The sequence below is a fragment of the Hypanus sabinus genome, unplaced genomic scaffold (assembly GCF_030144855.1).
Source record: "Hypanus sabinus isolate sHypSab1 unplaced genomic scaffold, sHypSab1.hap1 scaffold_499, whole genome shotgun sequence".
NCBI classification, from domain to species: domain Eukaryota; kingdom Metazoa; phylum Chordata; class Chondrichthyes; order Myliobatiformes; family Dasyatidae; genus Hypanus; species Hypanus sabinus.
The window spans coordinates 166369-238457 of NW_026781367.1; positions in this window are offsets into that span (position 1 = coordinate 166369).

The window sequence follows — 72089 nt, forward strand, 5'->3', positions numbered from 1 at the left end:
AGGCTGAGATGTACGTGGTTGGAATCATCCCATCAAACGAAAAAAGACTTTTAAAATCATTAATGGATTCCAGCTTGATACAATTTTTGCCTAAGAAACGCATTTCAGGGAGGAAGATCAGGAAAGATTTTTCAGATTATGGAACAGTTTGCATTTCACTCCACTTCTCAATGTTAACTAAAAGAGTGTCTATATTTATTAAATCCAGTATTTTATTCCTTCAAGAAAATATCGTCAGATTTTAATGGTAGATTTTTATTTGGTAAAGGAGTAATTTGTAATAGTCAAGATGATTTGGTCAAAATGTACAGTCCTAACTTAGATTATCCTTCCTCTTTTAAAACGGCTTTATTGCCTGATTTAAATGAATGCATATTGATAATGGGCGGAGATTTAAACTGCTGTTTAAATCCTTTGATTGACAAGAGCTCAACCAACCAGCGACTTCCAAATCGCTTGCGTCACTTATTAATTCCTTTTTAACCGATTTTGAATTAATTAAACTGTGAAGATATTTACAGCCTGATGAGAGAGTATATTTTTTCCACATGTTTATAGAAAAGTTTCGAGGATCGATTATATTATAGTTAGCCACGGTTCTTGCCGATTGTTAAGAATTGTGAAAATGACTCAATTGTTGTATCTGATCATTCGCCTTTGAGTCTGTCTTTCGAATTCGATTACGTCATACTTGCCCGCCCAACTTGGCGCTTGTCTCAGAGATTATTGCAGAATTCTGACTTTGTTAGCTTTATTGAAACCCACATAAAAGATACTTTTTTCTTTTGAATGATATAGGGAGTATGTTTAAATTAATCATATGGGATACATTTAAATCATTTTTACGCGGTCAGATCATTTCTTATTCAGCTAAGCTTAAAACAAACATACTAAAGTAGAATTTGATAAGATTTCAAAACAAATTAAAGTCTTAGATAATATTTATGGGCTTTCCTTTAATATTGGCTTATTTAAACAAAGGGTGGAACTTCAATCACAATGTTATTTATTATTATCTCACCCAATTGGGCTACTTGCTTATGCTAAAAATTCAATATTATATGTTTGTAGATAAAAATGACAAACTGCTTGCATCTCAATTAAAAACTGCCAGAACCAAAGGGTAAATATTTGAAAATCCGTAGGAAAGATGGAACCCTGGCTTGGGAATATGAAGAAATTAATAATATTTTTCAAGATTTTTATACAGATCTTTACAAATCTTCTAAAATGAATGGTTTCTTTTTACGAAAGATTGCTTTTCTTCAAATTTCTGTTGAGGATCAAAAAAATCTTGATGCACAAATTACTGAAGCCAAAATTCATAATGTTACTTTTTTTTCCCAATGCAATCCGGTAAGGCCCCTGGACTTGATAGCTGCCCTATAGAATTTTATTAAAAAATTTAGAAAATTGCTCCCTCCGTATATGTTGGAAATATTTAAGGACTCTTTTGTGAAATGTGATTTACCCTCTACTTTTTAATGAGGCTTCTATTTCTTTAATTCTTAAAAAAGGATAAAGATCCTACTGATTGTGCCTCAGTTGGAGAAGGAAGTCTGTGAATCGGTAAGGGAGTGCTGCTGGAAACATTTTGATTTTTTTGCTTCACATCGGGCTTAAGAGAGGCGGTACTGCGCAGGTGTCTGGCGTTGGGTAGTGAAACGCGGAAGATTTTAAAGGAACACAGTCTTAAACAGCGGGCTGCGGAGAGAGCCGGGAGCAGAGTGAAGGCTTAAGGGCTTTGGCGCAATGGACTTGGGCGAAAATGGGCGAGGCAACTTAGGTTACATTTTTTTCCTGTTACAAGAGGAAAGGGGGATTTATGAGTGAGGGGAACTTATTGTTCTCGGTGTGGGATATGGAGGTCCTGGAGTCTCCTCGCCTCCCGGACGTCCATATCGGCGCCAGTTGCGCCGAGCTGCAGCTCCTAGGGCACTTTATTAGGGAACTGGAGCTGCAGCCCGATGACCTTCGTCTGGTCAGGGAGAATGAGGAGTTGATTGAGAGGAGCTACAGGCACATGCTCAGCAGGACCACGGGAGGCCGACAAGTAGTTCACGGTTAGGAGAGGGAAGGGGATGAATCAGGTATTAGAGAGTACCCCAGTGGTTGTGCCCCTTGACAATAAGTATTCCTGTCTGAGTACTTTTGGGGTGGGGGTAGACGGCCTACCTGGGGGAAGCGGCAGTGGCCATGTCTCCAGCACAGAGTCTGGCCCTGTGGCTCAGAAGGGTAGGGAAAGGAGGAGGAAGGCAGTAGTAATAGGGGACTCGACAGTTAGTGGGTCAGATAGACGATTCTGTGGACGCAGTCACAGGTGACCCGGATGGTACTTTGAGTCCCTGCTGCCAGGGTCCTGGATGTTTCTGATCGCGTCTAAGATATCCTGAAGTGGGAGGGTCAGGAGCCAGAGGTCGTGGTACATATAGGTACCAATGACATAGGTCGGAAAAGGGAAGATGTCCTGAAAGGAGAATATAGGAAGGGAGTTGTGAAGAAGGACCGCAAAGGTAGTAATCTCGGGATTACTGCCTGTGCAACGCGTCAGTGAGAGTAGGAATGGAATGAGGTGGAAATAAATGCGTGGCTGAGGGATTGCAGAAACGGGCAGGGAGTCAGGTTTCTCGATTATTGGAACCTCTTTTGGGCCAGGTGTGACCTGTGCAAAAAGGACGGGTTGCACTTGAATCCTAGGAGGACCAATATCCTGGCGGGGAGTTTTACTGAGGCTACTGAGGAAACTATAAACTACAATAGTTGGGAGAGGGGTGGGAATCAAATTGAAGCGTCAAGGAAAGAAGAGGTTAGTTCACAAATACAGAAAACTTGTAGACAGTGTGTGAGGGAGGATAGGCAAGTGATAGAGAAGGGGAGCGCTCAGACCGAAGGTGTAGGGGAGAAAGCAGAAAAAGAAGATTGTAAAGTTGTTTCCACCGTTAGGGATAAACAAAGCGTAAGACGTGGAGAGTTTCTTAAATACATTTATTTTAATGCTGGGAGAATTATAAGAAAGGTGGATGAGCTTAGAGCATGGATTGATACCTGGAAATATGAAGTTCTAGGTATTAGTGAAGCATGATTGTAGGAGGGTGTGATTGCCAACTATTTATTCCTGGATTTCGTTGCTTCAGGTATGATAGAATCGGAGGGACAAGAGGGGGAGGTGTTGCATTGCTTGCCAGAGAAAATATTACAGCGGTACTTTGGCAGGATAGATTAGAGGGCTCGTCAAGGGAGACTAATTGGGTGGAATTGAGGAATGAGAAAGATGTAGTAACACTTTTACATTATAGACCTCCTAACGGGGAACGAGAATTGGTGGAGAAAATGTGTAAGGAGATAGCAGATATTTACAGTAACCATATTTATAGCCATATAGCAATTACAGCACGGAAACAGGCCATCTCGGCATTTCTAGTCCGCGCCGAACGCTTACTCTCACCCCGTCCCACTGGCCCGAACTGAGCCCATTACCCTCCATTCCATTCCTGTCCATATACCTATCCAATTTTACTTTAAATGATAATACAGAACTTGCCTCTACCACTTCTACTGGAAGCTCATTCCACACAGCTACCACTCCCTGAGTAATGAAATGCCCCTCGTGTTACACTCAAACTTTTCACCCTAGCTCTCAACTCATGTCTTCCTGTTTGAATCTCCCCTACTCTCAATGGTAAAAAGCCTATCCACGTTAACTCTATCACCCTCATAATTTTAAATATCTCTATCAAGTCGCACCTCAACCTTCTAGGCTCTGAAAGAATAAAGACCTAACTTGTTCTACCTCTCTCTGTAACTTAGTTGCTGAAACCCAGGTAAAATTCTAGTAATTCTCCTGTGTACTCTCTCTATTTTGTTGACATCTTTCCTATAATTCGGTGACCAGCACTGCACACAATACTCCAAATTTGGGCTCACCAATGCCTTGTACAATTTTAACATCACATCCCAACTCCTATACTCAATGCTCTGACTTATAAAGGCCAGCATACCAAAAGCTTTCTTCACCACCCTATCCACATAAGATTCAACCTTCAGGGAACTATGCACCATTATTCCTAGATCACTCTGTTCTTCCGCATTCTCCAATGTCCTACCATTTACCACGTATATCCTATTTGGATTATTCCTACCAAAATGTCGGACAAGTATGCACAAGTTTGTGATTCTCGGAGATTTTAATTTTTCATCATCAACTAGGAAGCCCATTCTGTAAAAGGCTGGATGGTTTGGAGTTTCAAAATGTGTGCAGGATAGCATTTTACAGCAATACATAGAGGTACCAACTACAGAAGGGGCAGTGATGAATCTCATGTTAGGGAATGAGATAGGTCAGGTGATGGAGGTATGTGTTGGGAGCACGTCGGGTCCAGTGATCACAATGCCATTAGTTTCAATATAATTATGGAGAAGGATAGGACTGGAACCAGGGTTGAGATTTTTGATTGGAGAAAGGCTAACATTGAGGAGATGCGAAAGGATTTAGAAGGAGTGGATTTGGACAATTTGCTTTATGGGAAGGATGTAATAAATAAATGGAGGTCACTTGAAGGTGAAATGTTGAGGTACAGGATCTTTATGTTCCTGTTAGGAAAGGTTAAAAAAATTGAGAGAGCCATGGTTTGCAAGGGATATAGGAAACTTGGTTCGGAAAAAGAGAAAGGGCTACAATAAATATAGGCAGCTCGGGATAAATGAGGTGCTCGAGGAATATAAAGACGGTCAAAAGAAAAAAATAGAAAGAAATTAGAAAAGCGAAAAGAAGATACGAGGTTGCTTTGGCAAGTAAGGTGTAAATAAATCCAAAGGGTTTCTACAGTTATATTGATAGCAAAAGGATAGTGAGGGATAAAATTCTTCCCTTAGAGAATCAGAGTACACAGCTATGTGTCTAGCCAAAAAAGATGGGGGAGGTTTTGAACAATTTCTTTTCTTTGGTATTCACTATGGAGAAGGGTATTTAATTGTGTCAGGTAAGGGAAACAAAAAAGGTAGTTATGGAAACTGTGATGATCAAAGAAGAGGAAGTAGTGGCGCTTATAATGAATATAAAATTGGATATGTCTCTGGGTGCTGACAGGCTATTCCCTAGGACCTTGAGGGAAGTTAGTCTAGAAATAGCAAGGACTCTGACAGAAATATTTGAAATGTAATTAGAAACGGGGATGGTGCCGGAGGATTGGCGTATTGATCATTTGGTTCGATTGGTTAAAAAGGGTTCTAAGAGAAAAACTAGCAATTATCGGCCTGTAAGTTTGATGTCAGTGCTGGGTAAATTAATGGAAATTATTCTTGGAGATGGTATATATAATTATCCGGATAGACAGGGTCTGATTAGGAACAGTCAACATGGTGTTGTGCGTGGAAGGTCATGATTGACAAATTTTATTGAATTTTTTGAAGTGGTTACGAGGAAAGTTGACGCGGGTAAAGCAGTGGATGCTATCTGTTTGGACTTCTGCAAGGCCTTTGACGAGGTTCCATATGGAAGCTTAGATAGGATGGTTCAATCGTTAGGTATTAATATTGGAGTAGTAAAATGGATTCAACAGTGGCTGGAAGGGAGATGCCAGAGAGTAGTGGTGGATAACTGTTTGTCAGGTAGGAGCCGGTGACTAGTGTTGTGCCTCAGGGATATATACTGGTTCCAATGTTGTTTGTCATATACATTAATGATCTGGATGATGGGGTGGTAAATTGGATTAGTAAGTACACAGATGATAGGTGGAATTGTGAATAATGAAGTGGGGTTTCAAAGCTTGCAGAGAGATTTAGGCCAGTTAGAAGAGTGGGCTGAAAGATGGTAGATGGAGTTTAATGCCATTAAGTGTGAGGTGCTGCATTCTGGTAGGACTATTCAAAATAGGACATCCATGGTAAATGGTAGGGCACTGAAGAATGCAGCAGAACAGAGTGATCTAGGAATAATGGTACATAGTTCCCTGAAGGTGGAATTTCATGAGGATAGGGTGGTGAATAAAGCTTTTGGTATGCAGGTCTTTATAAATCAGAGCATTGAATATAAGAGTTGGGATAGAATGTTTAAATTGTACAGGGCATTGGTGAGGCCAAATTTGGAGTATTGTGTACAGTTCTGGTCACCGAATTGTAGGAAAGTTGACAACAACGCAGAGAGAGAGTACAGAGGAGATTTGCTAGAATGTTACTTGGGTTTCAGCACCCAAGTTACAGAGAATGGTTGAACACATTAGGATTTAGGTAAAGTGTATGTTGGTTGCCCTAGATAGATCGAAATGTCAGCCGCGTATAAGCCAATTTGCACTCTGTCCCTTTAATAGTAATTCCCCTGGTATCTTCATTTTGTGTGATGTATTGAGCTCATGGTTCCAGATATAATGTGAAGAGCAGCGGTGACCATGAACAACCCTGTCTAGGGTAAGACTATTTGATAAATATGCATTGATTTTAATCCTAGCAGTAGGGTTGGCATATAATGTCTGTATTGTTTTAATAATTGCGGCTTGGAAACCAAATCTATATAGAATTCTGTAAAGAAAATTCCAATTAACCGAATCAAATGCCTTTTCAACGTATTTTTAAGCCTTCTTTGCGTGATCCAATTTATCTGCTTTGGAAAAATAAAGGTAATAATTATTTTTCTTTGGATCTATTTAAAGCAGATAGACGTATGTCTTCTGAACAATTAATTGATAAATATTCTCTTTCATACACTTTTCACAATACCTTCAAGTTAGACATTTCTTACAAAAATATTTAAGTAATTTTCCTTACATATTGGATCACGCCCTGTTAGACACTATTATGAGCATGAACTGTTTGGTGAAGGGTTCCATTGGAAAAATGTATAATTTACTATTACAGTGGGACATTAAGGTGTCAGTCCAGACTCTGGGTATTGAGGAGTCTGATAGCTTGGAGGAAGAAACCGTTACATAGTCTGGTCGTGAGAGCCGGAATGCTTCGGAGCCTTTTCCCAGATGGCAGGAGGGAGAAGAGTTTGTATGAGGGGTGCGTGGGGTCTTTCATAATGCTGTTTACTTTGCGGATGCAGCGTGTGGTGTAAATGTCCGTGATGGCGGGAAGAAAGACCCTGATGATCTTCTCAGCTGACCTCACTATCCGCTGCAGGGTCTGACCAACATGTTATTGCGTTTATTACATTGATAGCTAGGAGGATATCCAGGAAGTGGAAAGATACGTCGGCTGCCACTCTGTCACAATGGTTCTCTCAAGTGATGGTTTGTCTTAGGTTGGAGAAAATTAGAAGACGAACCTGCGAACCTATGTTTGATTTTGAGAAAAGATTGGGTACATTTGCTCGTCATAATTTCCATTGTGTCAGTTTCACAATGAATTCACTGAGCTAATCACAGTGTTGCAACCAGGGACTGCACCTGGCTGACGTAATCAAATTATAAATAAATTTTTAAAAATGCTTATTTTTAAATCTGTTGAAACCTGTCCCCGTGGATTCGCGAAACAGCATTAAAACCCCAGGTACGTGCAGCCGCGACATTGCATTCGGAGAGATCTTCTGTAGCCCACGGCGCCAGATCACTTGCCGTAGGAAATGCCTGCATTGTTGGAGAGGTTCTGGCCTGTGTATGAAATACTGAACGTGTTCATTCTCGCTATTGGAGTTCCTGGTGAGTGAGCACAGTTATTCTTGTTCGGCACTTCTGTCTGTAAACCGGTGTGAGATGTTTGGGGTCATTGTACAAGCTTCTCCCTTGATGCTCGTGGCAGTAATACCCTTCAGTGATATCTATCCTGACTCTCCAATATTCTGATTTATCAGATTTACTGACAAACTGAACTAAACCCTTGTCCCTCCTTTAACTCACGGGATCGACTCGAACGTTGTTCTTGTATTTGATGGAATTTTGTTCAGAGTGGTACCAATGCTGGGAACAGGCAGCTCTCTGGGAATGTAAGACTAGCATTGATATACATTCTGATGCTCACTGTTTATGAGTTATTGACCGGAGTGAATACTTGGTCCTTTAATGAAACACTGTCCATGATGTGCCACTGTTGGGAGCCGGGAATCCTCCGGGAAGGTGTGACTGGGAAGGTTAAATGGCACCTTGTCCATGATGTCCCAATGCTGGGGAAACACAGCTCTCCAGGAAGGAGAGACTAGGAGAATTACAGTGGCACCGCCTCCAGAATTGTCCCAGTTTTGGGGATGGGCAGCACTCTGGGATGGTGTGACTGGGAGCGATTTCTCTGTTCAAATTGAACCCTTGCTACTGTCTTTCACGTCTCCCTGTGGAGCCTGACACAGACGGATTCAATTGCCTGTTTAGCAATAATTGGGCCCGTTCTCCTGAACTCAAGTTCACTGATCTACTGACTTAGGTTTTCGAAATGAGCTGCGCTGTCGAAGTAATCCATTAACGGAGCCACTCGGCATCTGGTTACTATGTTGTCCCGGCTTTCCCTTGGAGACCCGACCTCGCTCGGTGCACCATTCGGCCCTGAAGAAAGGTCTCGGACGGTTATTTTGAGTGTCTGTTCAATATCCCGAAAACTGCAGTACCGATCGCTGCTGTTCAAACCGCTCGTGTTTAACCCGGACAATTACCGTCACGTCGCTTATCTACACATTGAAGAAGGCGGGTCAGAGACAGTGAGACACATGTTTGGTGTTGGATGAACAGCCGTTCACTACGTCTAGTCTTCTGACCTCTGGCTGAAACCTGAACCTGTGTCCATTCCCGGAGAATGAGTTTAATAATTCCCGGTGTCTGTTTTCTTCTCTCTCTTTGCAGTGAATTTAGCGGCGATTGTGATTCTGTCCCGGGGAAAGTGCGGCCTCTCTACATGCACCACTCGCTACCTGGTGGCCATGGCAGCGGGGGATCTGCTCACTGTAGTCATAGAGGTCCTTATGCGTCAAGTTTTAAATTCTTATTTTCCGTGGAATTTACTGAGGATTTACCCTTTGTGCAAGGTTATGGAGGTACTGAGAATCGCAGCCGCAGACTGCTCTGTCTGGTTCACCGTCACATTCACTTTTGATCGGTTTGTCGCCATCTGCTGTCAGAAGCTGAAAACAAAATATTGCACCGGGAAAACTGCCGCTGTGGTTGCCACAACAACCGGCGTGCTGTCCTTTCTGAAAAACGTTCCCCGCTATTTCCTCTGGGAACCTGGACAGATAATTAACAATGTACCCTGGCTCTGTGAACTCAAGGCCAATACTTTCACTGAACTCGGGTGGGTGGTATACGATTGGCTCTGCACAGTTTTAAATCCGTTCATTCCTTTCGTTGTGATTCTGCTGCTCAACGCTCTGACGGTCAGGCATATTGTCGTGGCCAGTCGGGTCCGTAAGGGTCTGAGGGGACAGAGCAAGGGGGAGAACAGCAGAGACCCGGAGATGGAGAGCCGGAGGAGGTCTGTGGTTTTACTCTTCACCCTCTCCGGCAGCTTCATCCTCCTGTGGATGACGTGGGTGTTAAATTTCATGTATTATGAGATCACAGGAATACGATTCATGTATTTCAATGATTCTGAATGGATCTTTCACATGGTCGGAGTCTTACTGAAGAATTTCAGCTGTTGCACGAACACATTTATTTACGCAGTGACTCAGTCGAAATTCAGGGAGCAGGTGATCAGCGCGGTGAAATATCCGTTCACCTCGGTGATTCAGTTCATTAATCAAGCCGCGCACTGAGCGGAGTCTGGAGGCGGCAGCAGTGTCTCCAGTCCGGGCCCAGATCCTCACATTCACCGCCTCGGGAAATAGTGCACCGTGTGGTTGTAATGGTGGGTCTGAATTCTGGGATGAGTGCGCAGTCAACGCAGGCTCGTAGGATTTTGCGATTAGCACAGGTCCGTGACTTTCCAGTTTATAACAAAAGTCGGAGACCTTTACTTTGATTCCAAAAAAAAACAAACCCAGTCGCTCTACACTTCCGTCAAGATTCCAGAAAGCTAATTATAAATGTTATTGTTAATTTAGAAGCGGGATGGGTACTCCTGAAAAACTTAGAGCAACCTCACTTCAGCGGTAGGTAAGTTACTCGGCAGGATTCTTAGGGAGAGGCTGTAGGGTTATCGAAGAGCAGGCACACAAACTGACCCCGGGAAACTATAGGCCGGTATGTTTGACGCCGGTAGTAGGCAAATTATTGGAAGGAGTACTAAGAGATGAGATCTGAAAGTATTTAAATAGACAGGGACTTATTAGGGAGAGTCAACACGGCTTTGTGCCTGGTAGGTCATGCTTAACAAATTTATTAGAATTTGTCGAGAAGGTTATAAGGAAATTGCATGAAGGTAAGGCAGTGTATGTTGTGTACATGGACTTCAGTAAGGCCTTTGACAAGGTCCCGCATGGGAGGTTAGTTAGGAAGATCCAGTCGCTAGGTATAAATGGTGAGGTATTAAATTGGATTAGACATTGGCTCAAAGGGTGAAGTCAGAGAGTGGTAGTGGAGTATTGCTTCTCTGAGTGGAGGCCACAGTGATCAGCGCTGGGTCCATTGTTATTTGTCATTTTTTATCAATGATCTGGATGATAAATTAGTAAATTGGATCAGCAAATTTGCTGATGACACAAAGATTGGACGTGTACTGGACAGTGAGGAAGGTTTTCAAAGCTTGCAGAGGGATCTGGACCAGCGTGAAAAGTGGGCTGACAAATGGCAGATGGAGTTTTATGCAGACAAGTGTGAGGTATTGCACCTTGGAAGGGAAAACCAAGTTACAACATACAAGGAGAAAGGTAGGAGACTGAGGAGTGCAGTAGAACAGAGGGATTTAGGAATACAGATATATAATTCCCTAAAAGTGGCGTCACAGGTAGATAAGGTAGTAAAGAGAGCTTTTAGTACATTGAACATTGTAAATCGAAGTGTTGAGTATGATAGTTGGAATACATTGTGAGGTTGTTTTAGGCATTGGTGAGGCCGAATTTGGAGTATTCTGTGCAGATTTGGTCACCGTATTACAGGAAGGATATTGGTAAGGTTGAAAGAGTGCAGCGCAGGTTTGCAATGACGTTGCCGGTTCTTGAGAAACTGAGTTCCAGAGAAAGGTTTAATAAGTTAGGATTTTATTCCATGGAGCGTAGAAGAATGAGGGGAGACTTGATAGAGGGATATAAAATTATGATGGGTATAGATGGACTGAATGCAAGCGGGCTTTTACCACTGGGCGAAGGGATAAACATATCCACATAACATGGTTTATGGGTGAAGGGGGAAAAATTTAAAGGGAACCCTGGGGGAGGGGCTTCTTCACTAAGAGAGTGGTGGGAGTGTGGAATGAGCTGCCAAATGAAGTTGTAAAAGAGGGCTCATTTCTAACATTTAAGAAAAACATGGTACAGGGGTGAGTGGTGGGATATGGGTCAGATGCAGGTCTGTGGGACTAGGCAGAACAATAGTTCGGCTCAGCTAGGAAGGGCCAAAAGGCCTGTTTCTGTGCTGTAATGTTCTATGGTTCTATGGTCCTTGTTCCTTCCAATTTGTGCCGACCTGCTTTCCAGGCTCTTCCTCCCGGCGTGCACCGGAACATTAGCCTTCCACACCCCTTCCCATCTGTGCACCTACCGAGATAGGAACGAGACGAGGAGGGAATAGAAAAGCATTTTTGAGAGAAACATCAACCTCACACCGCACGGAAAGGAAAAGCATCCCGATCACCAACCCCCATCCCTACTGCCCCGCGCAAAACTGAGCAAAATATCGACTCCAAACACCACTCCCCTCTCAAATCAAAAGGGAAAAAAATGGGTGAAAAACACGGAGCATAGAAACCATCAGTGTGAGATGCATCTTTGAGAGTTAATTGACCCTTTGATTTTTCTTCGTTTCCTCTTGATAACTGTTCGCTGAAGCTGGAATTCGTAAACATACTTACGTTATAATTCTATGCGGTGTATAATCTGCTATACCTTACCGATGCACACCTGCATATGAGTAATATTTACACCGCCATTGCTCAAGTCGGCATTCCATTATTGGGAAACTCCCAACTTTCTGGTTTGCTGAGACCGAAATCACACCGCCTCTAGACCAACATTGTTTGAGAAAGGTGACAGTCCGGTGGCTATCAGCAGAGCAGAATGACGGCGAAGTTACCATACAGGTGGCAGAGAAGCGAGAATAGATGAGAGATGAATACACTATAGATTTTGTAATGGGCCACCGTTCCCCCTCCTACCACTGAGCATCCCTGCTCCCTCTGACGCCGCCCCCTCCTCTCTCTGACTCCATCTCTCATCCTACAAACCACATTGTCTCAGCGATACTCGTCCCACTGATGTTCCTCTGGTTGACCTTCAATGGTGAGCGGAATACTAAGCGGGTTAGATCAAGGTCCACAACAGTTCACCCTCTATACCACCGGGTTGGACGAGGGGACACAGCGATGCGAAGTTCATTTTAATGATCGCACTAATCTGAAAAGTAGATTAATTTTGGATATAGATAGTCTGCACATTGATATGATCAGGTTCCGAGAGAAGCCAAAAGTAGTTCGGATGTATTAAACGTTGGGAATGCGTGGTTCTTCACTTTCGAGGGGGAAACACAATTGATTAGTTTGTAAAATCATAATTTTAACTGCATGAATTCGGCAGTTTAAGTTTAAGTGGATTCCATCTACAAAATAATTGCTTCATAAATTGCAGTAAAGGACCCAAATTAGCTTTTCAGAGATCTTGATAATTTTTAGTAATAATAATACCTAAATATTTAAACGAGTCATATATAGAGGTAGAATCATTTAGGGGAAATAATTTACTCTTATGAAGGTTTAGGTTATATCACGACAACTTTACAAATTTGCTTAATAGTTTCAATATTAAAAGGAATGGATACTTCGGGATTCGAAATATATACTAAGAGATCGTCAGCATAAAGAGAGATCTTATGAACAGTCTCATTTATGAAAATTCAATGACTATCTTTAGCTTCACGAAGTGCAGTAGTCAATGGTTCCAACATCAAAGTAAATAGCAAGGGCTTAACGGACATTGTTGTCTTGCACACCGCGAAAAGAAGAAAAAAACGAGATGTGCAATTATTAGTAATAAGAATAGCAATAGACCTTTTTTATATATCATTCTGATCCACTTATTAAAATTAATACCTCAGCCGAATTTCACTAAAACGTTAAATAGGTATTTCCATTCAACTCTGTCAAATGCATTTTCACCATCGAGAGGGATAACACATTGAGGCGTCTTAGAGAAGGATAAATATATTACATTTAACAGTTTCCAAACATTAGAGAAGGAATAACGGCCATTTACAAAACCTGTTTGGTCTTGAGAGACAATATTAGCTGGAAATTCTCCAGCTGATTAGCCATTATATTTGAAAGAATTTTAGCATCCACATTTAATAATTTAAAAGGACTATATGAAGCATAGTCAGTAGGGTCTTTATCTTTCTTAAGAAGTAAAACAAAATAGAAGCTATATTAAATGTGGGACGTAACTCTCCTATCAAAGATGTAGGTTTATGCATTTCCAAAATATATGGAGAAAGCAATTTTTCAAATTCTTTGTAAAATCCTACAGAATAACCATCCAGTCCAGGAGCTTTACCAGATTGAATAGGAAAACAATAGCTTTATGAATTTCGTTTTCCGTAATAGGAGCTCAACAGTTTCTTGGTCTTCAACAGAAATTCCAGGATCTTTTGTAAAAAGGCATTCATTTTAGAAGAATCAACTGGAAAGTGAGATTTATAAAGTTCATTGTAAAAGTCTTCACAAGTTTTAATGATATCTTCATAATTACATGGTGAAGTACCGTTTCCCTTACGAATTTTTAAAATGTCTTTTAGTTCTATCTGTTTTAATTGAGATGCTAATAGCTTATTTCTTTTATCCACGAACACATAAAATTGAATTTTCAGTTTAAGCAACCTTCTTTCAGTAGGATAACTTAGCAATAAATTACATTGTGATTGGAGTTCAACTCTTTGTTTGAATAAATTAATGTTTCGAGAAATTGCATAAATATTATCCAGGTCTTCAATTTGTTTTGCAATCTTATTTAAATCTGTTTTTTTTTTACTGTTTCTTCAGCTTATCTAAATAGGAGATTATCTGACCGCCGAAAAGTGCTTTAAATGTATCCCATATAATCAATTTCGACACATCTCCGGTCTTGTTAAAAATAAAAAAAAATATTCTTTTATCTGAGTCTCAATAAATTTGATAAAGTCCGAAATTTGTAATCATTTTCAGGAAAACGCCAAGGCAAATTAGCAATAACAATGTCATTCAATTCCCAAGTTAAGCTTAAAGGTGCATGATCTGAGTGAACGATAACATCATATTCACATTTCTGAACTTTGGACAAAAATCGGGGATCAGCTATAAAATAATCGATTCTCGAATATTTTTGTGAACATGTGAAAAAAAAGAATAACCTCTATCATTGGGATTTAAATGTCTCCAAATTGCACCCAGGCTAAAATCAATTAAAAATGAGTTAACAAGTGATGCTGAACAACTCGGAAGCCGCTGATTTGTTGAACTGTCGTCAATCAACGGATCTAAACAGCAGTTGAATTCACTCCCCATTAACAACATATATTCATTCAAATCCTGTAATAAAGCATTTTTTTAAAGAAGTATCATCTACATTAGGTCCATAGAGATTAACCAGGGCAATTTTTCTATTACAAATTGTTCCTTTAGCAATTAAAAATCTACCATTAATATCTGACACAGTCTTCTTGGATAAATAAAATATTAGATTTTTTAAAAAGTTTTTATTAGTTTTTCAAAACATTTTACAAGTTAAAAACCCCAAATCCCAATGAGGAACATTAAAACAGTGCAAAATCAAGCATGCAACAACAATATGCTACAAAGGAAGAGAGTTTAGCAAAAAAAAAAACACCTGAATTAAAGACAAGTAAGCTTAGTGTCCTCCCCAAGCCCCACAACACAAGAAAAAACAACAGCAACTCCAGTCCAACCACAACACAATATAGAGATTATAAGTCAGGATAGCCAAACTCCCAGACTGTGAATATACTCAGCAACAGAGGGTAATAATGCCTTCTACCAGAAAAAAATGAGCTGAAAGCAAAGGACCGAAGAGAAAAAATAACCCTAGTCAAGAGGAAGGTTATGAAAGTACTCGATAAAAGGTCCCCAGACCTTATTGAACTTTAGATCCGAATTGAGAACTGAATAATGAATTTTTCGAGGTCCAAACAGGCCATGATGTCGTTAAGCCATTGAGCATGAGTGGGCAGGGCAAAATCTCGCCATCTGAGGAGGATCAAGCGTCTAGCCAGGAGAGAGGCAAAGGATAATATTCGGCATTTGGTCGGACCCAGACATAAATCTGTCTTGCCCCAAAAACCGAACATAGCAATTAAGGGGTTTGGTTCTAGGTGCTGATTCAGAATGCACGATAACGTAGTGAAGATATCTTTCCAGAATTTCTCCAAGCTAGGACAGAACCAGTACATATGGATGAGAGAGGCCACGCCCCTCTTGCATTTATCACAGAGCGGACTAACGCTAGGGTAAGATCGAGATAGTTTAGATTTAGACATATGGGCTCGATGAACAATCTTAAACTGTAAAAGGTAGTGGCGAGCACAAAGAGAGGTTGAGTTAACCGATTTGAGAACTGAATCCCAGCTCTCCTCAGATAAGGAGATATTTAAATCCTGCTCCCAGGCCATTTTGATTTATCCATGGGGGCCCGTCGTAAGGCCGCTAGTTTACCTCGGATGATTGATATTAAGCCTTTACCTAGTGGATTCATGGAAATAAATAGGTCCATAGCATTTTTCGCAGACATTTCAGGGAAGTTAGGAATTAAAGGAGCAATAAAGTGTCGGATTTGGAGATATCTGAAAAAATGAGCATTGGGCAGATTGAACTTAACAGAGAGCTGCTGAAAAGAAGTGAAGCGATTATCAATGAAAATATCTTCAAAATGTCTAATGCCCTTCCTATACCAAACCTGGAATGCTGAATCGTATGTAGTAGGTAAAAAAAGGTGATTATGAGCATTAGGGCTGGAAACGGAAAACCCCTGGAAACCAAAGCATTTCCTGATCTGAGCCCATATACGCAAAGTGTGTCTAACAAGAGGATTAGCTACTGATCTGGGCAGACTGCTAGGGAGTGCAGAGCCAAGAAGTGCAGAGATAGATAATTCTTTGGTGGAGCTCAGCTCCATCACCACCCAGATAGGGCACTCGGGTTGGCCATGGAAGAAAGACCAGAAGGTAGCACAACCCATATTAGCTGCCCAATAATATAAACGAAAGTTAGGTAAAGCCATGCCACCCTCTTTTTTAGATTTTTGGAGATGGATTTTATTAATTCTGGAGCGCTTATTCTGCCACAGATATGTCAAAATAATAGAGTCTAAGGAATCAAAAAAAGATTTAGGAATAAAAATTGGGATAGATTGAAATAGGTATAAAAAATTGGGGAGAACATACATTTTAACAACATTAATACGACCTACCAAAGACATAGATAGGGGTGACCATTGTACCAGACTCTGTTTTATAGCATATGAAAGGTTGGCAAAGTTTTCACGAAAGAGATCTTTAAACTTCCTTGTGACTGTAATTCCAAGATAAGTAAATTGATTATGGACTACTTTAAAAGGGAGATCATGAAATGTTAGTTCTTGTGTTTCTTTATTAATTGGGGGAATTTCACTCTTATGTAAATTAAGTTTATAGCCAGAGATCTGGCTAAACTGGTCAAGAAGTGAAAACATTAGAGGTAGACGGATTTGAGAGAAAGAGTAATAAGTCATCAGCATAGAGAGAAACGTTATGTTCAACAACCCCCCTCAAAATCCCAGTCAATTCAGGGCTGTTTCGAAATGCTATCGCCAGAGGTTCCATAGCCTAATCAAAGAGAAAGGGACTTAAGGGGCATCCCTTAATCTCAAACCCACGTTTGAGATTAGATACTTGGGATTTCTAACAATTGGTTAAAACAGAGGCAGTAGGACACAGGTACAGCAATTGGATCCAAGAGATGAAACTTTGGCCAAGGTCAAATTTTTCTAAAACTGCAAAAAGGTAGTTCCACTCTATATGATCAAATGCTTTCTCCGCATCGAGGGAAATAACACATTCAGGAATCCCAGTTGGAGGTGAGTATAAGATACTAAATAAACGCCGAATGTTAAAAAAAGGGAAACGGTTTTTAATGAAGCCTGTTTGGTCATCAGAGATAATGGAGGGAATGACGGTTTCTAATCTATGAGCCAAAATTTAGCTAAGATCTTTACATCAACATTGAGCAGAGAGATCGGCTCTCAGAGGAACACTCTGTTGGGTCTTTGCCCTTTTTAAAAAGAAGAATAATAGATGCCTCACTGGAAGAGGGTGGCAGTTTGCCGTTATTAAACGAGTCAGATAATACTGAAAGTAACTGAGGAGAAAGAAGAGAAGAGAATGATTTGTAAAATTCTGCAGGGAACCCATCAGGTCCAGGAGATGTCCGTGAGGACAATGCAGAAATTGCAGTAGATATTTCTTCTAATGACATAGGCACATTGAGTTTGGCTTTGAAGTCAGATGAAAGTGAGGAATATTCAGATTCTTTAAAAATTGATCAACAGAGATATTGTCATTCAGAGATTCAGAGGAATAAAGCCGAGAATAAAAATTTTGAAATACGTCATTAATTTCTCAATGATCCGATGTAAAGTCTCCGTTCTCCTTCCGGATCTTTGTAATATGTTGTTTGGCTTTGGAACGCCTCAGCTGATTGGCTAAAAATTTACCAGACTTATCCCCATGAATGTAAAAGCGACTCTTGCTTTCGAGAAGTTGGCGTTCGGCAGGTTGAGTGGACAGAAGGTTAAATTTAGTTTGGAGTTCAACACGCTTCTTGTATAATTCAGGGTTCTTAGTTTGGGCATATATTTGATCCAATTCTTTAATTTGGTTCATGAGGTCTAATCGATCTGCACGGGATCTTCTGTTGAGATTTGATGTGTAAGAGATTATTTGCCCCCTCAGATATGCTTTCATGGCATCCCAGACAATCTGGGATGGCACTTCAGGTGATGTATTAGTGTTTAAATAAAAGGTTATCTGATCCTTAATAAATTTTTAAAAATCGTCATCCGATAGTAAAGTTGAATCAAACCGCCAGTGTTTTTTTCCTCTGAGGGAGACCAGGCAAATTCAGAGAGAGAGTAATTGGGGCATGGTCAGAGATCAGTATACTCTGATAGTCACAAGAGTGGGCAAATGGGATAAGTTGGTTATCGAGTAGGAAAGAATCAATTCTAGTGAAGTTATGGTGAACATGTGAGGAAAAAGAATAATCTCTCTCCGTAGGATGGAGGAAACGCCATATATCAGAGATACCATAATTAGAGAGAAACAATTGGATAGCTAAGGCAGATTTAGTAGGTGGTCTAGTAACAGAGGACGATCGATCCAAATTGGGATCTAACCAACAATTATAGTCACCACCCAGTATAAGAGAGTATGAGTTTAAGTCTGGTAGTGAGGAAAAAAACCGTTCGAAAAATTAACATCATCAAAGTTGGGGGCATACAGGTTTGCTAGTGCAACTTTAGTGTTATATGGTTTGCCAGAAACTATAATAAAACGGCTATTTATATCAGATATATTATTATGGAGTTCAAAAGGAATATTTGAGTTAATAAGAATGGAGACACCCCTAGCTTTAGCGGTAAAGGATGAATGAAAATGCTGATCCGCCCACCTTGACAAAAGCCGGGAGGTATCAGAACAACGAATATGAGTTTCTTGAAGGAAAGCAATGTCAGTTTTGAGTTGTTTGATATGTGAGAATACCTTCCTCCTTTTAACAGGGTGATTCAATCCCTTTACGTTCCAGCTCACGAATTTAAGTGCACTAGCCATTATCGATTACTAATGCATAAAAGGCAGAAGGCATATAAAAAAGTCAAGCGGTACAATAACAGTCTGGGAGCAGAGATGTAAATATAGATTCGTAAAATCAAAACAAGTACATGTCCTGAGCAATAAAGAGATATAGTATATACAGTGAGTGATGTTGGAACTAGAAAACCCACTCCATCCAAACAACCCAAAACTAGACGGCGACCAAAACAAGTAGCTAGCTCTACCAAAAAAAATTAACCCAAAACAACTTCCAGATCTGTGTCATTAACAGCAGTTCCGTGCAAATGCTATAAGAAATAGTAACTAGTTTATGCACTAAAAAAAAACATAACTACAGATTAGAACAACATCTGCAGGAATATAAATCTTAATACAGAGAAAATCGGAAGAGGACCAAACCTAACCTGCCAGCGAAAAAAATTATAGAAGAATAAAGTAAGAGAAAGGAAAAAAAGGATAAAAATGGAGAGGAAGGGCAAAATTATAAATTCAAGACGAGTATTTATCAACCACTTACAGAGAAGAGAGAAAAAAATTCAGAAATTAGAAAAAAGGGGTGAAGAAAAGAAAAAAGTGTAATAAAATAAATAAATATAAAAATAAGGAAAAATAGATCGGCAATTAAACTGTGAACCAACAAACAGGAAGGCCTTCACTGAAGACTTCAAACCTCCAAAACAAGTTAAAGTCAGTGGAACTCTGTAGATAAAGTTGTCCAACAATAAATGATAGATTAGACACACACCAAATCCAGGGAGAGATTGTCAACAGCCCTTAGAGTTTCGATGAATAATGTATGAATGATTCAAGTAAAGTCTGAGTCCAGAAAAAGTAATTTTACTACGAGAGGTACTTATCCACCATTTTAGGAGGTCTGATCGGGTTCCGAAGATGGCTGGATAGCCGGAAGACTTGCCACAAATGCTTCAGCTTCCTTGGCTGACTTAAACCATTTGTATTTCCCAGTGTTAAGTTTGATTCGTAGATCAGCAGGGGACCGAAGCGAAGGTTTAAAACCACGATCAAAAAGCATTTTCATTGCACCTTTAAACTCAGCGCGCATCTTTAAGGTCTGGGGTGCAAAATCTTCCACAAAGCGAATGGTTGTATCCTGGAAAATAAAAGAACCTCTGCGACGTGCCTCTAAGATCAGACGGTGTTTTACCTGGTATTGATGGAAGCACAAGATTACTGGTCGCGGGCGGTTGCCCAGAATTCCGGGGGGAACGTAGACCCGGCGTGCCCATTCGAGCTCAGGCGGGTTCGGGAGCAAATCTTTCCCGAATATCTCACAGCGAAACTCGGCGAAAAACTTCACTGTTGATCCCTGTTCGGTGGCCTCTGGCAATCCAAGAATTCTAAGATTGCAGCGTCTGCTGCGATTTTCGAGATCCACCGTTTTCAAAAGGAGTTTGTTACACTTTTCCTCCAACCTGGAACAGAGAGTCTCCAAGTATCGAACACGGCTTTCTAAATCTTCAGAAGTCGAATCGATGCGAAATAAGTGTTGGGCATGTTTGCCCACCTTGTTGTTGATTTGATCAACCTGGACCTCCAACTGCTTAAAAGCGGTTTTGAATTCCTTTAAAATTTCGTCTCGGAGCTGACCGAGCGCAGCCAGGGTCTCGTCTGAGAGAGCCGGAGCTTCCTTTCTCCCAGATTTAGAACTCTTGCTAGACATTGTAAGTTAGATGTGTTCACAGGCAAGTAAGAGGTACCGAAAAAGTTCCCGACTATGGTTTAAAAAATGGAGACACTTAGTGCAAAGATAGCGACAGTAACGGAACAAAAGTTCGGAGCAGCTAAGCAATCGCCATCTTACCGGAAGGGGGGGGGGTGTTTTTTAACGGGTGTCGATATTTTTCTTCCCTTTTGATCGGGAGGGGTGGGTTTTGGGGGTTGATGATCAGGATGCCGTCCTTTTTGATGCGGCGGGTGGGGAGGGAGTTTCATTTTTTTTTCTCTCTGAGCGACTTTCATGTTTTCTTCGTTTCGTGGTTCTCTGGAGAAGAAAAACATCTCAGCGTTATTTATGAATAACTGCTTTGATAATAAATTAACGTTTGAACAATCCACTCCGAGCGGGACTGGCTTAGTTCGTCACTCAGACAGGAACAGTCTGTGAATGCTCCCATCCTATTCACCAATTCCCCTCATACCTCAGGTATATCTGTCCAGATACTCCCCACACAAGACAAGCTGGAGCCAAAAATATTTACTACATGGCAGACACTAAAGACAAATTACAAATTAGTCGTAATGGCTTGCACACACAGAACAGATTGACGCTGTCCTATCTCTACACATGAGTGCACAAGGAGATAAGCATCCTGAAACCCTAGCTAGCTACCTTCCAGAAGAAATATGGCTCAGCACGGCTTAGAACTTTGGTTGATCATCAGCAGTTTCTTTCAGTAAAACAGGCTGCTATTTTTTGATGTAGTGTTAACCCTTTTCCATACTTTATCATTCCTTCCTTTAGATCATTACATGATCAACAAAGCAGTAACGTTTTACAGTGAAAGCAACCAAGTACAGCATTGACTTCTCAGCGGGTAAAAACGGCATACATCAGTAATTATAACAATGATATGTACAACCATTTGTACATAACGGAATATCATGCCCCATATATTACCGACAGGTCTTCCAAGATCACCATTTCGACCCTTCGGTGAACCCGTGTAAATCCTGCACTACTCTCTTGATGCTGTCAGTCTCCTTGGCAGTGTGCTTGGAGAGGGCTGTAACATTAGTAGACTCATCAGCGATATAGGTGCAGCATTCTGTGTCAATAATAGCGCAGGTTCTCCCTTTCTCAGCTGGGGTAAAATCTAAAGCAGTACGATTCTGTACGACTGTTTGCCGGATTGCAATCATTTCAGTGGCTATTTCTGTTACTTGGGCCTGTGTTTCTGTCAGGGCCCCTGCAGTATTCTGGCCAGCTCCTCAAGTGCTTGTAGGCAAATTGATTATCTCTCGTGAATCCCCGGCTACTCTATAGGAGAGAAAAGCGATCATGCAAAATCGCTCAGTCTCAGTTATTCCTCTCGGCTACTGGGCAACTGCAGTTATGGCCCGGATGCATGTTTCCCAGTATAGGAAGTTCTGTTTGGTGGGGGCCTGAGATTCCATTCCTCAAAACACCGACAGCCATAGAGATCTGTGACTGGACCACAGGTCCGCACACTCTTCCCCGGGTGTTATTTGAGGAAGCCCAGGCTGAGAGTTCCTCACTCTGGTTGAGCAGGATTACAGACATTGGAATCATAGTTTTACCATGCTGCAGAATTCCGGCACAAGCCCAGCTGGTCCCTGGTTCTACCTGTTGGGTATAGGTGTGACAGAGAGACAGAAAGATGTTAATATGGGGGCTCCTGGAAAATCATAAACACGAACACCTCTGTTACGTTCCCGTAACGGTTTAAATGAACCAGCAGCAATAGACCACACCTGGAGTGTGGTTTTGATGTTAAAACCACTGTGTTTATTTGTCTCTACTTATAATATTATAAATTAAGCAAAATAATCAACAGCTAAACGTGATATGAGTACACATATGTGTAAATATAACTCCCAAACCACTGAGCTCAGGGAACACCAAGCTTAAAGTCTCGAGATGTTGAAGTATGAAATTCAGTTCATCCACGGAATCAATGACGAGAGAGAGATATTTGTAATCCAAGGTGAATGTCGAGAGAAGACAATTACGTTGAATTCCACAAATTCCACAGTGATAAATCAGGGTAACAGTCGCTATAGGTCTTATCCGTCGTTGTTCTAAATCCACATACGAATTATCACCAAAAGTAGTTTATCACAGGAGTACTGTCTTCAGAAGGAACTGCCACCCAAGCAAGGGTTAACACACAGGTAGATTCCGCAAGGTACTCCCAATCCAGATCCAACACACAAAGTATTACTGACAGTGATTTCCACAGAATATCCCTTCTCACAAGTGTTTACCACATAACACACCCGAATCCAGCTAAGGGTTAACAAAAGTGGTAGCCAAGTGGTCCTCACAGAATGCTCCCAAACCAACAGATCAACTCCAATGGGTCAATCAAAGTGACAATCACGCATTCGGTATAGGCTGGATCAATAATCAACCCACCTTGTGGGCAAAGGAGAGTCCAAACAGTGGCCTTTGTTTCGAGCTATCCATCTTCTTTCTTTCTCTATGGCTGACTGTGTTTGTGACTGTCCTTGCTTAAAGAAAACAAACTGCGAGCAATGTAAACACAAGCAGCAAGTAAGTGTAAACACGCTGCACAGTCAAATAGTTCGGCCCCTCTCTCTCTCTCTCAGTAAGAATCAAACAGAAGCCGGGAAAGCCAGGCTTGTATATACAGGAATTTAGAAGGAGAATTTAGAATGTAGTGTTTCCTCCCAGTATTGTCTTTTTAGTTATCCTCTGTTGCTCTTTAAAAGTATCCCAATCCTCTCGCTTCCCTCTCATCTTTGCTATGTTATACACCTTCTCTTTAATTTTTATACTGTCCTTGACTTTCCTTGTCATCCACGGTCGCCCCCTACTCCCCTTAGCTGGCTTTCAGCACTGAGATATGGTGGGACTACAACCAGAGGCCATGGGTTAAAGGTGAAAGGTGAAACGTTAAGGGGAACATGAGGGGAAGCTTCTTCACACAGATGGTCATCCGGCTGTGGAATGAGCAGCCAGCACAAGTGGTGCATGCGAGCTCGATTTCGACATTTAAGAGGTTCGTGTAGGTATCTGAATGGCACGGATGTGGGAGTGGGCAATTTAATTAGTTCAGCACAAACCAGAGGGCCCAAATGGTCTGTTACTGTATTGTAATTTTCCACAAGAACCTGAAGTAATACTAATATTCACTCAGTCCTTTTAACAACTGTGCAGACCAAACATTCATCTCATTTTTTATATGGCGTTAAAATTGCGGAACTTTAAGTTAAAAATACGTGAAAGAAAATCCAAGATGCACGTCAAGAAAGACAATTTGCATGAGAGTGTTTCAGTTACTGAGGGGCCAGGCGCCCAGGCAGCTCAGCAGGAAGAGGGAATAATACCAATGGAGAGAGTCAAACTGAGCCAGGGTACAAATTGCAGATGGCAGAAATGCCCCATTGTTATAGAAAGAGGAAGAACATCGGGGAATTGATGGTCATTCCCTATACCAGCTCTCTGCCCAGTCAGGAGATGATTTATCTGTCCAACTTGGGTTCAACCACATTGTAACTGTGAGGAACAGCCAGAGCAAAACTTGGAGACTCAAGCAATCTCATCTGAAATGTTGTCCAACAGCATCTGATGGACTTTGTAAATCATTTCACAGGTTAAAACGAGAAAAAAATTGTCTCCAGGAATCTCAAACACAGCACACCACTTTTGTTGTCTCTGTCCAGATATTTAAGTAGTGGGGCGAGGGATTCAATCGACCATCCTTCCTGCTCAGACTGTGGGGAGGGATTTATTCGGTCATCTGACCAACTGGCACGCCCGTCATTTTACAAATGAGAAAGGCCGTTCTCCTGCTCAGACAGTGGCAATATTTTCACTCGGTCATCTCAACTGAAGGTATATCAGCAAGTTCACACTGGGCAAGGCCAGTCACCGGTTCGGTGTGTGATAAAGAATTCAATTGGTCTTCCCACTTGCGGAAACACCAGTCAGTTCACAAAGGGCAGAGACTGGTGATCTGCTAAATTTGTGAGAAAGGATTCACTAAATCATCTGACGTAATGGCACACCAACGGGTTCTCATTGGGGAGAAGCCCTTCATTTGTTCAGAATGTGGGAAGCGATTCACCCGATCTTTCACCCTACAGATACATCAGCGAGTTCACACTGGGGAGAAGCCATTCACCTGCTCAGTCTGTGGGAAAGGATTCAGTCAGTCATCCAACCTGCAGAGTCACTTGCGAGTTCACACTGGGGAGAAGCCGTTCAACTGCTCAGTCTGTGGGAAAGGATTCAGTAAGTCATTCAACCTGCAGAGTCACTTGCGAGTTCACACTGGGGAGAGGCCGTTCACCTGCTCAGTCTGTGGGAAGGGATTCACTCAGTCATCCAACCTACGGAGTCACTTGCGGGTTCACACAGGGGAGAAGCCATTCACCTGCTCAGTCTGTGGGAGGGGCTTCAGTACGTCATCCACCCTACAGAGCCACTTGCGAGTTCACACTGGGGAGAAGCCGTTCACCTGCTCAGTCTGTGGGAAGGGATTCACTCAGCCATCCCACCTACAGAGTCATCAGCGAGTTCACATTTGGGACAAGCCGTTCACCTGCTCAGTCTGTGGGGAGAGATTCACTCAGTCATCCAACCTACAGAGACACCAACGATTTCACACTGGGGCGAAGCCGTTCCGTTGCTCAGAATGAGGGAAGGGATTCACTCGTTCAGCCAAGCTACAGAGTCACTTGCGAGTTCACACTGGGGTGAGGCCATTCACCTGCTCAGAATGTGGGAAAGGATTCACTCATTAATCCCAAGTCCTGGCACATCAGTCAGTTCACGATGGGGAGTTGCCGTTGTTATGAATCCTTGGATTTCGTTTGCTGTGGACTGTCATTTTAAGAGAGAGAAATTAAAAAGTTAAATCAGTCTGACTTGCAGCTTGTTTACATCGCTCGCAGCTTGCTTAGTTTTAACCGAGGACACAGACACTCAGTCAGACGGAGACGAAGGAGGAAAAGGAGTATCGAAACCAGGGAACTAGTGGCCAAGCGTCACTGATTGCAAATTCCCTATGGCCGCAAGGGTGGGTTAATTATCGATTCAGCATACATCGAATGTATGGTTGTCACCTCGTTTGATCCGTAGGAGTGGATCTGATTTGGGGTATCCTGTGAAGACCATTGATGTGTCAACCCTTGCCTGGCTGTGGTGAGGTAATTCACTTGAAGACGATACCCCTTGTGACAAGTGACTTTCGGTGATAATTTGTATGTGGATTTGGAATGATGACGGATAAAATCTACAGCGACTGTTGTCTCGATTACCACCATGAAACCGGTGGAATTCGACATAATTGCCTTCTCTCAGCATTTACCCTGGATTACAAATATCTCTCTCGTCACCTGTTCTGTGGTTGAACTGAACTTTCATACTTCGCCATCTCAAGACGCCAAGCCTTGTTTCTCCCGAAATCAATAGTCTGGGAGTTATATTTACATACATATATACACATAACACATTTGTTTATCTCGTTTAAGTTAATATATTATAAGTAGATTCTAATAAAGTTGGTTTTAACATTAAAAACAGACTCCATGTGTAGCCTATTGCTTGTGTTCGTTACTAAAGCGTTACAATTCATAACAAAAGTTGGGCCTGCGTCTGGAATATGAACAGATTTGGGGGTGTAGTCATGAATTATCGATTTCATAGGGGAAATTCCTTTCGATTTATTTGTGTGTGGAAAATCAATAGCAATGGATGTTGATAGATGTCTCGAAGTGCCAGGCATTGGAGGACGCCAGAAGGATTGAGTTGTTATGTATTGCTAAAAGGTTAAAACTTGCTAAGGTGAAATCGACAATGAGGAGGGCACAGATGCAGAGTGTAATAGCTGAACATAATGTATCTGAGGGTGTGTTTAAATTGGAGGAGTTGGAGGTGTTTCTTGAACGTAAACATAGTCAGTTTGAGCTCCAGTGCAAGTGAAAAAAATTAAATGCAGAGGATGCGGAAAGGCAAGAGGCAGAAAAAACAGAGAGGAGGAAGCAGAAAGGCAGAGGCTGTTCGAGATGGAAAAGATAGAGAGATTGCAGCAAAGGGGTCGAGTGTTAGACTCTGGTGATAAGTTTGAGTGCAGTCGGGAAGTTAAATTGGTACCTCCATTTGACGACGCAGAGGTTGATAAATACTTTCAGCATTTTGAGAAGTTTGCTCAGATGTTAATGTGGCCAAAAGAGGGTTGGCCTATTTTCTTACAAAGTGTAATTAAGGGGAAGGCTCAGCAAGCCTATTCTGCTTTGACAGTTGACGAAGCAGCTGATTATGACATTGTGAATCAGGCTGTGCTCAAAGCCTACCAGTTTTTCCCAGAATCATACAGGCAACATTTTAGAAATTTGAGGAAGTCTGTGAACCAAACTTATATGGAACTTGCTTATGAGAAGTTTGTGTGTTTTGACCGCTGGTGCACATATAAAAATATAAATGATGATTGTAACAGCTTGCAAGAGTTGGTTTTAATTGGAGAATTCAGAGGGTGCATGCCTGATGACATAAAAAGTTATTTAGATGAAAAGGATGCTGCCACTTTGCAGGAGTCTGCTGGATTAGCAGATGTTTGCTTTAACTCTTAAGGTTACGTTTATCCAGAATAAGAGCTTCCAAAAGAGTAGCGGAGCTCAACAGTGTAATTCAGAAATTAAAGCTGTGAGTAGTGACAAGATTAAGCACGAAGGGAAGCAGTTGAAGGAGACATATTCTCATGTTGCTTGTTAGTATTGTAAGAAAGCTGGTCATGTGATGGCTAATTGTTGCCTCCTGGGGAAGAAAAATGAAAAGGAGTCAGTCCCGAATGCCTGTGATCAGTCTGTTGAAGCGCCTATAAACCCACAGGGTTCTGAACATTCTGTTGAGGCTCAGATAGGACAAAGGAAAAGGAGGCAGTCCCGAATGCCTGTGTTCAGTCTGTTGAAGCACCTATAAACCCACAGGGTTCTGAACATTCTGTTGAGGCTCAGATAGGAAAAAGGAAAAGGAGTCAGTCCCGAATGCCTGTGTTCAGTCTGTTGAAGCACCTATAAACCCAGAGGGTTCTGAACATTCTGTTGAGGCTCAGTTAAGGATTTGAGAGGTCTGAACCAGTTAAGAAGAAATTTGATCATTTTATGTCAGATGGGATTGTATTATTAAAGGAGCGGTCAACACCGGTACCACTGAAAATTGTTTCAAATACAGGGGCTTCTCAGTCACTTATATTAGACAGCGTTCGAATGTTTTGGGATGAGACTGAATCCGGTGAGGTAAATCTCATTGAAGGCATTGGGGCGGCATGGTTTCTGTTCCATTGTACAAGGTAACTTTACAGTCAGAGTTGGTTTCGGGACCTGTTGAGATCGGAGTATGCTCCAATTTACCGGTGGAAGATGTTACTTTGCTGTCAGGGACTGACCTGGCAGATGGTAAAGTTGTTCCTGCGGTGCTGCTGACAACTAAGCCAACCGCTGACGACACACAGATGGATTTTAACAGTTATACTTCCTGCCCAGGAACTCGAAGTATGGCTAAAATGTCTGCCGAGCAGACGGTCGGTACAGCATGATTCTGATACCCATGATAGCCAAAATAGGGATTCCATTTACGAAGTCTTGTCAGGGACTTTTCTGCCTTCATTGTTTCAACAGGATTCAGGTAGTAAGTCTGATGAGAAATATTTATCCCTGTCTAGGAAGGAGTTTATAGCAGAAGAGAACCGAGACCCTGCAAATGAAGCTTTAAAAGAAACGTTTTCTCAGATAATGAGATTAAGAAAGTGCCAGTAGGGTATTATCTCAAGGATGGAGTGTCAATGAGGAAGTGAGGGCCTCCTGCTATACCAGCGAGTGAGGACTGGGAAATTGTTCACCAGGTTATAGTTCCTCAAGTTTATAGCACTGCAATTTTAACTTTGGCCCATAGTATGCCCTTAGGTGGCCATATTGGAGTGAATATAACTGTGAACAGGTTTATGAAATAATTTTACTTGCCGAATTTGAGGAAAGATGTGACCTTTTGCAAACCTGTCACACTTGTCCAGTTGTGGGTAAACCCTATCAGGTCACCCCAGTGGCCCCACTGTGGTCTATACCTGCATTCGGTGAACCCTTATCTAATGTTATAGTGGATTGTGTTGGCCCATTGCCAAAGCCTAAAGCTGGCCATCAGTATCTGCTAACTATTATGTGTACTGCATTCAGATTCCCAGAGGCAATATCTCTTAGAAATATTAAAGCTAAAACTGTGGCGAAGGCTCTTACCGAGTTGTTTTTGAACTTTTTCTGGATTGCCTAAAGAAATCCAGTCTGATCAAGAAAGTAGTTTAACACCTGGATTATTTCAGTAGGTAGTTTATGAACTAGGAACTAAATAAATAACATCAGCTGCGTACCATCTGGAATCACAAGGGCTGTAGAAATGTTTCAATCTACACTCAAAACAATGATTAAGGCATACTGTGTTGAAAAAAAAACTGGGATGAAGGAATATATTTGCTTTTGTTCTCAGTAAGACAGTCAGTACAGGATCACTGGGCTTTAGGCCATTTGAACTTGTATTTGGTTGTAGACTGAGGGGACCTTTGACCTTGTTAAAGGAACAGTGGATTGATGGGGATGTACATGTTAACTTGTTAGACTATGTTTTGAAGTTCAGAAATAAACTACACCAAGCGTGTAGTCTAGTGAGACCAAACTTAAAGATTTCTCAAAACGAAATTAAGTGTTGGTTTGATAAGCGGGCTTGAGAAAGAAAATACCAGGTGGGGGATATCTGATCTTATCTTATTTTATCTCCAATGTTGACGAATCCACTCCAGGTGAAACTCAAAGGACCGTATGAAATAGGCTCTCAAATTAATGTTGTGAATTATGTTATTAAACCGCCCGACTGACGTAAACTAACACAGATTGTAGACATAAATATGATAAAGCCTTATTTTGACAAACAGGCACCATCTATGAGCGTTGTCAAAAGATATGAATCTGGTAACCCTGAGAATGAAACAATTGACTCGTCTGAGACTTTTCACAAGCCAGTTAGGCTAATGAACTCGGTTGCTCTAGAAAACATTGATAACAAGTTGGATCATCTGCAGCCAAAGCAACAACAATAGCTGAAGGAATTAATTCTGAAGTTTAAAGATTTATTTTCTGATGTTCCCAAGGAAACCACGGTCGTAGACCATGACGTAGATATTGGTCAAGCCAAACCGATTAAACAACACCCATATCGCATGAACGTAGAAAAGTGTAAATTGGCAGAGCAAAAAATTAAAAATAAGCTGGAAAATGTTATTATTAGACGTTCAGCATCAGATTAGAGCTCACCCTGCGTTACTGTGCCCAAACCTGAAGATAGTGTTAGATTTTTCACTGGTTATAGGAAGGTAAATGCTGTAACAAAAACAGATGCCTATCCTGTCCCTAGGGTGGATGATTACATCGATAAAGTTGGAAAAGCTCCATTTCCAACAAAGATTGATCTGATGAAAGGGTATTGGTGTGTTCCATTGATGGACAGAGGTAGAGAAGTTTCTGCTTTACTGACACCTTCTGGGTTGTATTAATACAAAGTTTTCTGTTTGGAATGACAAATGATCTAGGATCATTCCAGAGAACGTTTGATTCTGTAATTCGAGGGATAGAACACACTGATGCCTATATTGATGACTTAGTCACAGGGAGTGACACTTGGGAAGAGCATATCTCTGCAGCAGATAAGCTGCTTGACAGGCTTTCCCAGGCCAGCCTTACATTTAGCTAAGAGTGAATTTTACCATGCCAATATGACCTAACTTGGTGTTGTTGTAGCTCAAGGCAAGGGGGCTCCTGTTCAGGCAAAAGTCCAGACAATCTCTCAAGTTCCTATTCTGACCGCTAAGAAGGCTTTCTGAAGGTTTCTGGGAATGGATGGATATTATCGTAAGTTCTGTAAGAACTTTGCTGATATCGCTCTTCCTCTCACTAATCTCCTGGTGAAAAGTTTTGTTTGGACCGAGACTTGTCAGGAGGTATTTGATCGATTGAAAGCCATTTTTATGTTGTTCACCTCTGCTCTGACTTTACAAAGCCGTTTTCTATAGCTGTGGATGCCAGTGATGAAGCTGCCGGGGCAGTGTTATTACAGAAAGATGATGATGATGTTGAACATCGTGTAGCTTACTTTTCGAGAAAATTCAATGAGCATCAAAGAAATTATTCCAGCTAAGCGGGCTCACTTTTGACATTTAAGAAAAACCTCGACAGATATATGGATGAGAGGGGCTTGGAGGGATAAGGCGCAGGGGCAGGTCAGTGGGACTAGGCAGAAAAATGGTTCGGCACAGCCAAGAAGGGGCAAAAAGGCCTGTTTCTATGCTGTAATGTTCAATGGTTCTTAGAGAAAGACTTGTTGTCACTCATCTTTGCTTTGCGGCATTTTGATGTCAATGTTTGTCCTGTGAAGAAACCACTTGTAGTTTATACTGATCACAACCTGTTGGTGTTTTTGATTCAGGTAAAGGGCAAAACCAGATGATTGTTAAACTAGAGTCTGATTTTGCAAGAATATGGTATTGTGATAATGTATATGAAAAGCACGGACGATATCATTGCCGATTGTCTTTCCAGATGCTGAGGTTACAGTTTAAATGGTGAAGCAGAATCTGGTATTTGCATACGATTCTGCAATGTGTTACATGATAACTATACGTGCATTATTTTACATACTGTAGCTTGCAGTGAAAAATTTTCACGTTTAGAGCAAAAATATATTTTTTGGGTGAGGGGAAGTGTTAAGAATTCCTAAGTTTCCTTTGCTGTGGACTGTCACTTTAAGAGAGTGCCTGAGTGAGGTGGGGACTAACAATGACGTCAGCCGCTGACTTTCTCAGCTCACTTTTGATTTTTACAGAGTGAGAGAGCTCAAGGAGGCGGGACTGTCTGACTTGCAGCTTGTTTACATTACTCACAATTTGTTTCGTTTTAAGCGACGACGCAGACACTCACAGTCAGAAGGACGCAAAAAAGGAGAACAAAAGGATTTAGTCAAGGAAGCTAGCGGCCAGGGTCACTGTTTGGAACTCTCCTGTGCCCATAAGGGTGGTTTGATTTTCGATCCAGTGCTCATCGAATGAGTGCCTGTCACAACGAATAATCCATATTAGTGAATTTTGTTTGGGGAATCCTGTGGAGACCACTTACGTGTTAACCCTTGACTGGGTATGTGGTGTGGCGATTCACTTGAAGGCGATATCCCTGTAACAACCACGAGGAAATCTGAAATTCAAACAACAACACACACAAAATGCTAGTGGAACACAGCAGGCCAGGCAGCATCTATAGGGAGAAGCGTTGTCGACGTTTCGGGCCGAGACCCTTCGTCAGGACTAACCGAAAGGTATGATAGTAAGAGATTTGAAAGTAGTGGGGGAGGGGGAAATGCGAAATGATAGGAGAAGACCAGAGGGGATGGGATGAAGCTAAGAGCTGGAAAGGTGATTGGCGAAAGGTGATACAGAGCTGGAGAAGGGAAAGGATCATGGGATGGGAGGATTCGGGAGAAAGAAGTGGGGTGGGTAGATGGAGAACAGGTAAACAACTAAACATGACACATATGGGGTAAGAAGGGGAGAAGGGACACTAACAGAAGTTAGATATTTTAATTTACACGTCCCATTCCCATTCTGTTATGTCTATCCATGGCCTCCTCTATTGTCAAAATCAATCCAAACTCAGGTTGGAGGAATAATACCTTATAATCGGCTGGGTAGCCTCCATGATGGCATGAACATTGACCTCTAACTTCCGTTAATGCCCCGCTTTCCCTTCTTACCACATCCCTGACATTTTTAGTTTTTTGCCTCTTCTCCATCTCCCTCTGGTGTACCCCCCCCCCCGCCTCATTTCTTACTCCTGACGCCTCCCGTCCCATGGTCCTTTCCCTTCTCCAGCTCTGTATCACTTTTGCCAATCACCTTTCCAGCTCTTAGCTTCATCCCACCCCCTCCGGTCTTCACCCATCATTTCGCATTTCCCACTCCCCCCACGACTTTCAAATCTCTTACTATTATCCCTTTCGGTTAGTCCTGACGAAGGGTCTCGGCCCGAAACGTCGACAGCGCTTCTCCCTATAGAAGCTGCCTGGCCTACTGTGTTCCACTAGCATTTTGTGTGTGTCTTTGATCCCTGTGACAAGTCACTTTCGGTGATAATTCGAATGTGGATTTGGAACGGTGACGGATAAAATCTACGGCGACTGTTATCTCATTTTACCACCGTGGAACCTATGGACTTCAACGTAATTGCCTTCTCTCTGTATTTGCCCTGGATTACAAATATCTCTCTCCCATCCCTTATTCCGTGAATTATATTTCCCTTATTTCATACTTCACTATCTCAAGACCCTAAGCCTTGTTCCGCCCCCCCCCCCCACCACGACCGAGCTCAATAGTCTGGGAGTTATATTTATACATACATATACACACATATCTTGCTTAAGTTACTATATTGTATGTAGATACTAATGAAGATAGTGATTTTAACATCAAAAACGTGCTAGTCAGAGCAGAAATAGGAGGATATTTCCGATGAACACTTGGCTTGAAAAATGGTGCAAGGGGGAGGGATTCAAATTTCTGGGGCATTGTATAAACGGGATGTTTTGCACCTGGGCTGGACTGGAACCAATGTCCTAGGGGGAGCGTTTGCTACTGATGTTCAGGAGGATTTAAACTAATGTGGCAGGGGGATGGGAACAAGTGCAGAGAGACAGAGGGGGTAAAATGAGGGTAGTAGCAAAAAGTAGTAAGGTGTATAGTAAACCTGGCAGGCAGGCAAATCCAGGGCAAAAACCAAAAAGAGCCACTTTTCAACATAATTGTACAAGGGATAAGCTTGTTGTGAAAACAAGCCTGAAGGCTTTGTGTGTCAATGAGAGGAGCATTCGTAACAAGGTGGATGAATTGAATGTGCAGATAGTTATTAATAAATATGATATATCTGGGATCCCAGAGACATGGCTCCAGGGTGAGCAAGGATGGGAGCTCACATCCAAGGATACTCAATATTCAGGAGGGATAGACAGGAAAGAAAAGGAGATGGGATAGCATTGCTGATGAGAGAGGAGATTAACGCAATAGAAAGGAAGGACATTCGCCAGGAGGATGTGGAATCGATATGGGTAGAGCTGCATAACACTAAGGGGCAGAAAACGGTCGTGGGAGTTGTGTACAGGCCACATAACAGTAGTAGTGAGGTTGGGGATGGCATTAAACAGGAAATTAGAAATGAGTGCAATAAAGGAACAGTAGTTATAATGGGTGACTTCCATCTACATATAGATTGTGTGAACCAAACTGGTAAGGGTGCTGAGGTAGTGGATTTCTTAGAATGTATGCGGGATGGATTTCTGAACTAACATGTCGAGGAACTAACCAGAGAGCAGGCCATTCTAGATTGGGTATTGAGCAATGAGGAAGGGTTAGTTAGCAATTATGTCGTGTGAGGCCCCTTGGGTAAGAGTAACCATAATATGGTGGAATTCTTCATTAAGATGGAGATTGACATAGCTAATTCAGAAACAAAAATTCTGAACTTAAAGAAGGGTAACTTTGAAGGTATGAGAAGTGAATTAGCTAAGAATGACTGGCAAATTATACTTAAAGGGTTGACGATGGTTATGCAATGGCAAGCATTTAAAGATCGCATGGATGAAATACAACAAGTGTTCATCACAGTTTGGCAAAAGAATTAACCAGGGAAGGTAGTACACCCGTGGCTGACAAGGGAAATTAGGGATAGTATCAAGTCCAAAGCAGAAACATATAAATTAGCAAAAAAAAAGCGGCGCACCCGAAGACTGGGAGAAATTCAGAGACCAGCAGAGGAGGACAAAGGGCTTAATTATGAAAGGGACAAAAGATTATGGGAGAAATCTGGCAGGGAACAAAAAAACTGACTGTGAAAGCTTTTATAGATATGTGAAAAGAAGAAGTTTGGACAAGACAGATGTAGGACCTTTACAGTCAGAAACGTGAATTGATCATAGGGAACAAAGACATGGCAGACAAATTGAAAAAACTACTTTGGTTCTGTCTTCACTAAGGAGAACATGAATAATTTTCCGGAAATAGTAAGGGACCGAGGGTCCAGTGAGATGGAGGGAAATACATGTTAGTAAGTCAGTGGTGTTAGATAAATTGAAGGGATTAAAGGCAGAGAAATCCCCAGGGCCAGCTGGTCTGCATCCCAGAGTGCTTAAGGAAATAGCGAAAGAAATAGTGAATGTAGTAGTGATAATTTTTCAAAACTCCTTAGATTCTGCATTAGTTCCTGAGGATTGGAGGGTGGCTAATGTAACCCCACTTTTTAAAAAAAAGGAGGGAGAGAAAAACCAGGGAATTATAGACAGGTTAGTCTGACGTCGGTGGTGGGGAAAATGCTAGAGTCACTTTTCAAAGATGTGATAACAGCACATTTGGAAAGAGGTGAAATAATCGGACAAAGTCAGCATGGATTTGTGAAAGGAAAATCATATCTGACGAAACTTGTAGAATTTTTTGAAGATGTAACTTGTAGACTGAATAGGAGAGAGCCAGTGGATGTGGTATATTTAGATTTTCAAAGGCTTTTGGCAAGGTCCCACAAGGAGATTAGTGTACAACCTTAAAGCACACGGTATTGGGGGTATGATATTGATGAGGATAGAGAATTGGTTGGCAGACAGGAAGCAGAGAGTGGGAGTAAATGGGACCTTTTTAGAATGGCAGGCAGGGACCAGTGCGGTACCGCAATGCTCAGTGCTGGGACCCCAGTTGTTTACAATATATATTAATTATTTAGACGAGGAAATTAAATGCAGCAACTCCAAGTTTACAGATGACACAAAGCTGGGCGGCGGTGTTAGCTGTGAGGAGGATGCTAAGAGGATGCAGGGCGACTTGGATAGGTTAGGTGAGTGGGAAATTTCATGGCAGATGCAATTGAATGTGGATAAATGTGAGGTTATCAACTTTGGTTGCAAGAATAGGAAAACAGATTATTATCTGAACGGTGGCCGAGTAGGAAAAGGGGAGGTGAATGAGACCTGGGTGTCATTGTACACCAGCATTTGAAGGTGGGCATGCAGGTACAGCAGGCAGTGAAAAAGGCAAATGGTATGTTGGCATTCATAGCAAAAGGATTTGAGTACAGGAGCAGGGAGGTTCTACTGCAGTTGTACAAGGCCTTGGTGAGACCGCACCTAGAATATTGTGTGCAGTTTTGGTCCCCTAATCTGAGAAAAGACCTTCTTGCCATAGAAGGAGTTCAGAGAAGGTTCACCAGATTGATTCCTGGGATGGCAGGACTTTCATATGAAGAAAGACTGGATCTACTAGGCTTATAATCACTGGAATTTAGAAGACTGAGGGGGAATCTCATTGAAACATCTAAAATTCTAAAGGGAATGTACAGGCTAAATGCAAGAAGATTGTTTCCAATGTTGGGGAAGTCCAGAATGAGGAGTCACAGTTTAAGGATAAAGGGGAAGCCTTTTAGGACCGAGATGAAGAAAAACTTATTCACACAGAGAGTGGTGAATCTGTGGAATTCCCTGCCACAGGAAACAGTTGAGACCGGTTCATTGGCTATATTTAAGAGGAAGTTAGATATGGCTCTTGTGTCTAAAGGGATCTGGGGTATGGAGAGAAAGCAGGTACAGGGTTCTGAGCTGGATGATTAGCCATGATCATACTGAATGGCGGTGCAGGCTCGAAGGGCCGAATGGTCTACTCCTACACCTATTTTCTATTCTATGTTTCTAAAACCAGACTCCAGGTGCAGGCTGTTCCAGCTGGTTCGTTTCTAAAGTGTTACTGTTCGTAACAAAATGCTAGAATCTGTCCTGCCATACCCTGTGATCGTAGCTTATAACTCTTACCCAACAGGTGCTGCATTCAATCAAACCTCTTGTCATTCTAGCGAACAGAAACTGATTCTTGGAAAACTCATTGGGATAGAAGGTGCAAGATAATACTTCACAATGAAGTCAAATGTTACAGGAAACTTTACTGATACACGGTACATCTTTGACTCGGTCAAAGTAAGAATGATAAAGCTCAATTGTTTAATCACATATTGTGTACCGTTTGTTATTTCGGGGTACAGTACTGATTTGTAACAGGGAACACATCACGGAGCATCCACCCAAATGAGATTTCGTGTGTTTGGCCGGGTGGGGAGGAGAGGGGGCCTCCTATATATATTTATATATATATATATATATATTTCACCTCCTATATTGAGCTGCTAGCCGAAGCGAGAGTTACATAAGGTTAGATGAATAAGTGAATCGCTTCCCAAATTCACAGTCGGTGAACAGCCTCTGCCCAGTGTAAAGACAGTGTTGCACACTTGGTTGAGTTGGCTGAGAGAATCTCTTCCCAAAGTCCGAGCAGGTGATCAGTCTCTACCCAGTGTGAACTCGCTGGTGTCCCCGTAGTTGAGATAATCTCATGTTTGCTTTTAGGGATATCGTCTTCAAGTGAATCGCCACACCACATACCCAGGTAAGTGTTAGCACGTAAGTGGTCTCCACAGGATAGCCCAAACAAAATCCACTCCTGCCTATTATTCGAATCGCTTCCCACAGTCGGAGCAGGTGAACGGCCGCTCCCCGGTGTGATCTCGTTAGTGTACCAGTAGGTCGGATGACCGTGAATCCATTCCCACAGTCGAACAGGTGAACGGCTTCTCCCCAGTGTGAACTCTCTGATGTACCTTCAGTTGAGATGACCAAGTGAATCCCATCCCACAGTATGAGCAGTTGAATGGCTTCTCCCCAGTGTGAACTCTCTGATGTAATTTCAGTTGAGATGACCAAGTGAATCCCTTCCCGCACACGGAGCAGGAGAACGGCCTCTCCCTCGAGTGAACTGACTTGCGTACCAGAGGGAGATGGAGAACATGCAAACAGCTAAATATGTCAGGGATGGGGTAAGAAGGGGAGGAGGGGCATTAACGGAAGTTAGAGAAGTCAATGTTCATGGCATCAGGTTGGAGGCTACCCAGCCGGTAGATAAAGTGTTATTCCTTCAACCTGAGTTTGGATTCATTTTGACAATATAGGAAGCCATGGATAGCCATATCAGAATGGGAATGGGACGTGTAATTAAAATGTCTAACTTCCGTTAATGCTCCTCCTCCCCTTCTTACACTATCCCTGACGTATTTAGTTGATTACCTCTTCTCCATCTGCCACCCACCCCCCTTTCTTTCTCCCGAGGCCTCCCGTCCCATGCTCCTTTCCCTTCTCCAGCTCTCTATCGCTTTCACCAATCACCTTTCCAGCTTTTAGCTTCATCCCACCACCTCCAGTCTTCTCTTTTATTTTCGCACTTCACCCTCCCCCCACTACTTTCAAATCTCTTACCATCTTTCCTTCTGGTTAGTCCTGACGAAGGGTCTCGGCCCGAAACGTCGACAGCGCTTCTCCCTATAGATGCTGCCTGGCCTGCTGTGTTCCTCCAGCATTTTGTTTGTGTTTTTGTTGAATTTCAGATTTCCTAGGGGATATCGTCTTCATGTGAATCGCCACACCACATACCCAGGTAAGTGTTAGCACGTAAGTGGTCTCCACAGGATTCCAAAAAAAATCCACTCCTGTGGATTATTCGAGGTGACAGGCACACATTCGATGTGCACTGGATCGATAATCAAACCACCCTTGTGGGCACAGGAGAGTTCCAAACAGTGACACTTGGCCACTAGTTTCCTTGTCTAAAACCTCTTGTTCTCTTTCTTTGCGTCCTTCTGACTGTGAGTGTCTGTGTCCTCGCTGAAAACTAAACAAACTGCAATAATGTAAACAAGCTGCAAGTCAGACAGTCCCGCCTCCTTGAGCTCTCTCACTCTGTAAAAATCAAAAATGAGCTGAGAAAGTCAGCGGCTGACGTCATTGTTAATCCCCACCTCACTCAGGCACTCTCTTAAAGTGACAGTCCACAGCAAACGAAACTTAGGAATTCATAACACTTCCCCTCCCCCCCCCCCGAAATTAGTTTTGTTCTAAAAGAAAAAAATATTAACTGCAAGCTACAGTATATAAAATAATGCATGTATGGTTATCATGTAACACATTGCAGAATCGTATACAAATACCAGATTCTGCTTCACTATTAAAACTGTAAGCTCAGCATGTGGAAAGACAATCGGCAACGATATTGTCCGTGCTTTTCATATGTATTATCAGAATATCATATTCTTGCAAAATCAGACTTTAGTTTAACAATCATCTGGTTTTGCCCTTTACCTGAATCAAAAACACCAACAGATTATGATCTGTATAAACTACAAGAGGTTTCTTCACAGGACAACATCGACATCAAAATGCCGCAAAGCCAAGATGAGTGACAACAAGCCTTTCTCTAAGAACCATAGAACATTACAGATCAGAAACAGGCCTTTTGCCCCTTCTTGGCTTTGCCGAAACATTTTTCTTCCTATTTCCACTGATCTGCACTTCAGCCATATCCCTCCAAGCCACTCTCATCCATATATCTGTACAAGTTTTTCTTAAATGTCAAAAGTGAGCCCGATAAGGAGGAATAATTTATTTGATGCTCATTGAATTTTCTCGAAAAGTAAGCTACACGATGTTCAACATCATCATCATCTTTCTGTAATAACACTGCCCCGGCAGCTTCATCACTGGCATCCACAGCTATAGAAAACGGCTTTGTAAAGTCAGGTTCCCTGAGCACAGGTTAATGACATAAAAATGGCTTTCAATCGATCAAATGCCTCCTGACAAGGCTCGTTCCAAACAAACTTTTTATCATTCTTCGGGAGATTAGTCAGAGGAAGAGCGGTATCAGTAAAGTTCTTGCTGAATTTTCATCCAACTAGTTCCAGAAACTTCTAAGATCCTTCTTAGCAGTCAGAATAGGAACTTGAGAAATTGCCTGGACTTTTGCCTGTACAGGAGCCAACTTGCTTTGACCTACAACATCGCCAAGACAGGTCACAGTGTCATGGCCAAATTCACTCTTAGCCAAGTAAACTGTAAGGCTGGCCTGGGAAAGCCTGTCAAACAGCCTCTCCACTGGAGCGATATGATCTTCCCAAGTGTCACTCCCTGTGACTGAGTCATCAATATAGGCATCTGCGTGTTCTAACCCTCGAATTACAGGATCAATCGTTCTCTGGAATGTTCCTGGACCATTTGTACAGTCCAAACGGCAAAACATTGTATTCATACAACTCAGAAGGTGTCACAGACGCAGAAATTCATCTACCTCTGTCCGTCAAGGGAATAAACCAATATCCTTTCAACAGACAATCTTTATTGGAAAATTAGCTTTTCCAACTTTATCGATGCAATCATCCACCCTAGGGATAGGATAGGCATCTCTTTTTGTTGCTGCATTTACCTTCTTATAATCCGTGCAAAATCTAACACTACCATCAGGTTTGGGCACAATAATGCAGGGTGAGCTCCAATCAGATGCTGAAGTACTAATACTACCATTTTCCAGTATATTTTCAATTTCTTGCTCGGCCAATTTACACTTTTCTACGTTCATGCGCTATGGGTGTTGTTTAATCGGTTTGGCTTGACCAATATCTACATCTTGTACAGCGACCGTGGTTGGCTTGGGAACATCAGGAAATAAATCTTTAAACTTCAGAATTAATTCCTTCAGCTGTTGTTGTTGCATTGGCTGCAGATGAGCCAACCTGTTATCAATGTTTTCTGGAACAACCGAGTTCATTAGCCTAACTGGAATAATGTTTGGCTTGTGAAAAGTCTCAGACGAGTCAATTCTTTCATTCTCAGGGTTACCAGATTCATTTGTTTTGACAACAACACTCACAGATGGTGCCTGTTTGTCAAAATAAGGCTTTATCATATTTATGTGTAAAGCTTGTGTTAGTTACGTCAGTCGGGTGTTTTAATAACATAATTCACATCATTAATTAGTAAGCCTATTTCATACGGTGCAATGAATTTCACCTGGAGTGGATCCGTCGGCATTGGAGATAAGGTTAGATATCCCCCACCTGGTATTTTCTTTTGCAAGCCCGCTTATCAAACCAACACTTCATTTTGTTTTGAGAAATCATTATGTTTTGTCTCACTAGACTTCACGCTTGGTGTAGTTTATTTCTGAACTTCAAAACATAGTCTAACAAGTTAACATGTACATCCCCATCAATCCACTGTTCCTTTAACAAGGTCAAAGGTCCCGTCAGTCTACAATCAAATAGTTCAAGTGAGCTAAAGCCCAGTGATCCTGTACTGACTCTCTTACTGAGAACAAAAGCAAAAATATTCCTTCATCCCAGTCTTTCCATTTTCAACACAGTTTGCCTTAATCATTGTTTTGAGTGTAGAATGAAAACTTTCTACAGCCCTTGTGTTTGCAGATGGTACACAGGTGATGTTATTTGTTCAGCTCCTAGTTCATAAACTACCTACGGAAATAATCCAGGTGTAAAATTACTTTCTTGAACAGACTGGATTTCTTTCGGCAATCCAGAAAAAGTGAATTAAAAAAAAAAAACAACTTGGTAAGAACTTTCGCCCCAGTATTAGCTTTAATATTTCTGAGAGGTATTGCCTCCGGGAATCTGGATGCAGTACACAAAATACTTTGTATTTACTGATGGCCAGCTTTAGGCGTCGGCAATGGGCCAACACGATCCACTATAACTTTAGAAAAGGGATCACCGAATGCAGATATGGACCCCGGTGGGCCACTGTGGTGACCTGGTGGGGTTTACCCACAACTGGACAAGTGTGACAGGTTTGTAAAATATTACATATTTCCTCAAATTAGGCCAGTAAAATTATTTCATAAGACTGCATACAGTTATATTCACTCCAAAATGGCCACCTAAGGATATACTGTGGGCCAAAGTTCAAATTTCAGCCCTTTAAACTTTAGGAAATTCAACTTGGTGAACAATTACCTATTGCTCACTCGCTGGTATAGCAGGAGGTCTCCTCCTCCTCATGAACACTCCATCCTTGGGATAATACACAACTGGCACTTTCTTAATCATATCATCTGAGAGAGCTGTTGCTTTTAAAGCTTCAATCTCAGGGTCTCGGTTCTGTTCTGCTATCAGCCCCTTCCACGACGGGGATAAATCTTTCTCATCAGACTTACTACCTAAATCCTGTTGAAACAATGAAGGCGGAAAAGTCCCTGACAAGTCATCGTAACCTGAATGCCGATTTTGGCCATCATGGGTATCAGAATCATGCTGCACAGAACCGGCTGCGTCGGCAGACATTTTAGCCATATTTCGAGCTACTGCGCAGGAAGGATAAATGTTAAAATCCATCTGTGGGTCGTCAGTGGTCGGCTTAGTTGTCAACAGCACTGCAGGAACAAATTTACCATCTGCCAGGTCATTCACTAACAACAAAGTAACATCTTCCACCGGTAAACTGGAGAACAATCCGATCTCAACAGGTCCTGAAACTGCCCTGTCTGTAAAGTTACCTTTTACAACAGAAACCATGCTGCCCCCAATGCCGTTAATAAGATGTACCTCACCAGTGTTAGTCTCATCACCAAACTTTTGAGTGCTCTCTGATATCAGTGAGTGAGAAGCCCCTGTATCTCGAAGAATTTTCAGTGGTACAGGGGTTGTCCCTGCCTTTAATAATACAATCCCATCTGACATAAAATGATCAAATCGCTTCTTCACTAGGTTAGACTTTTCAAATCCTTATCTGAGCCTCAAGAGAATGTTCAGAACCCAGTGGGTTTACTGGTGCTTCAACAGACTGAACACAGGCATTCGGGACTGCCTCCTTTTCCTTTTTCCTAACTGAGCCTCAACAGAATGTTCTGAACCCTGTGGGTTTACTGGTGCTTCAACATACTGAACACAGGCATTCGGGACTGCCTCCTTTCCCTTTTCCTCATCTGAGCCTCAACAGAATGTTCTGAACCCTGTGGGTTTACTGGTGCTTCAACATACTGAACACAGGCATTCGGGACTGCCTCCTTTCCCTTCTTCTTCCCCAGGAGGTAACATTTAGCCATCATATGACCAGCTTTCTTACAATAGTAACAAGTAACATGAGAATATTTCTCGTTCAACTGCTTCACTTCTTCCTTACTCTTGTCACTAGTCCCAGCGTTAATTTCTGGATTACACTGGTGAACCCTGATACTCTTTTGGAAGCTCTTATTCGGGGTAAACTTAACCTTATGAGTTAAAGCAAACTCATCTGCTAATCCAGCAGACTCCTGCAAAGTGGCAGCATTCTTTTCATCTAGATATGTCTTTCTGTCATCAGACACGCACCCTCTGAATTCTCCAATTAAAACCAACTCTTGCAAGCTGTCAAAATCATCATTTATATTTTTATATGTGCAACAGCGGTCAGAACACACAAACGCATCATAAGCAAGTTCCATATAAGTTTGGTTCACAGACTTACTCAAATTTCTAATATTTTGCCTGTATGATTCTGGGAAAAACTCGTAAGCTTTGAGCACAGCCTGTCATAATCAGCTGCTTCATCAACTGTCAGAGCAGAATAGGCTTGCTGAGCCTTTCCATTATTTACAATTTGTAAGAGAATAGGCCAACCCTCTTTTGGCCACTTTAAACTCTGAGCAACCTTCTCAAAATGCTGAAAGTATTTATCAACCTCTGCTTCGTCAAATGGAGGTATCAATTTAACTTCCCGACTAGCCTTAAACTTATCACTAGAGTCTAACTCTCGACCCCTTCGCTGCAATCTCTCTATCTTTTCCAGCTCGAACAGCCTCTGCCTTTCTGCTTCCTCCCTCTGTTTTTCTTCCTCCACTCTGTTTTTCTGCCTTCTCTCTGTTTTCCTGCCTCCCTAACCTCAAACTGCCTCTGACAATCCCCAGCCTCCGCATATAATTTTTTTCAATTGTACTGGAGTTCAAGTTCACTGGGTTTACGTTCAGGAAACACCTCCAACTCCTCCACTTTAAACACACCCTCAGATACATAATGTTCAGCTATTACACTCTGCATCTGTGCCCTCCTCATTGTCGATTTCCCCTTAGCAAGTTTTAACATTCTAGCAATACATAACAAATCAATCCTTCTGGTGTCCTCCAATGCCTGGCACTTCGAGACATCTATCAACATCCATTGCTACTGATGTTTCCACACACAAATATATCAAAAAGGATTTCCCCAATGAAATCGATAATTAATGACTACGCCCCCAAATCTGTTCATATCCCAGACGCAGGACCAAATTTTGTTATGAATTGTAACGCTTTAGAAACGAACACCAGCAATAGGCTACACCTGGACTCTGTTTTTAATGTTAAAAACATCTTTATTAGAATTTACTTATAATATAGTAACTTAAACAAGATAAACAAATGTGTAATGTGTATATATGTGTGTAAGGATAACTCCCAGACTATTGATTTCCGGGGAAACAAGGTTTGGCGTCTTGAGGTGGCAAAGTGTGAAAGTTCAGTTCAACCATAGAATAGGTGATGAGAGAGGTATTTGTAATCCAGGGTAAATGTTGAGAGAAGGAAATTATGTCCAATTCCACAGGTTTCATGCTGGTAAAACGAGACAACAGTTGCTGTAGATTTTATCCGTCATCGTTTCAAATCCACATACGAATTATCTCCGAAAGTGACTTGTCACAAGGGGTATTGTCTTCAAGTGAATAACCACACCACACCCAGGCAAGGGTTAATACATCAGTGGTCTTCACAGGATACCGCAAATCAGATACACTGCTACGGATCAAACGAGTTTGCAACCACACATTTGATGTACGCTGAATCGATAATTAACATACCCTTGTGGGCATAAGAAAGTTGCAATCAGTGACCCTTGGCCAAGAGTACCCTGGCTTCAATCCTTCCAATTTTCCTCCTTCGTCTCCGTCTGACTCTGAGTGTCTGTGTCCTCGGTTAAAACGAAACAAGCCGAGAGCGATGTAAACAAGCTGCAAGTCAGACTGATTCACCTTCCTAATCTCTCTCTCTCTCTCTCTCTCTCTCTCTCTTAAAATGTCAGCCCACAGCAAACAAAACCTAGGGATTCATAACAACGGCAACTCCCCATTGTGAACTGACTGATGTGCCAGTAGTTGGGATGACTGAGTGAATCCCTTCCCACAGACTGAGCAGATGAATGGCTTCTCCCCGGTGTGAACTCGCTGATGTCTCTGTAGGGTGGATGAGTGAGTGAATCTCTTCTCACAGACTGAGCAGGTGAATGGCTTCTCCCCAGTGTGAACTCGCTGATGTCTCTGTAGGCTGGATGAGTGAGCGAATCTCTTCTCACAGACTGAGCAGGTGAATGGTTTCTCCCCAGTGTGAACTCGCAGATGAATATGTAGGTTGGATGACTGAGTGAATCTCTTCCCACACAATGAGCAGGTGAATGGCTTCTCCCCGGTGTGAACTCGCTGATGTATCTGTAGGGTGGAAGAGTGAGTGAATCTCTTCCCACATTCTGAGCAGGCGAATGGCCTCTCCCCAGTGTGAACCCGCTGGTGTGCCATTACGTCAGATGATTGAGTAAATCCTTTCACACAAATTCAGCAGATCACCAGCCTCTGCCCGGTGCAAACAGACTGGTGTGTCCGCATGTGGGAAGACCAATTGAATCCTTTCTCACACACAGAACAGGTGAATGGCCTTGTCCAGTGTGAAATTGCTGATGTACCTTCAGTTGAGATGACCGAGTGAATACATTCCCACTGTCTGAGCAGGTGAACGGCCTTTCTCCTTTGTAAAATTACGGGCGTGCCAGTTGGTCAGATGACCGAATAAATCCCTCCCCACAGTCTGAGTAGGAAGGATGACCGATTGAATCCCTCGCTCCACTTCTTAAATATCTGGACAGAGACAACAAAACTGGCGTGCTGTGTTTGAGATTCCTGGAGACAAATTTCTTCTCGTTTTAACCTCCGAAATAATTTATAAAGTCCATCAATGGCTGCTGGACAACATTGCAGATGAGATTGCTTGAGTCGCCAAGTTTTGATCTGGCTGTTCTTCACTGCTACAATGAGGTTGAACCCAGGTTGGACAGAGAAATCATCTCCTGACTGCGCAGAGTTCTGGTATCTGGAATGACCATTTATTCCCCGATGCTCTTCCTATTTCTATCAGAATGGGGCATTTCTGCCATCTGCAATTTGTACCCTGGCTCAGTTTGACTCTCTCCATTGGTATTATTTCCTCTTCTTGCTGAGCTGCATGGGTGCCTGGCCCCACAGTAACTGAAACACTCTCACGCAAATTCTCTTTCTTGACGTGCATCTGTGATTTTCTTTTACGTATTATTAATTTAAAGTTCCACAATTTTAACGCCATATAAAAAATCCCTGCTGAGGTGAATGGGTGGTCTGCACAGCTGTTAAAATGACTTAGAGTGAATATTAGTGTTACTTCAGGTTCTTGTGGAAAATTACAATACAGAAACAGGCCATTTGGGCCATCTGCTTTGTGCTGAACTAATTAAACTGCCCACTCCCACATCCCTACCATCCAGATACCTGGATTCCACACCCGGATGACCATCTGTGTGAAGAGGTTTCCCCTCATGTTCCCCTTAACATTTCACCTTTCACCCTTAACCCATGTACTCTTGTTGTAGTCCCACACTATTACAGTGGTAAAAGCCAGCTACGGGGAGTAGGGGGCGGCCATGGCTGACAAGGGAAGTTAAGGACAGTATAAAAATAAAAGAGAAGATATATAACATAGCAAAGATGAGAGGGAAGCCAGAGGATTAGAAAACATTGAAAGTGCAACAGAGGATAACTAAAAAAGCAATACGGGGAGAAAATGTTAAATTCTAAATTCTCCTTCTAAATTCCTGTGTCTATAAGCCTGGCTTTCCCAGCTCCTGTTTGATTCTGAGAGAGAGAGAGAGAGAGAGAGAGAGAGAGAGAGAGAGAGAACTTGTTGACTATGCAGCGTGTTTACACTTGCTCGCAGCTTGTGTTTACATAGCACGCAGTTTGTTTTAGTTAAGCAAGGACAGTCACAAACACAGTCAGCCAGAGAGAAAGAAAGAAGATGGAAAGTTCGAAACAAAGGGCCTAGTGGCCAAAGGTCACTGTTTGGACTCTCCTTTGCCCACAAGGTGGGTTGACTATTGATCCAGCCTATACCGAATATGTGATTGTCACTTTGTTAGATCCTTTGGAGTGGATCTGTTGGTTTGGGAGTTTCCTGTGAGGACCACTTGTGCTAACCCTTGCCTGGGTGTGGTAATTCACTTGAAGAGGATACCTCTGTGATTAATCACTGTTGGTGATAATTCGTATAATCCATCTGGGATTTGTTGGAGTATCCGTGGCTACCACTTTTGTTAAACCTCAGCTGGATTCGGGAGTGTTATGTGGTAAACACTTGTGAGAAGGGATATTCTGTGGAAATCACTGTCGGTATTACTTTGTGTGTTGGATCTGAATTGGGAGTACCTTGCGGAATCTACCTGTGTGTTAACCCTTGCCTGGGTGGTGGTTGCTTCTGAAGACAGTACTCCTGTGATAAGCTACTTTTGGTGATAATTCGTATGTGGATTTAGAACAACGACGAATAACACCAACAGCGACTGTTATCCTGTTTTACCACTGTGGAATTTGTAGAATTCGACGTAATTGCCTTCTCTTGACATTCACCTTGGATTACAAATATCTCTCTCTCGTCATTGATTTCGTGGATGAACTGAATTTCATACTTTACCATCTCAAGACTTTAAGCTGGATATTCCCTGAGCTCAGTGGTTTGGGAGTTATATTTACACATATGTGTACTCATAACAATTTTACCTTTTGATTATTTTGCTTCATTTGTTATATTATAAGTAGGTACGAATACAAACAGTGATTTTAACATCAAAACCACACTCCAGGTGTGGTCTATTGCTGCCGGTTCATTTAAACCGTTACGGGAATGTAACAGAGGTGTTCGTGTTTATATCTTTCTGGGGGCCCCCATGTTACCACCTTTCTGTCTCTCTTGCCAAACAGGTAGAACGAGGGTCCTGCTGGTTAAAACTATGATTCCAATGTCTGTAATCCTGCTCAACCAGAGTGAGAAACTCTCAGCCTGGGCTTCCTCAAATAACACCTGTGGAAGAGAGTGAGGAACTGTGGTCCAGTCAGAGATGACTGTGGCTGTCGGTGTTTTGAGGGGTGGTTTCGCAGGCCCCCACCAAACTGAACTTCCTATAATGGGAAACCTGCATCCTGGCCGTACTTGCAGGTGCCCAGCAGCCGAGAGGAATAACTGAGACTGAGTGATTTTGGATGAACGCTTTTCTCTCCTATGGAGTAGCCAGGAATTCACGAGAGATAATCAATTTGGCTAACAAGCACTTGAGGAGCTGGCCACAATACTGCAGGGGCCCTGACAGAAACACAGGCCCAAGTAACAGAAATATCCACTGAAATTATTGCAATCCGGCAAACAGTCGTACAGAATTGTACGGCCTCAGATTTTATCCCAGCTGAGAAAGGGGGAACCTGTGCTATTATTGACACAGAATGCTGCACCTGCATCCCTGATGAGTCTACTAACGTTACATCCCTCTCCAAGCACACTGCCAAGGAGACTGACAGCATTAAGGGAGTAGGGCAGGATTTACACGGGTTTACCGAAGGGTCGAAATGGTGATCTTCGAAGACCTGTCGGTAATATGTGGGGTATGATAGCGCATTATGTCCAAATGGTTGTACATATCATTGTAATAATTACTGATGCATTCCGTTTTTACCCACTGAGAAGTCAAAGCTGTACTTGGTTGCTTTCTCTGTAAAAAGTTACTGCTTTGTTGATCATGTAATGATGTAAAGGAGGGAATGATAAAGTATGAAAAAGGGTTAACACTACATTAAAAATAGCCGCCTGTTTTTCTGAAAGAAACTTCTGATGATCAACCATTGTGCTAAGCCATGCTGAGCCATATTTCTTCTTGTGGGTAGCAAGCTTGGGTTTTAGGATGCTTATCTCCTTGTGCACTCATGTGTAGAGATAGGACAGCTTCTGTCTGTTCTCCCTGTGTAAGTCATTAACACTATTTTGTAATTTGTCTTTAGGGTCTATCATGTAGTAAATATTTTTGGCTCCAGCCTGTCTTGTGTGAGGAGTATCTGGACAGATGTATCTGTGGTGTAAGGGGAATTGCTGAATTGGCTGGGAACATTCACAGACTGTTCCTGTCTGAGTGACTAACTAAGTAAGTCCCGCTCGGAGTGGATAGTTCAAAGGTTAATTTATTATCGAAGCAGGTATTCATAAATAACGCTGAGTTCTTTTTCTTCTTCTCCAGAGAAACAAACAAAGAAAACATGAAAGTCGTTCAGAGAGAAAAAAAATGAAACTCCCTCCCCAGCCCCTGAATCAAAAAGGACGGCATCCCGATCATCAACCCCCAAAACCCACCCCTCCCGCACAAAAGGGTAGAAAAATATCGACACCCGTTAAAAACATTCCTACCCGACTCAACTGTGGAGGAGCCGGTGTCACCAGTGTGGAGGCGGCCGCATCGGGAGCAGCGAACACAACGGGCGACCCCGGAAGATTCACAGGTGAAGTGTCGCCTCACCTGGAAGGATGATTGGACAACGGAGAGAGTTCGGCAGTCCGGCCGTTTCACTGTGACACCCCGAACTCCACATCAAATCCGTCCAAACGAATTTGGGTGATCTTTAATGGCCAATAAATATAATTCCTCTCAGCGATCAGCTGTCTGAGTGATTCCCTGACTCTGAGAGGAAGGGGTATCTATGGTCCACACTGTCAGTGTGTTGAGTTTACCAGGAGACAAAGACCGCAGGGACGAGAGGTTTTCTGTTGACCAATACACTGTGTGTGGACCCCGCTGGCAATTCTGGTGTTGTGACCCGAATCGAGACAAACACCACGCTGCCCACTCCAGCAACAACAAGGCAGCGCCGGACACATAACAGGGGAGGGATTCACGGTGAGCCCTCGGTGGTTTCGAGCACAGGGATTCACCACATTGGGGGGCAAAAACCGGCAGACTGGCCAAACGGGGCCAATGGTCCGGGAAAGTGACAATTATTTGTGCTTTGTTGAGATTTTACCTGGAATATGGTGTAAAATCCCGCTCCCCATACTAACATGGGTTACACAGACCAAAGAACAAACTGCCGGAAGAACTCAGTGGGTCGGGCAGCATCTGTGGAGGGAAATGGACCGTCAACATTTCGGGCCGAGACCATCCCTCTGGCCTGTGAGTGGATGGAAAATAGTCACGGAAAAGGGTTGAGGGGTGGGGATGGAGCAAGAGCTGGGGAGTGAGAGGTGTATCAATGTGAGGGGGGAGGTGGAAGCTGAAAATAGTGACAAGGCTGGGAGGTGAGTAGTTGGGGCAACACGGGGCCGCAGAAGATGGAAATTAATTCCATAGAGGATGAACAAAGAGGTTAGAGAGTATTTATTATAGACAGTGCAATGAAGATTCAACTGACTGATCCCTGGAATGGTGGGTTCATAGCCTGAAGAAAGATCAAATGTGAAAACTCTAAATGTCATTTAGAGAGTCGAGGACTGAGAGGTGAACACATTGAAATGCACAACATCATTACCGGTTCAACCAGGGATCCCAGTCTCTGAAAAAGGGGGTGGACTGTCTGGGACTGTGATGAGGGGAAATGTCTCCATTCCGAGGGTAGTGAATGTCTGTAAATACCTTTCGCAGAGCGCGGTGAAGACACAGTGATCGTTCTCGCGTAGAAAAGAGGCCTAGAGATGTGTGGAGACCGAAGGGATCGAGGAAATGAAGATTGCACAGAAACGTGGCTGAGATGCGAGAACTGCCGCCATTTGTTGATGGTTAGAGGGGTTGAATGGCCACCTCCTGCTGTTTCTCACTTGATGTTTCAGTGTTCCTGTCCACTGAAGCCGGAGGAATGTGAATAGAAATTAGTTTTTATAAACACAGAACTGATTTAAATGAAACGTGAACATTTCCTGTTTGGTCTTGAATTATGTTTACGAACGGGATGGGAAACGAGCCCGTGACTCTGTGACCTGGGTGTGGAGGGAAAGGGATTGGTGTAGATATGGTGTGGAAAAGTGGACATGTCCCTGGTGTAAATATGGAATAATGTGGGGAATGCGGCGGGTGGGTCGGGCAGTGTGTGAGGTGAGAGGAGCAGAGTCACCGTTTCAGGTGGGAGTCCCTCCCCCCGTGACCTGATCCCTTTTCCTGTTCTCGTGTGTCTGCAGATCTGCAGCATCTGCGGGTCACTGCTCTACGTGTACGTGTAGCTTCACCTTTTGCCCCTTCAGACAAGGCAGTGAGATCCGGATCTGTCACGTCCTCTCATTGAGGGTGGACAATATTTTTTTTCTGTAATATTTTCTGCATGTTTCATTCACTCTTTCGACGTGCTGAAGTGCTGCCAATGTTTCTGGGTGTCTGACCCATTTATGTGAGAATTTAGCCATTTGTAGTTCTCTGAGCTTCTTATAAATGTGTAAAGTTTAATTCAGCTTCACTTCAGAATTTACAAAGCAACAACCCAGTCAGTCAAATAGTTCCACACAATTATAATAGTTTACGACATTTTTATTTTTTCTACTTTTGTACTACATATATTCTCATTTTAAATCACAATTGTTAAAATCTTTTGTAAAGATTTAACAATTAACAACGAATTTCATGGCATATGCCGGTGCTATTAAACCTGATTCTGATATTGATATGGGAGACCCACCACCGGTCACCTGATCCCAGTTACCGCAGATCGTAATGTGAGATTGAAGCCTTTTCCAGATATTTGCTTTCCACAGAAATGACAACAGTTCAGTTTCCTTTTGAGGTTCCAGAGCAGAGGTTCAGTCTGTCTAATATTTCCACACAGTTAAAATGGGAATTTGTTTATTATCATCACGTACTGAGCTACAGTGAAAATCTTGCCTGATGTACCATCCACACAGATCGTTACATTACGACGGTACATCGAGCTGATATACAACAAAACAATAGCTGTAACAAAGTATTGTGGCTGCAGAGAAAGTGCAGTGCAGATAGACATATGGCGTAGGGTCACGTCGAGTTACATTGTGAGGTCCAGTCCATTTTATCATTCATTTGGCTTATAACTGCAGACAGGAAGCCGTCCAGCCTGGTGTTACGCACTTTAAGGCTTTTGTATCTCTCTGCCAATGTGGGTGCGGGTTTTCAGCAAGAGGTTTTTTGTGTAGATGGCCTGCTTTTACGAGGGAGGGGAATGTAGGAAGAGTCCATGGATGGAGGCTTGTTTCTCTGATGTTCTCTGCTCTCCAAAGTTCTCTGCAGCTCCTTGCAGTCATGGGCAGAGCAGTAGCCATACAAAGGCGTGAAGTATCGACAAGGAGCTCAGAGACCTCGGCCTTCACCCTGCCTTGTGTAGCTGGATCCTGGACTTCCTGTCAGATCGCCGGCAGGTGGTAAGAGTGGGCTCCATCTCCTCTGTCTCCTCTGACCCTCAGCACACATAAGCTACAGGGTTGTCTCTTTGGCCCTCTCCTTTACTTTCTGTGCACCCATGACTTGTGTTGGCACCCACAGCTCCAATCTGCTAATTAAATTTGATGACAACACTACATTGATTGGCCTAATCTCAAATAATAACTTTCAATCAATCAAATGCCTCCTGACAAGGCTCGGTCCAAGCAAACTTTTCACCCTTCTTCAGGTTAGTCAGAGGAAGAGCAATATCAGTAAAGTTCTTACAGAACTTACGGTAATAACCATCCATTCCCAGAAACCTTCTGAGAGCCTTCTCAGCAGTCAGAATAGGAACTTGAGAAATTGCCTGGACTTTTGTCTGAACAGGGGACAAATTGCATTGACCAACAACATAACCAAGACAGGTCAGAATGGCATGGCCAAATTCACTCTTAGCTAAGTTAACTGTGAGGCTGGCCTGGGAAAACCTGTCAAACAGCTTCTCCACTGCAGAGATATGCTCTTCCCAAGTGTCACTCCCTGTGACTAAGTTATCAATATAGGCATCTGTGTGTTCTCACCCTCGAATTACAGAATCATTCATTCTCCGGAATGTTCCTGGACCAGTTTTCATTCCAAACAGCAAAACATTATATTCATACAACCCAGATGGTATCACAAATGCAGAATTTTTTCTACCTCTGTCCGTCAAAGGAACACACCAATACCCTGTCAACAGATCAATCTTTGTAAGAAATTCAGCTTTTACAACCTTATTGATGCAAACATCCATCCTAGGGATGGAATAGGCATCTGTTTTTGTTACTGCATTTGCCTTCCTATAATCAGTGTAAAATCTAACACTACTATCAGGTTTGGGCACAATAATGCAGGGTGAGCTCCAATCTGATGCTGAAGGATTAATAATACCATTTTCTAGAATATATTCAATTTCTTGCTCAGCCTATTTACACTTTCTACGTTCATGCGATATGGGTGTTGTTTAATCGGTTTAACCAATATCTACATCATGTATTGCGACCGTGGTTTGCTTGGGAACATCGGGAAATAAATCTTTAAACTGCAGAATTAATTCCTTCAGCTGTTGTTGTTGCTTTGGCTGCAGGTGAGCCAACCTGTTATCAATGTTTTCTGGAACAACTGAGTTCATTAGCCTAACTAGGACAATGTTTGGCTTGTGAAAAGTCTCAGATGAGTCAATTGCTTCATTCTCAGGGTTGCCAGATTCATATTATTTGACAACAACACTCACAGATGGTGCCTGCTTGTTAAAATAAGGCTATATTATATTTATCTGTACCACCTGTGTTAGTTTACATCGGTCGGGTGTTTAGATAACATAATTCACATTATTAATTTGAGAGACTACGTCATAAGGTCCATTGAGTTTTGACTGAAGTGGATTTGTCAACATTGGAGATAAGTTCAGCAGCTTATCCCCCACCTGGTATTTTCTTTCACAAGCCAACTTATCAAACCAACACTTCATTTTGTTTTGAGAAATCTTTAAGTTTTGTCTCGCTAGACTTCAGGCCTGGAGTAGTTCATTGTTGAACTTCAAAACTTAGTCTAACAAGCTAACATGCACATCCCCATCAAATCACTGTACCTTTAACAAGGTCAAAGGTCCCCTCACTCTATGACCAAATACAAATTCAAATGGACTAAAGTCCAATGATTCCTGTACCAACTTTCTTACTGCGAACAAAAGCAAATATATTCATTCATCTCAGTCTTTTCCATTTTCAACACAGTATGTCTTTTTTTGGCATGTGCGTGCATGCGTCCGATAATGTATTTTTCAAGCTTTTACAAGTCATGGAGTGAGAGACAGTGACAGTGTGGAACACATTATGTCTTAATCATTGTTTTGAGGGTAGAATGAAATCTTTCTAGAACCCATCGTATTTCTGGATGGTACGCAGACGATGTAATTTGTTTATCTCCCAGTTCATAAAATACCTGCTGGAATAATCCTGATGTAAAATTGCTTCCTTGATCAGGCTGGATTTCTTTAGGCAAATCAAATAAAGTAAAAAAAAAACTTGGTAAGAGCCTTCGCCACAGTTTTAGCTTAAATATTTCTGAGAGGTATTGCCTCTGGGAATCTGAATGCAGTACGCATAATAGTTAGCAGATACTGATGGCCAGCTTTAGACTTTGGCAATGGGCTAACACAATCCACTATATATTTTGAAAAGGATTCACCAAATGCAGTTATATAAAGACTGCAGTGGGGCACTGAGGAGACCTGATTAGGTTTACCCACAACTTGACCAATGTGACAGTTTCTGCAAAAGGTCACAACATCTTTCCTCAGATTAGGCCAGTAGAATTATTTCATAACCCTGTTTACTGTTTTATTCACTCCAAAATGGCCACCTGAGGGCAGACTGTGGGCCAAAGTTAAAATTTCAGTCCTATAAACTTTAGGAACTACACCTTGGTGAACAATTGCCCATTCCTCACTCCCTGGTATAGCAGGTGGCCTCCATGTCCTCATTATCACTCCATGCTTGTGATAATACCCTACTGGCACTTTGTTAATTTCATCATCTGAGAAAGCTGTTTCTTTTAAAGCTTCAAACTTCGGGTCTTGGTTCTGTTCTGCTATAAACTCGACTGCGTCAGCAGACATTTTAGCCATACTTCGAGATCCTGCGCAGGAAGGATAAATGTTAAAATCCATCTGTGGGTCATCAGTAGTTGGGTTAACTGTTAACTGCACTGCAGGAAAAACTTTTCCACCTGACAGGTCATTCACTAACAGCAAAGTAACATCTTCCTCTGGTAGCATACTCTGATCTTAACAGGTCCTGAAACCAACCCTGACAGTAAAATTACCGTGTGCAGTGGCAGGGAAACCATGTCGGCCCCAATGACATTAATAAGATTTACCTCATCAGTGTTAGTCTCATCACCAAACATTAGAACGCTGTCTGATATAAGTGACTGAGAAGCCCCAGTAACTCAAAGAATTTTCACTGCTACCGGGGTTGACCCTTCCTTTACTAATACAAACCAATCTGACATAATGTGATCGAATCCCTTCTTAACTCGGTCAGACCTCTCAGACCTTAACTGAGCCTGAAACAGAATGTTCAGAACCCTGTGGGTTGATAGCTGCTTCAACATACTGAACACAGGCATTTGGGACTGACTCCTTTTCCTTTTTCTTCTTCAGGATGGAACAATTAGCCATCATACAACCAGCTTTCATACAATAGTAACAGGTGAGGCCAGAATATTTCTCCTTCATCCTTACTCTTGTCACTAGTCCCATCTTTAATTTCTGGTTTACCCTGGTGATCCCTGCTACTCTTTTGGAAGCTCTTATTCGGGATAATCTTAACCTTATGAGTAAAATCAAACTCATCTGCTACTCTATCAGACTCCTGCAAAGTGGCAGCATCCTTTTCATCTAAATATCTCTTTATGTCATCAGGAATGTATCTTTTAAATTCTTCAATTAAAAGCAAAACTTACATGCTGTTACAATCATCATTTATATTCTTACATGTGCACTGGCGGTCAAAACACACAAACCTCTCATAAGCAAGTTCCATATGTCTGTTTCACAGATTTCCTCAAATTTCCAAACTTTTCCCTGTATGATTCTGGGACCAACTCGTAAGCTTTGAACACAGCCTGTGTCACTTTGTCATAATCAGCTGCTTCATCAGCTGTCAAAGCAGAATAGTCTTGCTGAGCCTTCCCCTTAATTACACTTTGTAAGAGAAAAGGCCAACGCACTTTTGGCCACTTTAAACTTTCAGAAACCTTCTCAAAATGCTGAAAGTATTTATCAACCTCTGCCTCGTCAAATGGAGGTACCAATTTAACTTCCCGACTGATCTTTAGCTTATCACTACAGTCTAACTCTAGATCCTTTTGCTGCAATCTCTTTATCTTTTCCAGCTCAAACAGCCTCTGTCTTTCTGCTTCGTCCCTCTGTTTTTCTGCCTCCGTAGCCTCAAACTGCCTCTGCCTTCTTCAGCCATTATCTTTAATTTTTCTCACTTGTACTGGAGCAAAAGCTCACGAGGATTACTTTCAGTAAACACCTCCAACTCCTCCATTTTAAACACTCCTTCAGATACATAATGTTCAGCTATTATCCTTTGCATCTGTGCCCTCCTTATTGTCGATTTCACCTTAGCACGTTTTAACCTTTTAGCAAGACTCAACAACTCAATCCTTCTGATGTCCTCTAATACCTCAGAGGTTGGCGCTTCCTGACATCTATCAACATCTATTGCTGCTGATTTTCAACACACAAATAAATCAAAGGGACCTCCTCAATGAAGTCGATAATTAATGAAAATGCTCCGAAAAATGTTAATATTCGGACACAGGCCCAATTTTGTTATGAATCATGATGCTTTAGAAATGAACCAGCAGCAATAGACTACACCTGGAATTTTTAATCTTTTTGAAGTTAAAACTACCTTTATTAGAATCTACTTATAATATAGTAACAAGCAAGATAAACAAAAGTGAACATTGTTATGTGTATATATATATATGTGTGTGTGTGTGTGTGTGTGTGTGTGTGTGTGTGTGTGTGTGTAAATATAACTCCAAAACTATTGAGCTCGGGAGAAACAAGGCTTGGAGTCTTGAGATGGCAAAGTATGAAAGTTCATTTCAAACATGGAATAGGTGATGAGAGAGATATTTGTAATCCAGCGTAAATGTTGAGAGAAGGCAATTATGTCGTATTCCACAGGTTCCATGGTGGTAAAACGAGACATCAGTTGCTGTAGATTTTATCCGTCTTCGTTCCAAATCCACATACAAATTATCACCGAAAGTGACTTGTCACAAAGGGTATCGTCTAAAAGTGAATTACCACACCACACCCAGGCAAGGGTTAACACATCAGTGGTCTTCACCAGATACCCCAAATCAGAAGCACTCCTATGGATCAAACGAGATGACATCCAAACATTCGATGTATGCTGAATCGTTAATTAACCCACCCTTATGGGCACAGGAAAGTTCCAATCAGTGACCCTTGGCCACTAGTTCCCTGGTTTCGAACTTATTTTTCTTCCGTCTTCTCCGTCTGACTCTGTGTCTGTGTCCTCATTTAAAACTAACCAAGCTGCGAGCGATGCAAACAAGATGCAATCAAGACTGATTTGCCTTCTTAATTTCTCTCTCTTAAAATGAAAGTCCACAGCAAACAAAACCTAGGGATTCATAACAATGGCCACTCCCCATTGTGAACTGACTGGTGTGCCAGTAGTTGGGATGACTGAGTGAATCCTTTCCCACATTCTGAGCAGGTGAATGGCCTCTCTCCATTGTGAAATTGCTGATGTCTCAGTAGATGGGATGACTGAGTGAATCCCTTCCCACAGTCTGAGCAGGTGAACGGCCTGTCTCCAGCATGAACTTGCTGATGTACCTTCAGATGTGATGATTTAGTGAATCCCTTCCCACAGTCTGAGCAGAGGAATGACCTCTTCCCAGTGTGAACTGACTGGTGTCTTTGTAGGTGAGATGCCAGTGACAATCCCTTCCCACATTCTGAGCAGGTGAATGGCTTCTCCCCTGTGTGAACTTGCTGACGACTCTGTAGTGTGGATGACTGTGTGAATCCCTTCCAACAGACTGAGCATGTGAATGGCTTCTCCCCAGTGTGAACTCACTGGTGACTCTGTAGTTGAGATGAATGAGTGAATAGCTTCCTGCAGACTGAGCAGCTGAATGGCCTCTCTCCAGTGTGAATTCGCTGATGACTGCAGATTGGATAACTGTGTGAATCCCTTCCCACAGACTGAGCAAGTGAACGGCTTTTCCCCAGTGTGAACTCACTGGTGTGCCATTAGTTCAGATGACTGAGGGCATTCTTTCCCAGAAATTGAGCAGACGACAGCCTCTGCCCGGTGTGAACTGACTGGTGTGTCCACAGGTAGGAAGACTGATTGAATCCTTTCTCACACACAGAACAGGTGAATGGCCGTGCCCAGTGTGAACTTACCTTCAGTTGAGATGACCGTGTGAATCCACTCCCACTGTCTGAGCAGGTGAACGGCCTTTCTCCTGTGTAAAATGACTTGCGTGCCAGTTGGTCAAATGCACGAGTGAATCCCTCCCCACAGTCTGAGCAGGAAGGATGGTCGATCCTCGCTCCACTTCTTAAACATCAAGACAGAGACAGCAAAACTGGTGTGCTGTGTTTGAGATTCCTGGAGGCAAATTCCTTCTTATTCTTAACCTGTAAAAAGATTGATAAAATACATCATTGGGTGTAGGACAACATTTCAGGTGAGATCACTTGAGTTACCAAGGTTTGATCATCCAATTTACTATCTCATCTTGAATGCAGAATGATGGAACCTTCTTGGCCAACCTCCCTTCTGAGACTTTGTCAAGTGCCTTGCTAGGGTCCATGTGGACAACATCTACTGCGTTGCCTTCATCCATTTCCCTGATAACTTCCTCGAGAGACTCTGTAAGACTGGTTAGACATGACCTACCATGCACAAAGCCATGCTGTCTATCCTTAATGAGTCCACAACTATCCAAATACTTATATGTCCGATTCCTGCAGATATGTTCTAATAACTTTCCCACTACTGATTCTCCTTCACTTTGTCTGCTGGGGCAACCTCATGCCTTCTTTTATTTCATTTATAATTGTTCACTTGAATTTCCTGTATTTCATATTTCATATTTGTTCCTGTCTGCCTGTACCTGGTATGCGTCTCCTTTTTTTTTGATCTGGGAGAGGAAAGCCAAAGGGGTGATAGAGCTGCATGCTGGGAGGTGGAGGTAATGGGTGGCTGGGGGGGGGTGGTTAAACTAAAGTTGCAGGGGGAATGGGTGCCTGAGTAACAGAACAGAGAGTGGAGTGCTTGTGGAGATAGTTGTTGTTCAGTCCTCAGACAAAGTCAGGAATGAAAAAGTTGAGCATAGTGCAGTGAATATGCTGAGCCCAGTATATTTCAATACAAGGAGCAGCGTTCGAAAGGGGGATGTGTTCAGGGCATGGATCAACACCTGGAATTAAAGTACTAGGATCTGGCAACTGTGGATTGGGACAGTCTGCTTTATGGCAAGGTATAGGCAGGCAGAATCTTATGGAGTATAAGAAATGCAAGAGAACACCTAAGAAATAAACCAGTATGGCTAAAAGAAGGCACTAGTTTACCGTCGCAGAAATGATGAAGGATAATTCTCTGAGATTCTAGAGAGAGTTTAAGATCAAAAGGATTGCAAGGCACAAAGTTGGTCCTCTGGAAGACCTGAATGGCAATCCACGTGTGGAACCAAAGCAGATGGTGGATATCTTAAATCTTAAATACTTTTCCATCTCTATTTACTCAGGAGATGGACAAAGAGTCTATGGGAGTGTGAAAAAGTGGCATTAAAATCATGGACTCTGTACAGATTAAAGAATAGTAGTTACTTCACAGTTCAAAATAAAAGATAGAAATCTACAGATTTTTCCAGGCCATTCAGCCTAAAATGTTGTGCCAACCATGTAACCTACTCTAGAATCTGCCTAGAATTCCCCTTGTTTTTCACGGATGTTTTTCACAGCTCCATGTACCTATCTAAGAGGCTGTTAAAAGACCCCATTGTATCTGCCTGGAAAACCGCTGCTGACAGTGCATTCCACGCACGCACCACTCTCTGTGTAAAAATCTTACCCCTGACATCCCTCAGTATCTATTTCCAAGCACATTAAAACTATGCCCCCTCGAGTTAGCCATTTCAACCCTGGGGGGAAAAAACCTCTGGCTGCTCACACGCTCAATGCCCCTCACCATTTTATACACCTAAAAAGTCTCTAAACATAAAGAAGGAAATTATACATTGAATTTTGGATTTGTTAGAAGTATAGAAAATTATGAGGGTATAGATAGGTTAAATGCAAGCAGCTTTTTCCACGGAGGTTCGGTGGCACTACGACCAGAGGTCATGGGTAAGTGGGGAAGGTGAATATTTAATGGGAACCTGTGGAAAAGCTCTTTACTGAAATGGTTGTGAGAGTGTGGAATGAGATGCCAGCACAGGTAGTGAATATGAGCTTGGTTTTACCATTTAAAAGAATTTTGGATGGGAGCCTGGATGGTAGGGGTATGAAGGGCGAGGGTCCCAGTGCAGGTAGTTGCATTAAACAGCTTAAATGTTTTTTTCAGCATTGACTAGATGGGCCAAATAGCCCATTTCCATACTGAATTCTCCATGTTTCTATGAGAAGCTGGCCAAACTTGTTTGGAAGGGAAAGATAGGAGTGACAATGGAGCAACAATGGCTCGAGTTTCTGGGAGCAATTCGGGAGCAGCGTGATTCCACAGAAGTGGAAATATTAGAAAGACAGGAGGTCACAACCGTGGCTAAAATGAGAAGCCAATATAAAGCCAGAGAGAGGGCACACAATAGAGTAAAAACTTTTAGACACCAACAGCAGACAACTAAAAAAACTCAGATGAGCTCAGTGCGTGGAATCCTGATATTGTTGTCATTAATGGGTCTTGGTAGCTCCCAACCGTCTGAGGGATTTAGAGGAACAAAATATCTGGGATCTCACTATCTCTTGAAAACCAAGGCTCCCTGCACCAGCTATCTCTCAACTTTTATCTTGGCAGGCACATAGGGACACCACACCCTCAAAATTTCACTTCTGTAGGCCTCCCACTTACAAATATTCCATTGCCAGGAAACAGCCTGTCCCAAACCACACTTGTTAGATCCTTTCTGATACCATCCTGAGCTCATCTGGCTTTCCTACGTTGCTTCTTGCATTGTGATATACACAGCTCAGCACATTCATCGCACCATTCTCAACCATTTGATTGCTGACTCTTATCTGTGATCTGAACAACATCTGACTGGTGTCAAGAAAACAAACTCTCCTTCATTGTCACAAAAACAAAGGAGCTGATTGTGGACGACAGAAGGAATGGAGACAGGCAAACTCCTATTAATGAATCTGTGGTTAAGAAGGTGAAGAGCTTTAAGTTCCTTGGCATAAACACCGAGGATATCACATGGTACCCCGATGAAAGGTCTCGGCCAGAAACGCCGACAGTGCTTCTTCCTATAGATGCTACCAGGTCTGCTGTGTTCCACCAGCATTTTGTGTGTGTTGCTTGAATTTCCAGCATCTGCAGATTTCCTCGTGTTTACCTACCAGCTGTGTTGTGAAAAAAGCCTAACGGCACCTCTTTCACCTCAGATGGCTTAAGAAGCTTGGGTTGGGGCCTCAAATACTAAGAATTTTCTACAGGAACACAATTGAGAGCATCCTGACTGGCTGCATCACTGCCTGGTATGGGAACTGTACTTCCCTCAATTGCAGGAACCTGCAGAGAGTGGTGCGGACAGCCCAGCACATCTGCAGATGTGAACGTCTCGCTATTCAATCAATTTACAGAGACAGGTGTGTAAAAATGCCCAAAAGATATTGGGGACACAGTTTACCATAACCACAAACTGTTCCTGCTGCTACCATCCAGGAAACGGCATCTCAGCGAAAGGACCAACAGCTCTGGCACATTTGTGATGTGGAAGCTTCTAGCTGCGCAGGACAAAGGTTTTTGATGTCATTATGTACCCAGAGGGAATGGGTCAAGTCATGTCGTCACGGGTAGAAAAGTCCAGGAGAAAAGGACGTAGAACAAGTAACACACACAAAATGCTGGAGGAACTCAGCAGGCCCGGCAGCATCGATGGAAAAGAGTCCTCATGCTGAGTTCCTCCAGCATTTTGTCTGTGTTGCTTGGATTTTCAGCATCTGCAGATTTTCTCGTTTGTGATTGGAACTGGAACAAAAGTGATTTTCTCAACTGGTGATGTAAGAGATTTTGCTCCCTTTCTCTGAGTTCCTAATCCTTGCATTTAGATAGCTGGAGCTCAGCTCTGTCTGAGAGATCCATCGGTTCCCATTCCCTCATCAGCCAGAAGCTCCCCGGGGTCCGTGTAAGGATCGTGGGGCTGAGAGACAGGGAAGAGAGCAGGACTGTACCGGGTTTGAGGGCCATGATGCCAGCAGTTGACAGCAATTGCCCCTCACTCGGTTTTTAAGACAGTCGCCCCGAGATGATCGCTGTCCTGCGCCCGAGTCCAGGGCCGTGCTTCCGAGACCGTTTGTGAACGGCGCGCATGCGTGATATTCGGGAACGTCATCAACCTTGACGCCTACGCATATGATCGATGCTTCAGCGCCGGCGAAATTGTTAATGCACGGCATTAAGGGTAATCACAGTGCCATTAACAGTTTATGCAAGCACTGGTTCCAAGTCCATACCTCAGTATTTTTTTGTATATAGAAAACTCAGCAGCTGTTTTAACGCACAAAGCGGCTCACAGAAACAATATACTGTGTCTGCCGGGTGAAATTCTCCATAGATCAGACGTTGAAATTCCACCGCGTCTGGATGTTTCCGTCCTGAGTGGTGTCGAAGCACGGAATGACATTCTTTTCTAGAATAATCTGGTATCAATAATGGCAACAACCTGTACAGTGACTGGCATCAATTACCACTAATCCTAACAATTTTTTCTCTGCTGTAGCGAACCGCAATGCCAATGGGGAAATAACTCAATTTAGTTCGTTATTGCAAACGCAGCATCTGTCATGAAGTCTCTCGGGACGGCCGATGCTGGGACCGCAACACCAAGTACGATGTTGTCAAACTACTCGGTGTAATGACAGGACGTTATCTGAGCAGGTAGTAGTGTGTAATCCTGTGGGTGAGTCCTCAGCGCTGGTTCCACTCTAACCTTGCGAGTGGAGACTCTGCTCCGGTGCAAATGATCGAAACTTTAATTGAACAATAAAGTCAGCACTCCCTTGTTGTTTCTCTGTGATCACGCATCCTTAATATGATTCACTGTTACATTGTGCCGGTGATAAATTTGTCACGATATGACACATCAACATTAACGTTATTGGCGCAAACCGTCGCTGTCTGCGCTGTTCCCGGAGTCAGGCGAAAACACAGATGCCGGCAAGTATGCGGCCCGAGGTAGAAAACACATACCCTGTATTACAGACCCGATCCTCCACCGGTGCTGTCGCGTTTACTCCCAGAGACAGGGAAAAAAATAACAGAAAACATTCTACAACTTTGGTTTTAATGCATAACAATGCTAGTAACGATATTTAATATGTTATTGAGTTAGCAGAACTTTTGGAAAGTTGGACTTGAGAAAGTAACCGAGGGAAGAAGATAACGTGCGTATTAAGTTGCTAAACAGAGATGAACCTCGTAATGGGACACAATTCACGTGCACAGTAAAGTATCAGGATATATAAATGAGCTATTCCTGGAGCATACTCTTCTCGTGTTCAGACAGAGAAACAAGGAGAAGCTGGGGGCGGGGGTTCTTTGACATTTCATGAAACATCAGAATACCACAGGAATTCTGCCTCCATTCAGCCACCGGACATTAGGAACAGAGAGGAGGTGCAAGGAGAGAAGCTTCGCAACAACGCAGCATTCTGAAACCGGTATCAATAACTTCAGCTTTTTGGCTCTGCAGTGGCCTGAAATTATAGCTGTTCAAATATCTGCGTGTCGAAGAAAGGGGGCTCATGGTATATCAGGGAGCAGTCTGGCGCTAGCTGTCGAGCCCCTTTGTGTGGGCATGAGAATAAAATGATTAATTGTCTGCAGCGATCCCCTCCGCGAGGATCTGTATATAATGGATTGTGTGACTAATCAAGATAAAGTGTCTCCACCCGAAAGGCCGATATTCCCCCACAGATGCTGCCCGGCATGTTAGTTTCCTTCAGTAGGTAATTCCTACTTCGTATTTGGAAAGACGCATGTAGTTTTTGCCAATTTAGATTATCTTTATCGCTCTGGAGATCATTTCGCAGATGCGTTTGGTCACAGAGTCACAGAGCACAGAATCATAGAACAGTACGGCACTGAAACAGGCTCTTCTGATCATCCGAGAGCGTCGAATTAACACCCTCCCTAATCCCATGGAGATTGCACCTGGACCATGCCGTCCATAAGCCCCCCACCCCCACCCCCCCCCCCCCCCGCATCAATGTTGTTTCAAATTTCCTATTAAATGTTGAAATCGGACCTCATCCACCACTTCCTCCGGAAGCTAGTTCAACACTCTTATCGCCGTATGAGGATGTTCCGCCGCGTATCTCCCCGAAATATTTCACCTTTCACTCTTATGTGCCTTCGTTTTTCTCTAATCATACCCCATGGAAAATGTCCGCTCATATTTACCCTACCGATATGCCGTGTAGGTAGCATCCAAACTGATGGAATCAACATCGTTTTCTCTAACTTCCGGTAATGCCCCATACCACCCATTTCACCACTTAACACCCCGCTTTCCCTCTCTCACCTTATCGCCTTGTCCGCCCATCATATCCCTTCCCCTTCATGTTTCACCTACCACCTTGAGTTTCTCTTTGCCCTCTCTCTATCTTTTAACCCGACTGCTCAGCTGCTTTTATTTCTCCAGTCCTACAGAAGGCTTTCAGCCCGAAACGTCGAATGTACTCTTTTCCATAGATGTTGCCTGGCCTGCTGAGTTCCTCCAGCATTTTGTCTATAAAAGCCTTGGATACAGCCCATTCCATCACAGGAAACACCCAAGCCAACAGTCCGAAAAATCCCTTGCCACCGTTGAACACCTAAGACCAGACGACACAGGAGCAGAACAGGCCACTCAAACCATCGAGTCTGCTTTGCCTTTCCATCATGGCTGATCCCGGATCTCACTCAAACCTATAAACATTCCTTCTCACCATATCGTTTGATGCTGTGTCCAATCAGGAAAAATATCAAGTACTGCCTCAAATATACCGCTGAGCTCCTGCTGCTCTCGGTTTTCGGACTACCCTGGTCATGGGGCATGAAGAGAAATATCTGGACAAACAGGAACGTTAGCGATAGTCAGTCTGGGCCAGTGTTTAGTAGGTCATACCTGACCAATCTCACAGATCTTTGCCAGGTAGTTACCTGCAATGCTGTTGAAGAAATTTGTCAGGTTTCCGTGTGGGAAGCTGCTCGGGAAGGTTCAGTCGCTTGGTTCTCACAATGAGGAAGTAAATGGGATTGTCCATCGGGTACGTTGGGGAAGCTGGAGTGCGGTAATGGATGGTTGTCTCTCTGACAGGGGACCTGTGATGAGCGGAGTGCCCAAGGGATCGTTGCTGCGTCCGTTGTTGTTTGTCATCTATAGCAATGATCTGGATAATGATGTAGTTAGCTAGGTCAGCAAATTTGCCTATGACAGCAACATCACGGGTGTAGTCCACAGCGAGGAACAATAGCAGAGCATGAAGCGGGACCTGGACCAGCTGGAAAAATGGGTTGAAATGTAAGATCGGATTTAACACACACAACTGTTAGATATTGCCCTTTGGGCGGACAAGCCAGGGTGGGTCTGACACAATGAGAAATAGGGCACTGAGGAGTACGATAGAACAAACGAATCTGGGAATGCAGGACCATAATTCAATGAAAGTTGTGGCGCAGTTACACAGGGTCATAAAGCTTTCCGCACATTAGCCTTCAGAGACCAAAGTACGGAGTACAGGAGTTGGGACGTTACGTTGCTGTGGTTTAAGGACTTATTGGGGCCCAATTTGGAAAATTCTGTCCGGTTGGGCTCAACCACCTGCAGCAAAGATGCAAATAAGATTGAAAGAATGCAGAAAAAAAATTACACGGCTATTGCCGGGACTGAATGTTTTTAATTAAAAGGAAAGATCACGTATGTCAGCACTTTATTTCCGAGCGGGTAGAAGACTGAGGGGAGATTTGATAGAGGTATACCATATTATGAGACGTATAGAGAGTGTAAATGCAAGCGGGCTTTCTCCCCTGATGTTGGGTGAGAATACAACTAGAGATCATGGACGAATGGTGAAATGTGAAATGTTTAAGGGAAACATGAGGGGGAACTTCTTCACCCGAAGGGTCGACAGAGTTTAGAGAGTGCTGTCAACGCAAATGGTAGTTGAGATTCCGATGTCAAAGTTTAAGAGATGATTGCCGAATTACACGGATGAGAGGGATATGGATGGCCACGGTCCGGATGAGGTCGATGTTCAGTAGGCAGTGTAAACAATTCCTCATTGCCCTGACGGGCTGAAGACCCTGTTTCTGTGCAGTGGTTTCCCATGGCTGTGTGACTGGATGTCTGTGTTAGAACTTCAGTGTCTCACAGCACCGACCAATCGCAGATACTGTTCGATCCCTCTGTCCTTGCACGCAAGGAGACTGAGTTAATGGATGGTTATAGCATGAAAATATGGAAGCTTTGGAAATTGTTTATTCTGCATTCTCCAACAGTCTGCGATGGTTTTCAAGGAAGACAAGTGTGAGACCGGGTATTTGCTTTGCTTTCGCTGCGTTGTTAGTTTGTGTAGTTTTGTATGTTTCATTTAAAATTGATTTCAGAGGGAGACACGGAATCCACACCGGCCGTGTGAATTCAGGGTTACATGGATCGAAATATGAGCGTATCCTCACCCGATACGCTAAAACCACGATTCAGAGGTAAATTGATATTAGGTTAAAATGGTGTGTACTTGACGTGGGAAATTGGAATTGGCATTTTGGAAGGCTGGTTCTTTTAATGAGCACAAGAAGCTGCTGCTGAACACTTCAAAGATGCTTTGAAGTCATTACAGCATTTGCCCTGTAATAGGTAAATGACAGGTCAGTTTAGAAAACGCGCTGGGGCAGTCAGTCGCTCAGCGATTTGCTTACGTCATCAGCACTAATTCCATTAATTATCCAGGTGCTGCTGGGTGATCAGATTAAATCGATTATTTCCTCAGCCTTATTTCTTGTAGCACTGTAACTGCAGACTCGCAATAGAGATGTAAAGTGTACCGAAGTTTCGACTCTCCATGCCCTTTGTCTTCCGGCCAGAATTCACTCTGTCTCCGACATCCATCTGCCTTCTGCCAGGAAGCCAATTCTGAATCAACGCAACCAGGTTTCCCTGTATCCCATGCCTCCTGACTTTCTGAATGAGTCCACATGGGGAACTGATCAAACACCTGACCGTAATTAATGCACCCACATCGACCGTCCTGATTCTTCAGTTTGTTTAATTTTCACTTTTTAAATAATTCAATCTGACTCATTAAGGACAACATGTTGTCACTCCGTAGACAGACTACGTTTCTCCAAATACTCATAAGTTCCTTCTTCATTAATCCTCTCCAGTAGTTTACCCACTACTGATGTAAGACTCCCTGGTCTAGAATTCGAAAAAACCATCCCCATTATCTTTCGTCAACTAATGAATAACATTTTCCACCCTCCAATAATCTAGTTCTACTTCCCTGGCCAGCGAAGACACTAATATCCTGTCCAGAGCGCAGCAATGTCTTCACTCGCCTTGCAAATTACCTGGACTATATCCTTTTCGGTATGGGGAATCATCTATTACAATGACTATATCCCTTCCGGTATCGGGAAATCATCTATCATAAAGCTTTCCAAGTTCCCAGCGCATCATTTTTCCCAGCGTCGGTTTGATCGAGCATATCTGCCTTTTGCCGCTCTGTTCACATTGATCAACATATTCAGTGAGGAGCCTCACCGCCTCCTTGGACTCCAGATAAAGCTTTTCCTCTTTTACCTCTGATCTGCCCACAAACTCTCTAGTCATCCTTCCGTTCTTCTCTTATCTTAGTGCATCTCTAATCTCCTTCTGACTTTGAAGACCACAGTAAAATTATTTTTCTGTCTACATGGTGACTCGCCAAAATCCTAACTGATCCGTTCTTCCTAAACCTTAAGTCTCTTCCTTTCTTCCTCTCGACGAGCTGTTCTATATTTCATGTCAGCAAGGGTTACTTTACGCAATCATCATTTGCCTGCCTCAATGAGACAAGCTTATACTGAAAACCATGTAAGTGTTTTCTGAACAATCTCCACATATCGCATTTCCTTGAGTACATCATTTCCTTATTTAACTTCCCAAGTTTTGGCCAGAAAGCACAACACATCGCAGATCTCCAGTTAAATACATCCCATGCTCCTCGGCCATATCCACGTGTAAGGTAAATGGAGAGGAGTTCTGTCCTATCGTACTGAACTGCTTACCCGCGGAGAGATCTGTCACCTGATCCGTTCTCTTTTCTAATATTAGATCCGGTCTGGACTGTTCGCTAGACTGCCTTTCTTTTTATATTGAAATGAATCCTTCCGGCACACAACTGAGAGATTATGCCAGAACCTTTACCCTGGGAAGGTGCCAAAGAATATTGTGGAAGTTTCACTTACCTGTGACAATAACATTGCTAGTGTCCAAGATCCGCTTCCCGACCGGTTCCTCACCGTTCCCGTTGCAGATATTGATTTTGTCGGGGGGTAAACAGGTCGGCGGCTATACAGAATACTCTAAATGGGGTCATCGCTCCCTTCACGTCTCTGTGCTCGTCGCCCAGTCTATGAACAAACGAACGCTCCACGTTTTCCTCCCTTTCTGCAGCTGCGATACTATCCCTGGTTTCCCATCGCACTCCCTGTCTATTTTAAACGTCTGAAACCCGTTAAGTCCTGAAACCGTCCCTGCCCTTTGTGACAGTCGAGTGTCTGTGATAGTTCGGAGCAATCTTCAAGTAAAGTGACAATCCTGCCAGCAGCGATGAGCGTTTGTATTGCTACCTGCCTGAACTGTATCAAGTCAGCAGTCTTCCGCAAATTCTGCAATTTCCGGGCGACCAGGCTTATGATTGTTTGGATTTATGACATATTTGCCTAAACTGTTCATTGTAAAACGGCTTTATTTGAAAACTCCGCTGAATTGTCATTAGACGCGGGCGTTATCTACACAGATGGCCATTTAATGTAAACATATATTTGGTTCCATTCCTCAGCTCTTCTCTGAATTTCCTCTGTGTCAGTGTATAGATACAAGTATTGGTGCACATGCTGAGAAATTGTAACATGTACCCAAATTGTTGCAGGATGTATACCGGGGAACTCAAATATCTGTCCTCATAAAAATAGTTTTGCACTTGCCATTTTAAAGAACGGGCTACATAGGGCATCCACAATAATATGAAATTAGCTGAAATAGAAAACAGCAAAATCATCGATTTTTTTGCGTTTTTCCACCACGGCATCTTTCTGATTGTCGCTACTGTGCTGAAGCCTTCTGCGGACTCTATTTGACACAACGATATGTCTTACGGTTAACACGTTAAACACCAGGATTAAGCCGATTGGTATCAATGGTGTTAAAATGCTCTCCAGTAATTCGTATCCTCTCCAAACGGGTGATGTAACGTATTCATGTGTGAGGGTGCAACGCCACGGCGTGTTGTCAATGATGACGTAAGGTTCAATGGCAAAGAATAACGGGATACATTTCCCGCAGCTCACTATAACCACGGTCACCATAACCACCGTTGCTGTTCTCTCGGTGCAGTATCGCTCCCGCAGCTTTCGGCAGCATATTGCGATGAAGCGATCGAAGGTAAAACTGACCGTGAACCAAACAGAGCAGTCCGTCGTTACAGCCCGAAATACAAGTGTTAGAGCGCATACAGGAGTGATGAGCAGGGATCTGGAATAAATGTAGATACTGTTGGTCTGATCCACTAAAGCAACAACGATAACCACCATCAGATCCGCTGCTGCCATTCCAACCAGGTAACGGGTGATGCATTTGGAGAGTCCGCATTTTCCCCGAGAAAGGATCACAATCGCCGTTAAATTAACTGCAAGAAATTTGGAAACAAAATAGAAATATGGTCAGCTCCCTGAATGCCCCCATTCTACCGATGCTACGCAGGGTATGGTGTGTTTGGAAGTGGAAAGCGGGAATCCAGTGTGTGCGGTCTCGGTCGCTGCACTCCGGCTGGAGGACAAAGACGGATGTGAGTGTCAGTGGATTGGCGACCTTCCCACAGTTCAGAGCGAGGCATCCGAGTTCCACGACTCACGTACCGGTGAGCAGTCGATCGCTCCTGTAAACACCATTTCCATTGTTAGAGGCGAAATAACTGAAGGAATTGTTTGTAGCGGCGACAAAGTGCAGTCAAGGAGATATAAAGCACGAGTTCTCATTTACTGACTTACAGAAGAACAGACCTACGTGTCGAAAATAGACTGAACAGTCATTTAAATAAGCTGCCACGTTGTCCTAAGGTCGGAGTGTCTGCACAGATAGAGACTCGGACCTAGAAAAGCAGAGACCAGCGTCACTTCAGAAAGCCCAGCGAGGTGAAATTATGAAACAGTGATGATATCGGTACCAACTGAATTCACAAAAGAGGAAAACACTTCCATCAAAATATGAAAAATGGAAATAAAAACATGAGATGCCTGAATTCTACATTCCGGGTACACGCTTCAGTTGACGGTAGCCTCTGTGCTTAGAAACAGTGCGGATACCGCAGCAGAGAAACGACTGCGCTATACATAAAGTGACCAGCTCCGGCATCTTACCGGGGACACCAACCGCTATAAGTGCAGGATAGAAAATTCCCGCGATGTAATAAATCGCCGGATATTCCATATTCCGTCAGAAGCAGCGTTCAGTTGTACGGAGCGTTTCAGCTGCTCAGATGGACTGGTGATCGGTTTGGCAGACTTTTATTGAGGAGAGAGCAATTCCACTGAGGCAATTAGCGTGGCGATCACGTCAGGGACATTAGTGACAACCAACTGCACAAACACTTACGTTAAACTATTTATATTCACTCTATCACCTTGTCATGAATTTGACTCCTCAAGGGAGTCTATTAATTTAAAGCAAAATATGAAGTGCTTTTTTTCCCCTGTTATTTCCCATGATACGGGTCTTCAGCTATTTAATTCGCATATTTTATATCATTGTTGCTTTAAAACAGGCATCCATATTGAAGTCGAGTCATTTTGTAATATTTGACCGTGCACCTTCGCTTCTGAAATTGAGGGAAGGAGTTTGTTCTGGCGGGTGAAATGGAGAACACTTCTTTATTAAAGGGGAGCATTCATTCATTCTTTTGTTTCGTACGTTCCAGTCATTCCGGGGGATCACAGTGACAGCTGACATGGGTTACAGGAAAATACACTGCACATATTCCTCCAAACACTTTGAAAGTACCACAGCGATATTCCAGAGACCTTTGATCAAAAACGGAACGTTTCTTCAGGAAATTAGCGAGGGCTGTCGACAGTTTGAAGAGCAGGTTTTCCAGCACACACATGGGGCTTTTGGGAACATGACCTCTGTCAGTGAATGACTTGACACCCCACACCCGTGACGTGCCATGCAGTCTATTAACTTTAAAGTTAATCTCAAACCAGCCATAATTCTGCCACTATTTCTCCATCCATTCGGTCTTTGAACAAAAGTAGCAAGTGAAATCAGTAAACTATCCGCAGGTTCCTAAGCTGTTCTACTATTTGTAACGAAGTTGTATTTTTCCCCCTGATTTACTGTCAGGTCTATTGCCTTTCGAGCGTCACTATCAGTATGTGCAGAACAGCGGCAGTGTTCAAGCTCACCTGTCAATTACACTTCCTTCTGCTCCTGCAGTGCACCGCTCTGTGCTGATTGTGGTTCTCGTACTGATGAGCGGCCCTCGGCTTATTGGAGAAAGTCTCATCACTCTGTTTCCATTATGGAACTCGTACTAATGTGAGGCCCTCGGTTGGCTCGAGAAAGTATCACAACTACCCAGGTGGCCCGCGTCTTGCCCAGGTCTAGTTCATGCCTGGGACGCGGCTCTGCCAAGCAATTATGCGGTCCGCTCAGCGGGTTGTCTGCCCTGCATTCCTTGTCCCAAAGACCCATCCTCTAGCCTAGCAAAGACCCTGCCTTCCCATGATCTCCAAGACCCTGCCTTGCCATGAACTCACTCTAAACCCCAGAATCACCTTTGAATGTCACGTCCTTCACTCCACGGTCACCTTACCATGTTCTATCCTTTAGTCGTCCCCGTCATGCCCCTAATACTTCAGTGCCTGCGTCATGCATTTGGGTCCATTCCAGGTCCCTTTATGACATCCGGGTTGAGCACCATCTGTAACATACAGAATGAATACCACACTCTCACATAGTAACAGAGACTGACAGATACAGAATGAAACCCACACTCTCACACTGTATCAGAGACTGACAGATACAGAATGAAACCCA